The sequence below is a fragment of the Arachis hypogaea genome, chromosome 2 (assembly GCF_003086295.3).
Source record: "Arachis hypogaea cultivar Tifrunner chromosome 2, arahy.Tifrunner.gnm2.J5K5, whole genome shotgun sequence".
NCBI classification, from domain to species: domain Eukaryota; kingdom Viridiplantae; phylum Streptophyta; class Magnoliopsida; order Fabales; family Fabaceae; genus Arachis; species Arachis hypogaea.
The window spans coordinates 4,051,433-4,123,521 of record NC_092037.1 but is presented as its reverse complement, the minus strand read 5'-3'; the positions used below and the strand labels follow the sequence as shown (position 1 = coordinate 4,123,521).

The window sequence follows — 72,089 nt, the reverse complement described above, 5'->3', positions numbered from 1 at the left end:
ACTCAGCATCCCCTCTCCCCATATGATGAGAAACACGGTGCAAGGGAGAAGGGGGAAGAACAAAGCACAAATTTACAAACCCTTGGCTAGAGTTCAACTTTATATAACTTTTGATCTGGAGTTTCGATCGCCGCACCGTTTGCGACCACGCGACCGTAGCGTCGAGCTCTACAAAGCCCAGTACTCAATTAGGTAAGGAAGTCACTTTTCAGTTTCAATTCTCTCCTCCCCCAATTTCAAAAATCCTATGATTTGAGTGTTGAGATTTTATTGGTTTTGATGTTTAGGATCAAGCTAACCTAGTAGGCTTGCCGAGTTTTGACCCAATTTTCCGTTGGTAAGGTGAGGATTCTCAAACCCTAGTGAATTTCTTGATTAATTGTGGTTTAGTATTAAGTTTGTGTATATGTATATGATAATGTATATTAGGTAGTGAATATGTGATTGTGGAACATAATTGAAGTGATTGAAAGCTTGGATTGAGTCTTGGTTGCTGAATTTTGGTGGTGAAGGCTTGTGGTCTTGCGTATTTAAGGTGTCTTTGGCGTAGAGAGAAATCAGCCAAGGTATGGTTTTGGTTTCTCGTATATAATATATAATGTCTTGTAAAATCATAGGCTAAATGACCATAAGATAGGTTGAAGCATGTATGTATGTTATGAGTTAGTAACCTTAATAAAAATATTGAGTGGTCTTGAAATGGGTTGATGATTGGTGATTTAATGATGATACTTTAATGATTGAGTATGAGATTATGTTGATTATGAATTCTTGGGGTTGAAATTCATGAATTTGTGTATTGATGGGTCACGGAGTAAATGAGAATTGGTTAGGTATGAGTGTGAATTGGTTGAATGAGTATGAGTTGTTATATGTAAAAATATTATTGTGTAATTATTGATGAGTATTGACTTAAAGTATATTAAATTGAGAATCTTGAATGAGTTGAGGAATTGAGAATTAAATAGTTTAAATGGTTGAACTTGAATGATTGATTAAAGGTTGATAAGCATTTGGCATTGATTATGAGCGTTTTGGAAGTGTTTTGGTTTATAGTGGTTTGGTTTGAAAAGGAAAATTTGGTAAAAGTAGAGGTTGGTGTTTTTGAGGAAAAATCTGATTTTTTATCGAACTTCGGCGGGTCATAACTCGACTTCCGGATCCTCAAACTTTTCCAAATTTGTTTCAATTGAAAATTGGGTCCGTGAAGTTTACACCATTTGAAGAAGGATGAAAAACAATTTTTTACAAAAAAAGCTATACGCATCAGAAGTTTGGTGTTTAAATGTAAATTCTGCAGCATTAACAGTGTTGAGTTTGGAAAACTGATTTCTGAGATGTACAAACATTATAAGCTAATTATCAATTGTTTGTATAACTTATTTGGTTAAGTGTGTAGGAAAATAAATTAAACATCTTGGCCCAAGAAACAAATGATTAAGCCCATTATAACACATACATTAGTCCACCATAATTAAGCCAAGTCTCATCACACATCCATGAACCAAAGAAAGATAGATGGCCCAAATCCTTCAAACCCATTCGGTAACCTATACTTCCCACCTTCAAATACTTGAACCCTAAATTCATTTCAATTAATTTTCTTGAAGCTTCCACCAAAAGCCAAATCCTTTCTTCTCTCTCCTCTCTCCTTTTATTTCAGTCACGTCATACACAAGGAAGAAAGAAAGAAAAGGAAAGTATAGAAGCTATGGTAGGTTGAAGAACAAAAGGCTTGTTTCCAAATCTAAGCAAGAAGAAATTAAAAGGTTACAACCAAGTAGCCAGTTTTCATATGGTCAGAGCACATCAAGAAAGTATCTTCCCTCATTTGTGCTACATCAAAGAACCAAGAAGAAATTCACAAAGTCTCAAGCACAAATCAAGCAACCATGGAGAAAGTGAAGTCAACTATGGTCAGAAGCTCGTCCACAGTCCAAATCAAAACTTGGAGCCAAAGCAAAGCTCTGCGGTCAAGATTGAAGAAGTTTGAAGAAAAAAGGATGAGAGAGAGTGGATAAATTGCATTCAACAGATTCGGATCTCTCTCTCATTACTGAGAAAGCCGCTGCAAGCTTTGTAAAGGAGAAGAAGATAGTATGGACCTTGAACTAGCTTCAACCTTGGAAGCTTCACTCTTCTATAATAAGAGTGAACGGTCAAGGGTTAAAAGTAAGAGAGAAAGAACAAAGCACAGAGTTTGGTTCTCATAGCTTCATAAGCTTGTTAAGTTCTTCTCCTTCATGTTGTTCATTAGTATTTTCTTTTTCTCAGTTTAATTTGTTTGATTCTCATTGAAAAAGGAAAACATGGTGATGTTTGTAAGAAAAAGCCAATAAAAGGTAAAAGACAGTGAGTTAAATTAGGAGAAAAAGTCATAAGATGTCTTAAATTTTCTTTGTACATCTTTCTATTTTGTTTCATGATCCTGTGGGGATTCCCTTACAAGTTGGGTTAGCACTTGGATGTTGAAAGCTAGGTTGAGTCCTAGTCAAATTCAGATTAGGTTAGAATCTGGATTTGTCCCAGATAGGATTGGATAGATCCTAGGAAAACATTGGTGTATGTAATGTGTTGAAAAAGTTAGTGAAATTCTATCATAATTATGATAGAAACTGGACGTAGGCTACATTGCACTAGGTAGCTGAACCAGGATATATCTGGGTGTTACTCCTTCCTCTCTACTTCTCTTCTATTTCTATTACTCAGGAGACAAAAAGAAAATGTCTTTCAATTCGATACGAGACAAAAGTAAAAATATCTCCTAAGTTTTTTTGAAAAAGCAAAAAGTAACAGTCACAAGAAAATGAGGCTAAGATTCAACCCCCTTCTTTTAGCCACTGATAACTATCAAACAGCTTTTTGAGAAAAAGGTGTGGGGAGCGTACGCGAACATATGGTTGCGTACACAACCATTCGCCTCTGTCCAGGGTACTCATGTACGCGAGCAAAGGTCGCGTACGCATGGCTCTGTTTTTTAGAAACTTGAGTTTTGTGATTTTAAACATGATTTTGAACTTTAAAACCTCTATTTTTACCCTTTAAGACCCTAAACTTAGTTTTATTCATAGTGAGGGGTTGAACCTTGAGGAAATGGTGACTTGGAAGTGAAGAAAGTTTGAGAAGTGGTGAACTATGGTTGAGGAAGTGCGGAATTGATGATGACATATAGTTGATGACTGAATTGAGAGGTGAATGTTGAGATTGGCGATGATTGAGTATGGCCAGATTGGCTGAGATGGAAAGATTTGGGTGTGATCCTGCTTGCGTGTCACCTCGAAAATTGTATTGGTGCCTACACCGGGCAATAATGGAGGTTCCAACCCGTTTTTCTCGTGGTTGCGGTATCATGATGGAGACGGAGGTTTTATCCCGCCCATGGTGAGGACGGGAGTTTCATCCCGCTCACGAGGTTGGCAAGTTGAGGATGAATGATTCCCTCTCTTGTCGTGATGTAGATGTGGGAAAGGTAGAAAGACACTCTCCTTCGTATTGTTTTTCCCCACATTCTTCTCTGGTTACAAGGTGGAAAGGTACACTTGTTCGTAATTCCTCCAGGAGAAGGTGGAAAGGCACTCTCCTTCGTTTTTGTTCCTCCTTGGAATGCCAACCTAGAGACCATATCCGGGTTAGCTACCGGATGTGTCGGGTTCTGGCAGCTTAACTAACACGTGAACTCACGGCCAGTAGGAAAGGCATACATCATACGCATATGTGTGTTTTGAATGATTGTGCATTAATTGGATTTGCCTGATTATCATGCTTACCTGCTATATTTGCTACTTGCCGTATCTATATCCTATTTGTGTTTGCTTTGTTTGTATTTGCTTGTTTGTGTACCAGAGTTTTGGAGGATTGAAGAAAGGTGGAAATTAGGGCTTAAGTTAGAAAGGAATTAGAAATAAGAACCTTAGATAACCTACCCTATTTATGGTTTTTTATTTATAAACCTTAAGATTTAAATCTGAGTATCGGAGTTCTAGGATTACTTTTGGTTTTTCTGGGACCTTGTATATTATGTATGTAGGCACTATTACCATATTGAAAACCTTCGCTTCACATACCATATATATGTTGTTATTTTCAGATGCAGGTCGGGATGCACCTCGATGAGCGTCTGAGATCTTTGGCAAACAAAATCTATTTTAGGATTTTATATTTTGATATCATATGATATATTATGATTTAGAATTATCCTATATGTATATATAGCTAACTATGTCCCTCTAAGAGGTTGACGATGGAGAAACATGTCATTTATTTTGTATTTTGGGATTCCTTTGGGTTATGACATATGTATGTATATACACACTTATACTCCGGCTAGTCTTTACTTTGCGAGATGAGTCAGAAGCTTGCTATTTTGTATTGTGATCCTCCGCTTCTTATTGTGTAGTTTATGTTTTATCCGGTTGCGCTTTTCCATGTGTGATATGTTTTATTTTTGCGGTTTTTGTTTAAACCTTCTTTCAAGGCTCCTAGTTATAAATTTCTTCAAGTATATTATGTACATGTTTTATTTTAGAGGTCATAATATCTCACTACCTCTATTTTATATCTTAAGCTTAAACCTCTGCGTAGTAGGGTGTTACATGCAAAATTTGCAACTTGAAGATAAGTTATCTTAGTTGCAATATTTGACTTAATCAAAGAATGAGTTGTTACATAAGTTGATATTATCAACTTGTCATACAACTTGATAAAGATGAATATGAAAGAAGACTCTAGTATACATACTTGTGCAATTTGTGCACAATTTAATCAACTTGTAAACCAAATGCACCTCCATAAAATACTATATAGGGAGTTAAGGTATTTGCTAATGTATGTCATGTTTTTGCACTCATGTGTGTAATCTCTTTGTATGAATTTCTATAATACGTAAGAGAGTATTATAGACTTCTCTATGTATTATGAGAGACTGTAATTTCACCACTTTGTCATATTATTTCCACTATTGTCTATATTGTTGTTCAGTTCCATCTATTTCTCGTCCACAAATTATAGTTGTGTTATTTTGTCTCTATTAAATTTGGTACCTAACAGTAGTATCAGAGCTTTAGGTTCTTAATCTTCCGCTGCAAAAGGGCAAGTTGGTATCAGAACCATGGAAACAAAATTTAAGATCGAGAAATTCAATAGGAATAACTTTTTTCTTTGAAAATTGAAGATCAAGAAAATTTTGAGAAAGAAGAATTATAGAAGGCAGGCCTACTGATACTCCTAATGACAAGTGAAAAGAGATGGAGGGGAATGTCGTTGCCAATTTACATTTGGCTATGGCAGATTTCGTATTATCAAGCATATCGAAGAAACAGACAGCAAAGGAGATTTGGGAGGCACTCACTAAGTTGTACGAGACGAAGACACTTCACAATAGGATATTCATGAAAAGGAGGCTCTATACTCTTCGTATGAGTGAATCTACATCGGTGACGGATTACATCAACAATGTTAATACTGTATTTTCACAACTGATAGCCATGAAGTGTCAAATTGTAGAAAATGAATGTGCTGAACTTCTTGTCCAAAGTTTACCAGACTCGTATGATCAACTTATCGTCAATATTCCAAATAACAATATTGCTTATCAACTTCGATTTGATGATGTTGCTGCCACTATTCTTGAAGAAGAAAGCAGGTGCAAAATAAAGATGATCGAAATGGAAAGTTCTAAGCAAGCAGAAGTTTTGTCAGTGATGAGAGGCAGATCAACAAAACGTGGCTCTAATGGGAGTAAAAATCGTGGTAGATCAAGGTCTCGAAAGAAGAACCTTACTTGTTACAATTGTGGCAAAAAAGGGGCACTTGAAGAAAGAATGTTGGTTCAACAAGAAGAGCACAAAGAAAACTGCTAATGCAACTACCTCACATGGTTGTGTTGTAAACACCTTTGATGATGGAGATGTCTTGTGCATCGAAGCTACTATTGGTCATGAAGACAATAAACCACTAGCTGATGTCTGGCTATTGAATTGTGCAGCAACATATCACATGACTCCACATCATGAGTGGTTTAGCACTTATGAACTTGATTCAAAAAGATCTGTACTCATGGGAGATGATCATGCCTTAGAAATTTTGGAAATCGGTACCATAAAAATTAAGATGTTTGATGGTTCCATCCATACAGTTCAAGGTGTAAGATATGTGAATAGCCTGAGAAAAAATTTGTTATCCATTGAGCGGTTGAATTCTTAAGGGTACAAGATTAATATTAAAATTGGATCGTTGAAGGTGACTAATGGTGCTTGTGTGATCATGAAGGCAAAATGGCTAACAACCAATCTCTACTTGATTTCTGGAGATACAGTTCGAGATGCAGAATTATCAGTTACATCTGCAGACCAAGAAGACACAATGATACTATGGCATCGCAAATTAGACCATATGTCAGAACGTGCTCTATAGGTTCTTGCATAACATAATCTCCTTCCAGAGCTTAAAACGGTGAATCTACCTTTCTATGAGCACTTGTGACAAGCAACAGCATAGATTGAAGTTCGAAAGATCAACCGCTAAAAGCAAACACATACTAGACTTGATTCATTTTGATGTGTGGGAATCACTAGAATTATCACTAGGAGGAGCAAAATATTTTATCTCCTTCATAGATGATTACTCATGAAGAATATGGATATTTTCCATAAAAAAGAAGTCAGATGTGTTTCTAGTATTTAAGGAGTTTAAAGCACGAATAGAGCCTGAAAGTGAGAAGAAAATAAAGTGCTTGAGGACAGACAATGGAGCAGAATTCACTGATGGTGATCATTGCATTTTGCAAGCACGAGGGTATTCAGAGGCAATTTTACAGTTGCATATATAACTCAACAAAATGGTGTTGTAGAGCGGATGAACAGAACTTTTCTAGAAAGAAGTCGAGCTATGTTGCGGACTGTAGGATTAGCCAAGTCTTTCTGGGCAGAAGCAGTCAAAATAGCCTGCTACGTGATTAACAGATCGCCGTCAATAGCAATTGGGTTGAGAACTCCAATGGAGATGTGACAAGGTAAGCCACCTGATTATTCTTCTCTTTATATGTTTGAATGTCCTATTTATGTGATGTTCAATATCGAAGAAAGAACAAAGCTTGATCCTAAATCAAGAAAGTGTATCTTCTTGGGCTATGCTGATAATGTAAACGGGTATTATTTGTAGGACCCGCCTACCCACAAAGTTATTCTCAGTAGAGATGTTATATTTGCTGAAAACGAGTTGCAAAAGGAGCAAAAAAACAACAGTAGCACTAAAGAAACTACTACAATATACATAAATGATAAGTTTAGAGAAAATGACTCTTTTGAAGTAGAACCTGAGCAAGTTGAACAAGGACCAGCTGAAGCTCATAGAACAACACCTGAACTGAGAAAATCATCATGGCATGCCGACTATACCATAACTTGCCATTATGCATATTGTTTTGTTATTGAAGATGGAGAACCATCAACCTTTCAAGAGGCTATTGAAAATCTACATTCTTCTTTATGGATGACGGCCATATAAGAAAAAATGGAAGTACTATACAGAAACAAGACGTGGGAGCTTGTCCCACTTCCGGATAGAAGGAAAGCAATTGGTAACAAATGGATTTATAAAATAAAGTGTGATAATCATGACCTGATAGAACGTTATTGTGTAGAACTAGCGGTGAAGAAATTCTTCTTTTTCGATTGATCTGATTTGTCATTCTCTATCGTTGCTATGTCTCCTGGCTGTCGATCCTTGTCATCACAGTTGGCCATCGTTGTTGGGTACCTAGTCATGGCTGCATCTAGTTTTGATTCATTGATTCGAGCTTTTGAGTTTGCCCCAGTTTCTTTACTTTAATTTGAGCCCCTACCTCTGATAGGTTTTTATTTTATTTTTTTTTAAATTTTTTGCTTTAGTTATTGCATATTACATTTTACTGTTATAATGCAAAAAAACATGCTTGGTTTATAGTGCGAGGTGTTTTACCAAAACTAATTCTTACAAAGATTGATTGCTTTGAATTGTCTTTGTTTTTAATCCCATGATAATTCTCAAGGCTAAGCTGCTTATATATTATTTCTCTTAGGTGCCTCAATGAGATGTTAGCATCTACTTATTAATTCCTCATTATAGTATTATAATTATAATTTATGTTTATGCTAAATTCTTAATTATATGTTAATAGTTTGTTTAAATAATATGGTTCATGATTGTTAGTAACTTGATTATATTTAATTGTCAATAGACTGTTGAACTTAAATGTTTAATTGTCAAATATTTTTTTTTTAAGTTAAATACTTTAAGAGTGGTTGTTGAATGATTTTGAATTTGTTCATGACAGGCAGAATGCTTGAGAATGTTGGTTATGGGATAAGTTCCTCAATTTATGATACCATGAAGATTGATGTTAGAAGATTTGAGTTTAGTCTAATAGAACTTTTAATCATTGATTAGTTGTATTTCTTTTATTTTGTCTGCTAGCTTTGATTATCTTTATGTGTGTTTTATGTTGTCTTAATGTTGGGATTTAGACTCAGAGGATTTGAATGTATAATACTTATTATAACTTATATTATTATTTTAGTTTATTATGTGTTTTGTGTTGAAGTTATTAATTTAAATCACTTACAGATCAGAAGAATAATGTATGATAAGTTGCTTAATGGAATTAATTAAGAGTAAGAGTTTAATTTGAGAATTGGATAGATGAGGTGCTGAGAGTGAGAGAAGGGACTTTGTTCTTTGCAGGATAACATAAATTAAAAGAAGAGCAATTATATTATGAAATCAAACAAAACGGTTCTTAACAGAATATATCATAAAGCACGCAAAATAAATAACTTGGATGATTTCTTCATCAAAGTATACACTATATAAAATGGGATTCTAAACCTTCTCAATCAGAAAGGTATATGAACTTTTAAAAGTAATAATACATAACATATGAACTTTACTCTACTAATAATTATTGTTTTTTTTTATCCCATTATATATATAATGTCGATCTTATTGATGATCATAATGACACCCAATTAAATTATGACAACCAATTAAAAATAGAAAATACTTAATGAGAGACATTTAGAATAATCAAAACATAACATATTCAGTCACCAAAAAAAACATAACATATTCAAACACAACACCCTGAAAACTGGAAAGTTTAGGATCAAGATACATAATTTTAATTCAACTAGAATAAGATCCGTATATTGTGTGAAACGATAAATTAATGATATTATATAATATTTTAATAAGTATTATATTATTTAAAAATTAATTAAAATATATATAAATTAATATTAAATTTGATATTTTTTATATTAAAATATTTTATAATACAAAAATTTTTATACTAAAATTATATAAAATTACATCTTTATTTATTATTTTTATTTTTATATTTATTTTAATTGACAAACTTAATCCTTTTGTATGATATTTGCTTTTTTTATTATTGTAATTTGTTAGAATTGTTTCTTTTTTCTTCTTGTCATACAGTCTTGTGAAAATATATTTCTTTTGAACTGTTGATTTGTATACATTTTTTATTATCTTTTTTATTTCATCTTTATATGTATGTTCTTCATCTAAAAATCTATCTTGGATTTGTTTACTTTTTTTCTTTAATTTTTTGATTGGTATGTCATTTAGGTCTAATGATATTATTAATGTTGGTAAAATTAGTTCCTATAATCAATGAAGAATATAAATGAGCAATATAAATGAAGTTTTGAATAAATAATTTTTTTATATTACCTATTTTATTTATTGTAATAGAGATTAAATTTCAGTATTTTTTGTTGGGACAAATATAACAATGTATTATTGAGACCTTTTTTAAAGTTAAAATTATTTACTTTGACTTCAAATATATGTATTAGGTTGCATACAGTTTTTAATTTGGATGGTGCTTCAGTGTCACTATATATTGTCTTAGAGTATACACAACTAGAAAATGGATTAATACAGACAGATTTACAGACAGATTTAACCTTTATTATAGACGAATTTTTGGTTACCGACGGATTTTGTCCCTCTGTAAAAGCCTCGTCGGAAATTATTTACCGACGGATTTTTTTTCCGTCGGAAAATTACAGACGGATTTTTACCAGTTACCGACGGATTTTCCCTCTGTAAATTCTCCACCCATTTCCCGAAAACGACGAACTTTTCGACAGATTTTCCGTCTGTAATTACAGACGGATTTTCCGACGGATTTTCTGTCTGTAATTACAGACGGATTTTCCGACAGATTTTTCGTTTGTAATTACAGACGGATTTTTTGACAGATTTTCCATCTGTAATTACAGACGGATTTTCCGTCTGTAATTACAGACAAATTTTCCGACAGATTTTCTGTCTGTAATTTGACTTTGAAAAATCATCTCATACTCTTATTACAGACAAAAAATCCGTCTGTAAATCCGTCAGTAAGGTAAAATAGAATTTTTTTTATTTTTCCAATTACAAAATAAACTTGTTTTCATACAAAATAAATATAAATTTAATACAAATTTTTATCTAATTTGTATTCAAATATTTATAATATTTCAAAAATAAATAAACTCAACGTATTATCAAACTAAAAAAAATTACTATAAACAAGCAAGTCAATATAATTAAAAATATAAACAAAGTGTATTGATACATCAACTATAATAATAAGTAACAAACATACATCAACAAAGTCTATTGAGTAAATTAAAAGTTGTTAATGAGTATCCAAAGGACTCTAAATGATTTCCTCATACTAGTAAATTAAAAGACCTATATTGCAAGCAACTCCTATTCAATTTCCTAACTTATTTGAACAATTTTCGCTGCTCTAATAATCAATAGATGAAGTTGGTGAAGGAGGTCTTGTGTTAATTCCACTTATCTCATCTGCAAAATTCACTTCACTTGCTCTTTCTGCTGCTGCTTATTCTTCTTCATCACTGCTTTCCTCACAAGAAAATTTTACTTTTTTGTTCCTCAATAAAAATGCCCATAGTGAGAATATAGACCCTATCATTAATAAACTCAGATAAGTGATCAACAATAATTTGGGAAGGCCAACCAACACTAAGCTATAAAAATAAATCATTCTTTTTCATGATGTTAGTACAAATGTACAATACCATTTAGAAAATAAAGTCAAATTTGAGGGGTAATAAACAGGTAACAAAAGGGAAACCACAGGAGATATATACCTCCCAGCTGCCATTAAATACACACCTCTGTAGCCTAGTCAAAGCACTAGCTAGAGTAGGATTACGAGAACTAGCAGCAGCAACCAAAACATATGCATGAAATTCTCACAACCAACAAGAATGCCAATGGAGGCAAGTGGCATACCAGTATCACTAATCTCCAGATGCAAGTGTCATATAATCTTTTCAGTTTTCATAGCTTCAATATAAAATTTCTGAAAACAAAGTACAGAAATAAATCAAATGGATGAAAAATGTAAAACACAATCATATGTGAATTGATTAGCCTGAACATAAAACGGAAAATATCATAATTTAATCTTTAATTTTGTGAAATCAATTTAAAAAGAAAAATAAACCATTGGCAACATGATCAACCAAATGCATGAAAAAAATTACTAATTGCAAGCAAGTTCTCACCCCCACAGTGTTGCCATCACTAATATCATTCTATGCCTAAATTAGGAACTGATATCAGAAAACATCATAGCTTATAGCAGGTGAAGATGGAACTCCTTGTCCGTGTGGATATGACCCCTATGTTTTAGAAATATATAATTCACAAGAACATAAGACATAATTCCAACCAATAAAGCCTAAATAATTACAACACCAAAAAAAAGCATATATAATTAAGCCCCTGAAAAGCTTTTATGATAATAAAATAAATGAATATAAATATTTGAATTATCTAGGTACACAAACAGATCAAAGGAAACACATTTGACATTTCAGTATATTAGTTTCTCTTATCCTATTGTGAACTATTGATTGATATCATTACAGTAGAAGCCAAACATTCATGGGCAATGAACAAAACAAGCTCCAATTTTTTATAAACCATGAAATAAATTGCATGAAAGTAACTAGAATTACAATAGGAATGGCAGGATGAGTATAAACCCCTCCAGGTGAATAAAGTGCTGCATAAGGTGGCATCATAGGCTGAAAGAAATAGAAAAAGTTGGCAAGTTAGATCTGGCAAGTTGTCAGCGAAACACCAATAAAACCAAACCTTGAGTTCAATTTGAAGAAGGAAACTTGTGAAAAAACAAAACGGTACCTCTGACTTGTCAGCGAAATACAAGATCTCACACAGCTAGTTCCAATTCCAAGCACTTTCAAGTGCCACAATTAGAAAGAAGTGGAAAATGGGGCATGCAGCAGCCCCTGTGAATCTTTCGAAGATGTTTCATCCTTGGAATTTTTCTTCTCTGCTGCAGCAGCCTTGCCATCTAATAAAATATTCACCCGTGTTAAACTAACGCAATTTAAGATCCAAGAACCTAAGACAGTTATTTAACATTGTAAGTACAAAAGCAATTGAATGGTTTAAAGCTTGCTGATCTTAAAAATATGGTTGAAGACTTGAGTAGTAATGAGGGAGGCCAGCCATGTTGGAGGTACTTCAAAAATATAAAGTAATGCAAGTTATTTCTTGATTCCTACTCAGGCGGATGGCAGCTGCAACTACTTAGTTGCATTGTAATATGCTATTATTTCCTTTTTCTAATTGCTCTGGGACCATTTGTTTTACTTCTATTTCTGAAATCATCGTTTATAGCAATGATGTGCAAAACAGATTTGATTAAGTATAAACCCCATTGTTGAATCAATCCATTTGAATCCAATGCTAAAACCAATAGCTGTTGAAAGGTGTACCATATAAAAATTACTCAACTTGATTTTAGCTCAGTGTCAGATTAAAATATTAAATTAGTCAAATGTTATTAGTGGAAGATAATTTACTCATGGAAATCAATATTTAGATACTTATTTACCTTATTCATGATCATGCATTGAAAATGCATATCTTTAAGGCATTATAGAATAAAAATAGTGGAAGATAATTACAAGAAAAGCGATTCAAATGAAACACTTGTATTTGTACAAAAGAGCCATGAAAACTGGGGAATAATCATGAATAAAGTACTGCATTATAAAAAAGAGAGAGACACACTAATTAACAACACAAAGCTCTGTGGAACGTAACTCCCATGGCATCATCCTCAAGGAGAGGCAGATAAAGATCAGTAGATGGTGACAACCACAGCCTCGTCGCCATGCTCGAACAATTCTACATTCTACATATAAACCACTAAATCTTGTTCCAGTACAAAGTACTGGAAGTCTAGAACTTTAGTATTCAAAATTTAATTCTTTTTATATATTAATAATTATCAAAGGTTATACATATATCTTCCTACAAGAAGATCAGTCATTCACGTAGATATTACAAGTTTGATATCGATTCTTAAATTATTGGTAACGAAGATTAAACAGCAAAATAATCATTGTGATCTATAAGTCAACTATCATTTGTCAAAACAAACTCACACCAAGTATTTGGCACAATGACACTGATAGTGCACTAGCTAGCATCTACAGATTGAGCTTCTTCTGTTACTTGTAATAAGACCCAAAAGATAAAGGGTTAATGTTACCACCTAAGGTGGGATAACTACTCCACGACATAACTGTATATATGGCATAAATCAGAAACAGGGAATTGTACTCAAAATAGGGAATTGTACCCAAAAATAAATAAATAAATAAATAAATACACACCTTCGAATTGTGCTAAGTCCCCTGCTTCCCAGTACAATTGAGTCCAGTTTCAGATCTTCAATAGAATCCAAAAGTTTCTCTCTTGCATTACCTCAATCAAATTGGGTCCTCTTCGACCCTCTGAGGCTCAAATAGTCACAGTAGCTGTTCTTATTGAACACTAAATCAATTTAGCTATTCTTCAACACATGTAGACATATATCTTATTAATAGCCGAAAAAGAAACTTTGGTAAGAAATAAATAATTGTAAAACTGTTTACTAAGCACTGAAGAATGTAAGATCATAAAACTTAGTTCAAATTTGATACATTCAATATAAGCACCTTATTATCATATATAGACCAGTTAGTAATGAGTTCTGAAAGATGCCTCTTAGCAAGCCAAAAAGTACACCTTCTCCTGTACAAATGCATTGCAATTAATTAATTAATCTGCATTCATTGCATCACCACTTACTACTAATCTAATCTATTCTAAGCTGCTCATTACTCATAATTAATATACTAACCTTGTTCATGTTGAGAACAATAAGAAGCTGATTTTTGTTTTCCACTCCCTCACACCTGTGAATGGGTGAGGTTAAGTCATGGTGGTTTGTTTGATCCCTCTTTAGTGTGTTTATGACCTAAATCACCAGTCATAACAAGAACAGGATGGAACAAGAACATGCATGCAAATTCCAGATAAAAAATCTCAGCAATTCAGATATATAGTTCATAAACGAATTTATTTTATATCACAATCATGGAAATTGTTATGTTTCAGATTTCACAAATTATAGGAATATACAAAATTCATACCTTAGAATTTAGAAACTCAGTTCTCTGCAGCAGCAACAGGGAAGGGACAAGGCTAGGGCTAGGGATAATGAAATCAGTTCAGTCATTAGATCAAACACCTATTTCAAAAAGTAGTTCAGTCATTAGATCAAACACCTCGTCTGCACAAACACAACATTGAGCACATATATCTATCTAATTATCCATTGAGACTAATTAACAAACAGGCCTGAAAAACAGCACATTACTGCATATGAAAATCATGTAAATATTTTAAAGCTAATACCTTCCAAGAAGAACCTCTAAATTTACAGCACCTAGAGCAAGCTGAAACAAAGAACACAGTTTATTAACATCAACTGATATTTGCCAGAGTAATCAGATTTATGAGATGGTTTACGATATTGATAGGGCACAAAATTATTGCTGTTAATCTCATTCTAATCAGTCACAGAGTAATTTCAATCTATGTACTTAGCATATTGCATTTCATGAACTGGTATTTATAGTTCCTTCAAATGTAAAATTCAAACAACAAATCTTCCAATTCCTTTTTCCAATTTAAGACTATGGTAATCTCTCCATCTTACCTCAGAAGCAGAACTGCAGAAGGCACAATACATTATCTTCAATGCAAAACTTTTAGCCATAACAATTAATGGAGCTACTTTCAAAACCAAATTCGAACCTTGAAGAAGATTCAAGAACAAAAATCTAAACCATAAAACAAAAGTGGAACAGATCGAGTTTTAGATGCAACAATAACGTATGAACATTTGAATTCAACAAAAAATATAGCTTAATAGCAATTCCAGAATCTAAAATAGATAAAGAGGTACATGTAGGTTTCAGATCTGGTGACACGATGACTCGACGAGGCTGTGAACGGCGAGGATGGATGGCGCGAGACAGAGAGAGACATAAGCTGAGAGGCGGCAGAGGAAGCTCGTGCAATGCGAGCAGCAGAGGAGGGAGCTTATGCGAGCGAGCGGCGGCGGAGGGAGCTCGTGCAAGCGAGCAGTGACAGAAGGAGCTCGTGCGACGCGTGTGGCGACAAAGCAGAAACGACGGAGAAGTCACACTTGCCCTATTTTCAACTCGAATCAAAGAGAGAGGAGAAGAGCAAGCTTAAAGGAAGGATAGGAGAAGATGAACGGTGATTTGTGTTGAATGAAGTTTCATCATGGTGTGTTCATAAGGGTTTAACTTATTTTAAATTAGCGAGGGATTTATTAGATGTTACAGAGGGATTTTGTTATTGATGATAGTTTCAAATTTCATTTTCAATTTTATCAACAGTGTTATTGAGGGATGTTAAAATCTGTCGGTAAATTTTGTGAATTTTTTTTTATTTTTTACCGACGAAAAATCTGTCGAAAATCTGTCGATATTTTCGACAGTAAAATTTTGTCGGAAAAATCCGTCTGTAATCTGCTGTTTTCTAGTAGTGATAATTAGATTTAAGACAGTTGTACTCAATAATTTTTTTGTTTCTCTATCAAATAGCACAAAAATTATTGTTGTGCTTTTATCTAAATACTTTAATTTAATTTTGAATGCGTAATAATTATTGAGTTAATAGTTTATAATTTGATAGAATTTTTTATGATAAGTATAATTTGATGAAATTTTTTATAATTTGAATTTATAATAATTTTTTATGTTGTAGCACAAAAATTTTATTTTACGTATTTTTTGTGGGATTTTTTTTACACTTATTTGTTCTTCTTCTACTGTATACAATTTTTCAATTATGTCTATAATAGCAAGAATAAATTTTTTTAAAATATTTATTATATATATATATATATATATATATATATATATTTTGAATAAGTTATTTTTAATAAGAATATTTTAAATAGTATAAAATAAAAATACATAATATTAATTTTTTTAAAATTTATTCTATCAAACAATGTCTTAAATGATACAAACTCAAAATAATATTAAAAAATAATTAAAAATTATTTTTTAATTTAAATAGCATATTAAAAAAATATAATTATAAGAATCTTAACTTATTTATTTATTTATCTATCTATTTATCTGGTTTTGAAATTGAAATATAGGAATAGAAGTAAGATGCTTGGGAAGTTTATAATTCTAAAATGTTATACCGTTTTATTTGTAGATGAGGTTGACAGATTCAACAAGTCTCAGCACATAGATGTCTGTGAAAGGTTGAGAATTTTGAAAAGAAGAAGTGATGGTGGAGTGAACATAAAAAATTGGGATAGTTTGAGAATTTTATTAAAAAATTAATAAAAAATTAAAATTTAAATATTTTTATTATATAAAATCTATCTTTTATGATATAACGTTAATTTCTTTAATTTATAAGTATTTTTGTTAATATTTATAAATTTTGTGGATATTTTTAGTAATTTTTTTTGACAGATCAGATCATTTATTTTGGCCAAGTGAGTAAACTGTTACAGTGTGAGATGAAGGTGAATTGATGGAGAGGAGAGTAATGAAGTTCGGTGAGTCTTCTAAATCCGTCAACTCATATATATATATAACAATGCTAGGAACTAAGAGGGTATCAGTAAAAAATCAGCTAAATATTTTTGGGTGAATTTAAAATTTTTATGTGGATGATGCTTATACTAAGTATTAAGATATTTCTTCTACTAAATATTAGAATGTTTCTTTTTCATACTAAATGGATGTTCTTTTATATATTTTATAAATTTTTTTATATACTAAAAATCGGGATTGTTAGAAGCAAAGTTCTGTGATTCCCGCCCCTATTTCTCCAACGTATCATTCAGAATTTTAATTTGGAGTGAGAAGCAATTAATATCAAATATTATAAATTAAAAACAAATAAAATTAATTAAATATAATTATAAATTAATTAAGTTGTTTACTTCTTGGCTTATTACCTCTTTGTTTCATATACTTTTCCATATATATATATATATATATATATATATATATATATATATCCTAAACTTTTATTGAATTAATATTTTATATATTTTTAATATATATTATATTTTATACAAATAATTTATTTAGTAACTTGTATTTTCCGCACATGAAAAATGGGACTTATAACTTCTAAGGACCAAAGACTTTACATATGATATGACTTTTTTATAATTCAATGCATTTGTAAAAAAGAATGATCCGTACAATGCAGTAATGTACTATAACTTTGGCAGTCTCGGCAGGTGGAGGCACACTCTGCACATTAATTTAGCATTCAAAGCATTATATATATTCCATCCAAAATTGAATAATTCAAGACCTAATTAACAAATATATTAATATTAATTAATAGGGTTTCAATAATCCTTTTATTTTATTTTAATTATTTTTTGCCATATTTTATATGTTACTATTTTTCAAGCTACTAAAACGTTAATTAATAAATTTTATTAAGCTTAGATTAGATGTTTTTGTGGTCATATATATTTTGTGGTTTTGTTGTTTGTCCTTCATTGAAGAAATCCAAAAACTCCTATTAAGTTTTAGTGAATCAAAAGAAAAGTAATTACAAGAACTAAAGCAAAATAACATGTATTTTATAGAAGTCATTTATTTAACCATTTTATAATTGTAACAAGGATGAATGAAATAAAATGCATGCTTGGATGTAAAATTTGTTTGCACAATCAAATGTGATTAAAAATTTTAACTGTAACACCGAAGAAATTAAAGCATTTATAAAGTAGTTGTAGCTAAAGACATGATTTGAGTAGCCAATTACAAAGCAATTATTAGAACACAACCATTATATTACATAAAGATAATGCTATTATTATCATTTCTTTTCTTCATTCATGTCTTTTATTCAATCATCATCTTCATCATCATCATAAATTCTTCATCATCATCATCATCATCATCATTATCATCATCATCATCTTCATCAATCTGCAATAAAGGCCAATAGATTAGTGCTTATGAAAATAACTTGAGCTTTAATTCAACCATGCATATATATACTAAATTTCCATTTTCTGTCAATTGACAATAAAGAAGTATTTCACGGTCCAAAAATAAAGATTCATGCATCAACTCCTATAATCACAATAATAATAAAATTTTGTGCTCATTTTAAATAATGTATAGCCAATATTTAAAGAAAAAGTATAGGTAGATAATAAAAATACTAAACAATGTGAACAATTGATATATTGAATGTTCATTTCACTAGGTATGCGGATGGTTATTCTAATATTAAAATTTAGGTGAGTAATTTAGAGGTGTAGTGTGTTTTGATTTGATTGGTGGTTGTTCATGTTATTTAAAAAGTTATTAGTTACTTAGTATAACTCATATTCAAATGGTTAAGAGTTATTCATTCTTTGAATTTCACATAATAATTAGCTTATTGTGGTTTTCATCAATACAATAATTCATAATACGTAGTAATTGAAAGAGTTACCATTAGTGGTAATATTAAGATTCATAACTAAAATTCAAGACATGTGCTGCAGGCATAATAATGTTAAACAATTTTAATATCTAAATATCATTATTTTCTTAAAATGATTAAAATGAAACATGTCTATGGTGTGACTCAGTTGAAATAAATTATAAATTTATAACCTATATTATATTGCATTTTCAAAATTTGAAAGTATTCCATATTATAAGGGCTAATTAGTTCACTCTGCCATACCTTTTATATATAAATTATACACAATTATTTAGAAAGAAACTTAGATTGTCAATTTAAAAAGTTTTAGAATTTATTATAGGAAAAGTAAGATATAACTCTAACTGTTTAATTAAACATCCAACAAGTAATTATTCATGCATAAAGTGAAATAATAATAATAATAATAATAATAATAATAATAATAATAAACCAGTATAGTTAGATTTGTAATATTATGAGATAAATTATTTGAACTAACCTTGCAATATGGGATATGAGCAATTTTGGACCAATCTGGACCTGTCTCTTTATTGTACCTTGCATGTAATGCGGGACAATCATATACTACTAAATACTGAAGATTATGAGTTTGATCCATGTTAGGAAGAGATGACAAATTTTTACAATGATAGACATAAAGTTCTTCAAGAGAGGTCATCGGCATTCTTGTGGGCAATAATTTTATCCCTGTTATGCTTATACTCAAATATTGCAATTTAGTAGCTCTTTCAAGCCATTTTGGTAAAGCATTCAACTTTTTTGATCCAATGATTAAGAACAATTGAAGGTTTAAATTATTTACTACCATTTGTTGTTTTCCTTCTTCCTCTTCATCTTCAAAATTCATCAGCTCTTCACACCAAAGAAAGCCCAGCTTCTTTAAAGTAGTCAAGCGACCAACAGCACTTGGTACGGACACTAACTTTGGACATTGAAGATATAAGAATTTGAGTTGTTGGAAGCACCCTATGTTCATTGAGGACATACTTGTAATTTTGATTCCCATCAAAAACAAATATTGAAGATAGATGAGATTTTTCATGTTTTTGGGAAACTCATCAAGGTACAAACTCTGCAAATTTTGCATCTTACAAATGGAATCAGTTTGCTTTTTCAAACTAGGACAATTTTCAAGATAGAGATATCTCAAGTGCTTCTTCATTTTGACAAAGCAATCATTAGGGAACGAACTCAACTCCATATCTTTTTTTAGTTGCAACACCCTCATATAGTTGAACTTGTTAGAGGTCCATTCTATGGATGCTTCTTGTTGTCCCTCTTGCACAATGGTTCTTGTCTTACTTGACTCTTTCATTGTTAATTGTGCAACATCATGTACAAGATCATGCATTTTGAGTCTTTTAAATGTCATTAAATTTTGAAAATCAAAGAGGCGAAAATGATCATCTCCATCGTCAATTTGAAGTAAAGATGTTGAAACAAGCTTTTTAATATATAACTCCCCAATATCTTCTGCGTCTTCTTCTTCGCGTGTAGGTTGGAGGAGTCCATGAGCCATCCAGAACATAATCAACTCAATAACATGAAAGTCGTAATCCTTTGGAAAACAAGAGCAGTATGAAAAACATTGCTTTACTTGTGGTGGCAAGTGATTGTAACTCAATTTGAGTGATGGCAAAATATCAGTTTCTTCTTGATTGAGATTCCACACTTCACTATCCCTTATTTTTCTCCATTCATTTTCATCATGGGATTTTGATCTAAGCAAGCAACCCAAAGTTGTTATAGCTAAGGGCACCCTTTTGCATTTTTTAACAATTTGCTCTCCAATTTGCTTTAGCCTTGGGTACTTCTCTTCTTCCTTCTCTACTTGGAATGCACATTTTACAAAGAGCCGCCAACATTCATTCTCAGGAAGTCCTTCTAATTTCATTACAAGATTACTCCCCACAATTTCAACAACTTTTTGGCTACGAGTGGTCACTATGATTATGCTGCCTTTGCCACCACCTGCTTCTAACAGGTGATTTCTCAATTCATCCCATTTGTTGTGGTTTTCATTCCAAACATCGTCTAAGACGAGTAAGAATCTCTTACCATGTAAATTTTGATTGAGAAGAGATATCATATATTCCAAACTAGAATTTGCATCCACCACATTCTCTCTCTTTGAGGCCGCATGAATGATTTTTTGTATTAGCTTCTTCACATCAAAATCGTCAGAAACACAAACCCACATTAATGTATCGAAATTCGCCTTCACTTGGGTATCATTGTAAACCATTTGTACAAGTGTAGTCTTTCCCAAACCTCCAATCCCAACAATGGAGATCACATCAATACTATTAGCTTCTGATTTTTGTGTCATCAATGATTTCATAATCTCCTCTTTCTCTTCAAGTCTACCACACAAACGAAAAGGCAATGAAGAAGCAGTTTCTCGCCATGCTAAATTATGCTCCAGAACTGGAGTGTTGACATGTTGTTCAATTATACCCAACTTTCTCCCTTGTCTTATTTTTTCATCCATCTTCTGTTTCATATCTTTGATTTTGTGGGCCATCTTGATGCGAAATGCGAGTGAATTACTTGTATATGAGAAGAATCGGTGGACCTTGGTGCTAATGCTTCCATACATTTTGACCACTTCATTACGTTTTGCTTCATACTCTATTTCGTCTAGTATGTCACCAGCATCATCAAATGCTTCTCTGAGTTGCTTCAACCAGTCATCTATACTGTGATTTTTTGCTTGCTTGTTCTCAGCATCTATGAGATATGCATTGATGGTTCTCAAAGAACTTTCAAACTTTTTTATATCATCTTTAAGACCACATGCCAGAATAATCTCTTGGAAAGATTTTGTTGCTAAATTGGCCAAGAGTGTTGATGCCACACTAGAAACAACTTCAGCCATTGAAGAATCAATGAGTGGAACCTTATGGCGATAAAAAGTGATGTTAGACGACAAGAATATATATAGTAAATGGCAAACTTTAAATGCAATGACAAATATGAAAATTTGCTTCCAAAAAAATAAAATATTTTAACGTGTGTCATTGGATTAAAATATTGTTTATATATTGTTTAAAAATATTGTTAATTATCTGTATTTTTCCATATATTAATTATCATACGTGTCGTTTGTTGTAAGATTATTTATCAGTTAACATATGGTCATTTTTTAGCCATTTAAAACAATACCACAAGATAACTCACTATATCTATGTATATAAAACAAACTATCAAATTTCCAAATTATCAAAGCCCGAGGCTTGCTTAGACATTATGGTTGAATAGCAGTGTATAAGTAACGAATTCATCCAAAAGATATCATCCCAAGCATAGTCCGAACCTTTTTGTTTTAACTTTTTTTTTATCTAAACAAAATATTTAGATATTTCAATAAGTTTTTAAAATAGTTTTCGAAATTGGTGTTGTCACCAAAATCGTTTTAAAGATTCGAAATGCAATAATTAAGTCCTTAAGATTGGTAAGAGTGCACTATATTAATTTCTAACCCGTTTTTTATTAATGGCACATTGACGTGAAATATTAATGATACGTATCATATGATAATATGGCAATATGTGATAATATGATAACGGGTTAGTTCATGACACATGGTATCCTAACGTGGACGGTAATGTTACGTGTCACAATATTATTTGTCCAGTTATTAGCTTATGTCACGGGTTATAATACTATTCGTTCACGTGTCATTCGTTATGTCATCATTACAGATACATTAAATTGGTCTTTGACTTTGCACCAAATGACTTATTTTAGTCTCTAAAATTAAATGTCATCAAATTAATCTTTTCACGAGTTTTTTCTCATTTTTTTGTAAATTTAAAATTCTCAATATCTTTTGATGCACTGACTTCAATTATATTTTCACATATTTTTTAAATACAAATGCTTTTATAAAATATTTTTAATATTTTAGTTTTAATTATCCAAAATTTTTTTATAATAATTTAATACTCGTAAATTTTATAATATATAAGAATGTTATTTTAGTAAAAGAATTATATGATTGATTAACACACATTTTTTATTTTTGTCTAAAAATATGCATGTTTTTCATAAGAAATTAAGAATTAAAATACACATTTTTTTATTTTTTCAGTTCTTATGAAATACACAATTTTTGGACTAAAATAAAAATATATTTTATAATCAATTAATCAATATAGCTCTTTTATTAATAACATAATTTTATATTATAAAATTTATCGATATTAAATTATTATAAAAAAATGTATGATTAACACTAAATTTTGAAATTTATAAAAAAAATATTTTAGAATTTAATATTTTAGTCAATAGTTAGCAATTAATGTTTAAAAGTGTGGGCTAAAGTATATATTGTTGTATTACTAAACTAAAGAAGGTTGATAGCTAAAAGTGATAACTAAAAATAATAAATTCTTATGGCTCTCTAACATTTATCTTCTATAAAGACACTTGTATTTAAACAATTTGTGAAAAATAAGAATTAAAATTAGTGCATTTAAACATATTAAGAATTTTGAACTTATAAAAAAATAAGAAAAAATAATGAAGAGACTAATTTAGTATACAATATTCAATTTTAGTGATTAAAATGAATCATTTAGTACAAAGTGAGAGACTAATTTAATACATCTGCAATGATGATATAACAGATATCAATAGATAAATAATATTATTACACATGACATAACTATCTAAGTCATCATACTATATGTCATTAACCGACTTATCGTTATGCTACGTATCATTAATCGATCTGTCATCATACTGTTATATATAATCAAACCATAAAATAATGTAACTAAAATTTTATATCATCAAGTTATGTCAATACATTGTTAACAAAATGATATCAGAAACTAAAGTGGTGCTGTTTTGTCAATCTTAAATACATAACTGGTGTAACTAAGGTTTCAAAGACAATTTAAGTGCATAATATCATTCTCAAGTCTACTTTAAAAGTTTACTCGTACTTAGCATAATTTTCAGCTTTCTCTTGTGCCATTGTCTTAAAATATAAAGACAAAGTTTTAATTCAAAATACTTTTTAAGTGTAAAAAAAAAACATGAAAATCCCTTTTCAAAAGCAGTCTCATAGCATAACTGAACTTATATGATTGCTTGCAATAATTTAACTTTCGACCAAAGGGCAAAGATATTAAAGCAAATCTCTCGGTCCAAATTTCATCAACAAATTCAAATGTTAATAAACTTGGAAGCAATTAAAATGATAATAATTTATCTCCCAAACTTTAGTTTGTGTAATTTATCCTATTTAAAATGTGCAATCTAGTATTCTGATGAACTTGTCAAATAGTACAAGAAAGAGATTTTATTAATATTTTGTCCAAAATTAGTCTTTATTTTGTCAATATATAAAATATTAAAAATATTTTTGTACATTAAAATCAGTTATTAAAATTAATTATTATGTATTTATATATAAATATATATATAATTTAATTTATTTTTAATATATATTTTATATTTCAATGTATATTCCATCTTAGTTTCAAATTTTAATGTATATCTAACATAATTAATAAAATATTTATGAAAAGGGACAGTTTAAAACAAAAGTTTTGAAAGACAAACCAATAATCGAATCAGCAAAATTAAAAATTTAAAAATCCAATCAAACTTAAATTACGTTAAATTAAATATAATAAAATATAATAAAATATATAATTTTTATATTTTATTATTTTAAAATAGTTAATCGCTAAAACTCATATTGATTTGACCTATTAATCGATTGTTTGACTGCTTTTTTTTTATTTTTTATTAGTTTATTATTGATTAATTTTTATCCTCACCAATTGATTCCATACTACAAGAGACACATTGAGTAGCAACGATTTTTTTATGAATTTGCAACGATTTTAAACTGCCGCAAAACAACATACCGACGCTTTCAAAAACTTCGCGGATTAACCAGACCAATTTCGATTCTAAACAATGATTTGAAAAACACAAAAATTAGCATTTTTTTTGAACTTCTTAACAACTTAAGCGGTTAAATTGCCCCTTTGAAGATTTATTACGATATTGTGTTTTTTTTTTCTTCATGCTTTAGTCTACCATTATTGATATTAATTTATTTTTTAGTACTTAATTTTCATTACTTTTAAAACAATTAAATAAACGGTGGAAATTGAAACATAACAAAAGAAGCACGAGAAGATGAGATCTAAATCCTTACACTTGAACTAAGACCGAAAATTAGAAACTAAAATTGAAAACTCAAATCTAAATTCTTATTTTAAAAACTAATCAATACATCATACCTCCTGATACGTTGCTAAAGTGTGATTAAATAAAGCCAAAGAACATCAAAAAACAGCTCATCATATATTTTGCATGGAAGAAATTCCCACCAAAGAACTGTTAAAAAATAAAAACTTTATTAGAAACTTGTTGCATTTGGGAACTACATATTGAGTTTAGTAATAAACTTAAAAAAATTATAATAAATAAATATAAATTAAAAAAGAAATAAGAAAACAAACCCTTCAAGTAGTGAAAATTTTGATTATTGCTTGCTTGGACACTCTTGTACTAAGTGCAAGAAAATTTAATTAGTGAATATTATTGAAGAAGTGAGCAAAGGAGAGATAAGAACAGAGAGATCATGAGAGGTGAGTTATATGTATGAAGCTATAGACATTGAAGATAAGGTGTGTAATGGGGTCACATTCACATACTTAATTGACTTACTATTCCTAATCATGCCTTCATCCACTGATCCTCCTTCAAAAAACAAAGGCATTAAAGAAGGACCACCTACTTCAGGGTAGACAATTAATGCTCTCATTCTAAATTATCAGTCGGAGAAATTACTGATATTTTTTTAGTCTAAAAATAGCTTGAAAACAAACGTAGTAATCCATGCTATCCACATGATAAAATTAAAATTATAATTTTAAATTATTTTATTAAAATTAATTTAAATTATAATAATTTGATTAATAAAAAAATAGTATGTCATGTATTCTTTATTTTTTTCTTAATCTAATGTTAAATGAATAAACTCTAATGTAGTTATTAATCGTTTTTATTAATCTACTCTAGTGACGAGCTCATAATGGCGCGACGGGTGGGCGGCGATGGCGAGCACATGACGGCGCGACGGATTTGTTCTCTATGTCGTTGAGTAACTGCTAGGTTTGTTCACTTATTTGGGTTTATGGTTGTTTGTAGGTTTGGTTGTAACATGTAGCAGTTAGACTCTAATATAATGAGATTCATGATCCTGATCAGGAGAAGAGGAGAATTGTTAGGTAAATTTATAAAACTAGGTGAAGTAGTTAAATGGGTGAGTTAAGGAATTCTTTGCTATGATTTTGGTTAGAACTAGGTTAAATGAGTTGTGCCTGTGTTTGTGTTTATAATATCTATTTAGTTTAATTTTTATTTTTATCATATGTTACAGTTAATTTTAAAATATTTATTTAATACATCATATATATACTTTAAGAGTATTTTTTAAAAAGATATATACGTAAAAATAGATATAATATGATTACAGATATAACCTAAACAAATATATTAAATAAAAAGTTAAACCAATATACTTACTAATGCATTTGTTAAGTTTTACAAATTGGAGAATAAATATGTATTCGATTGCTTGATGATCACGTAGATAATTGAGTAATTGGGTTACAAATTGATCTCAAAGTGTGTACCTTATTTTTTCCTCATTTCTAAATAAAAGCGGAAAATAAGAGAAATAAATAGTAATATATCATGAAAAAGATAAAAATTTTGCATATAAATAGATAATTGTTACAAAATAAAATCTCATTGTAAAATATTAAAATTTCACATACTGTAAATTCTGAAGATCAACTACAATGTAATGGCCACTTCTTCCTGTTTTTTATTATGATATAAGTTCTCTTTTTTCAAGTCAAGAGTCCAATAATATCTACTTGAAAAAAAAAAAGAATTAAAAGTATTAAATTAAAGACAAATAAATAAATAATATAATAAATTACTTATAAATCAAACATTTGCATAAATTAAAGGTTAAAATTCATGTTATCGATAAAATGATGCTATTATATAGTTTCTTGGCAAAAATTAAAATAAAAATAATTTTGTGTAGGTTAATACAAATTAACTACGTACCAAATAAGTTAGACTGTTCATTTGTTTGTTTCAATATATCAGTATGAGTAAGAAAATTAAAATGATTGTCAGAAATTTTACGATCATCAAGCGTATTTACTATACTATACGTGACTCCTTCTTAAAAGTTGTTCTACACACGTGTGCAGTTGGAAGATAAGTTCCGCTTGATTCCTCAATCACAAAATTTGAAAAGACATAAAACCCTCCCCTCGATCAGTTCATTCTCAAACATCTTTGCCAAATAACTCTTCATTAACAATGAATTTTATCACACTGTAAAACAAATTAAATATAAAAGCTATTAGCACTTATAAAGCTATTAAAAATATTTATAAACTGGACCTAGCATCACTTGAAAGAATCATGAAAAATATTTAACTAATCATATCATCCATTAGAACCATTTCTATGTAATCCGTCTTGCTCTTGTCAAATTTGGATGGGACTTTTCATAACTTTATAATTCTTGCCTTTATTTTTCAAACTTTTTTATCACATAATCTACCATAAATAATACTATTGATAAAATCATTGTAAGGTCCCACATCGGTTGGGGAGGGGAACGAAGCATGCCTTATAAGGGTGTGGATACCCCTTCCTAGCATGACACGTTTTGACGAATGAGTGTGGGGGCTTCGGCTAGCATCCCTATTGTCAAAGACAAAACCGTGAGGTCTTGTGTGCCAAAGCGGACAATATCGTGCTGGCGGGTGGTTTGGGCTGTTACAATCATAGCTAGTAGCAATTAGGTATGAAAAATAACAAAAAAAAAACTATGTCTGAATTATGAATCCTCTAAATGATAAATATTTGTAAAACATCACTATTACTCGGTATATATGTACACTAATTGTACACGGTAATAATTAGACAATATTTCTAATAGAGATATTTGTTATAATTAAGTAAAAATTATGTCATTATCTTTTATTAACCTTTATGATTAATTCAATGGAAATATTTGCTCAATACATATATATTATCTAAATAGTTAAAGGAGAGAAAAAAGATATAATACTAAATAAATAAATAATTGTCAAATAATATAGAGTAAAAATTTCATATTCTATAAAGAATGATATAATCTCCAATGTATTCATTATATAAAATAAGTAAGCTAAATTTATTATCAAAATTTAAACCCAACTAAGAATATTATTGGACGTGTAAAATTTTTAATAAATATTATTGTTGATTTGTTCGTACCCAATTATTAATTATTTTATTATTTGTTTATAATAATTTTACATAGTTGATTAAAATAATTGTCATATCAAAAATAATATTTATTATTTGTGTAACGACCCAATTCTCAGTAAGCCATGATCATACCAGAAATCAAGTGTCACCAACTTGTTCACATGAAACCTTTACTATGTATTATTAAGCCTGTAATCGGGTTAGTGTACTATCGAGTTTTGGATAAACTTTTATAAGAAAACTTGCAAGGACAACTAATTAAACATACACAAGCATAAGCATACAGGTACTGTCGTACACACACACACACACACATATATATATATATATATATATATATATATATATATATATATATATATATCCTGAGTTAGCATACAACCCTTCAGAAATACTACTATGTACAACCCAACACTCCGGGCCCTGGTCCATATAGAAAACCCCTAAACTGGCACCCGAACTAGCCTAGTCCACTATGTACACCCTACTCTCTCAGTGAGTCTGACCAAAAGTGAGAGATTAACACAAAGGCTAGGCTAACACAAAAAAAAACTATCAAAAGGCACCACCGCAGTTCCCAGGACTCAGCTGTCATCGTTAGAGGAGATCACAACCACATCAAAACACTCCTCAGGATCCTCGTCCTCGTCATCGGAAATCTCTATAATCTCGGGAGGGGCACTGGCACTCGTGCTACTGGTCTGACCAGCACTCGCCGGTCCACTAATAGAGGCGGTGAGCGGCTCCTCAGAAGATGACTCGGATGAAGATACTGAGATCTGCTCCACAGGGATGTCTTTCTCCGGTACAGGCTCTGGAAAATGCTCCTCCATGGGCTCAGGCTCAGGGTCCGCCTGATCCGCAGGCTAATCGGGATGCTGGTGAGGCACCGGCCCATCATGAAACGGGTGAAATGGAGCATCCGGGTGGAGCCACTGCAGTGGAAACTCATAGGGCATGTCGGGGTTAAACTGTGGAGTGTCAATCGAGTGATGGAAAGGATGATCACGCAGAATGTACATACGAGTCCTAATCTCCATAGCTACTACATAAAACCTATGCTGTACAATATCTTCGTATATATAGAGAGGGTCCATCTCGTAAAATATAACTCTGGTCTCCATCTGAAGGGGAGGAAGAGAAGGGGTAAGAACTGGGGGGTTCTTAGTAGGGTCGAGGGTGGTTAGTTTAGTCAGGATTACCACAGTTCAAGTAATTCACAACGAAATATCTACTCACCACAATTCAGAATAACATTAAAGAATGTATAAACACGAGAAGACAATCACAAACAATTTCACAATGTCAAGTAAAATGCAAATGCGCAACAAGAATGATGCATGTCTATTCCTAACGCAGGCCATGAGCTCATGTGTCGGTTGCCTACCCGCTCCCGACATTACCCAGGCACGAGTCCCAGATATGATTTTCCAGATGCATCAATGTGCTTATAAGTCGTACAGCTAGGCTGCATACAGTGTGACTTTTCAAATCAATAAGCATACATCTGGAAAACAGTTCTCAGTGTGTGGGCGTCCCCACTTTACATTTGGCACTAAGGCCCAAACAATGTGTTGAGTTAAGAAATTAACTAATTAATTAGTGATGACAAATATTATTTTTGGGTAAAATAAATAATTAGTGTTAAGTGTCAATAATTATATATTGCTAATTATTTATTATATGTTGCAGGCCAAAACTTAGTTCAGCAGCCCAAATTGGTATGAAAATAATATAGCAAGGCTGGTGAGTAAATAAATAAACAAAGCCCATGAGGAAACAAGGCTGAAAAATCAAAACGGGCAAAAAAGAAGTGATCCGATCCAAGCCCGTGTCCATCAATTCAAGTTGATCCAAGCTTCTCATACAAGATTGAAGTCCTCATTCCCTCTCACTTGCTTTTACCAAAGCAACGTTCCTCTCCTCTCTAATCAATTTAAATCATGGCATCAGAAAAGTAAGAAAGAGAAAGAGAAAAAAAGGTTCCTCCCTAAGCTAGTAACCAAAGAAGCAAGAGAGAGAAAGTTGAAGCTTGAAGCACAGAAGCTAAAACAGAAACTCCAAGCTAAATCAAGCGTAAGAAAGGTAATCCATCTCATCTTGCATGCATCAGATCTTCATCCTTTCTTTCCAACTCTCTGCTCTATCCGAAAATGGCATTCAAGGGAAAAGTTGATCTATGTTCTTCACTGCTACAAATCCACGGTCACAAGAGATTCTTGGGGACCAAGTTGCATCTCTATGGTTCAGATTTGGTTGGCCATTGAAAGACAATTTCGGTTACTCCTTCATGGCTTTCGGTCAAGTTGGAAAAGTCAGAAGCAAAGGGTCTACTTTGATGTTTGAGAAGAAAAAGTGAGCCTGTGGGTTGGTGAAGCTCAAGGCTCAAGGTGTTGACCTTGGAAGAAGAACCAAGGAACATGCAAGGAGATAAAAAGAAGCTTGCTGTTCATTCAGAGGCAAGGAGAGAAAATCAGAGTTTGAGAGTTGTGTTCTGTGAAGTATTCCCTGTGAAGTTCCTCTACTTGGATAATGTTTTCTATCAAAGAAACATTCGGCCAATAGTGAAGAACTAAATCAGTGGTTTGCAAAGCTGGTTTTTCATATAGCTAAGAGGCTGTTGATGAAGTCAATCTCCTTCATGTTTTACTGATTGTAATGTACTTTTCTAAGTTTATCTTTCTGTAATTTCTTGTGAGAAAAGGCATTGTGAGAAAGCTCAAGAAAAAGCCATGAGTGAAAAAAAAAAAAGCTGAGTGAAACACTTGAGAGGAAAGCCTAGAGTTATTTTCAGATTTCTTTAGGTTGGTTGAGTGTCTTGTATCTTGTACCTGTATGGTATCCCTTTCTTAGTTGGGTTAGCACTAAGAGGTATAGTTAGGTATTAGCATAGCCAACGTCAAGTTAGGTTAGAACTTGAGTGTGAAAGGATTGGGTCAATCCTGTGTTATTGGTGTATGTAATACTGTTAACTATAGTGAAATTCTTCCATAGTTGTGGAGGAGACTGGATGTAGGTTGCATAGCACAAGGCAACCAAACCAGGATACATGCTGGTGTTAGCTTTTCTCTTCTCTGTTGTGTTCTGTTTTATGATATTCATGAGACAAAAATAAATTGTCACATAATTTTCCCTACTGAGTTCAAACAGAATCAAAACTGCAAATTTGTTTTATAAGGGTAATAACAACAACTTAAAAAGGAAGGCATAGATTCAACCCCCCCTTCTCTAAGCCTACCACAACCTTCACAATGTCACTAAATTTTATTTAATTATAAATAGTTCAAACTAATAAAATAAGTTATATTTAAATTAAACTTCAATAATCATAAAATTTTATTTAATTATCTTTGTTAAAAAAATAGATTTCTTAAAAACAAAATCTCAATATAATATGATAACTTATAAATAACTAATTACTTAATTTTCAAAAAAAATCCGAGATGTTATATCCTACCCACCTTACAAAAATTTTCGTCCTCGAAAATTGCTATAAACGAAAATTTTCATCCTAAAAGGAAATTTTGCCCTCAACATTTCCTTTACCTGTAAGCAGGTGCGAGTAAATGGTTCTTATCTTATTTTCTAGTCCTCAGGTATGTTGTGTGTCATCATCTTGTCTCCACTTACGTATAGCAGTTAAAGAAATACAAGAATGTGATGCACCAGAAACATAAAGTGCAGTTAAGGAGCGAGTCTTAACACGATACTGACCTTGGGTCAGGGAGTCCGAGTACGAGCATCTTCAGTCATCATTGTAAATACTCTTCTTGGCTGCTGAGATTTAGCTGAATCTTGAGCAATCTTCTTCTCACAATTCCTCGCTATATGTCCAGGCATACCACAAAAATAACAAACGCTCGAACCCAATCGACATGGATTCCTACCATGGTTCTTCCCACACTGATTACAAACAAGGTTTGTTAGTGCTGGCTGTGGTCGATTTCCAGTATCCCGTTCTTGCTTATCGATATTGTCACGAGCAGGAAGATTACTAACTTGCTGATTCCCATAAGAAAGTGTCCTATTCATTTTAAAGTTCCTTCCTTGAGGGGCTATATACCGATTAAAATTTTTCAGAGGTAATTCTTGACGACTCATCTTTGCTGCCGCCACCTTCTTGGTACAGTCTCCCACCAACTAACTCCTATTGACAAGCTCTGCAAAATTTCGTATTTGCAGTGGTACCAACGAGTGCATTAGTTCTTCGCAGAGTCCTCCTTCGTACTTCAAACACTTCCATTCCTCAAAATCATCTGGGTTTCCCTGACAGATCTTAGAGAATCGGCACAAATCCTCAAATTTCTGAGTATATTCTGCTACTGACATATTCCCCTACGTCAACTGCATCAGTTCCATTTCTTTAGCATCACGAACAGTTCTAGGGAAGTACTTTTTGTAAAATTTCTCCTTAAAAGTATCCCAGTCAATCTCTTCCACCACCTGCCTTAACAAGCGTTGCACTCCATGCCTCCAGTGTTCAGCTTCTCCCTCCAGCATATAGGTTGCAAATTCCACGTACTGTCTTTCTGGTACATGTTGCGCTCGCAATGACTTCTCAATACCACGGAACCAATTGTCAGCTTCAGTTGCAACAAGCGTCCCCTTAACCTTGGGCGGATTTACCTTCAGAAACGTTGCCAGTGTCATAGGGTTATCGTGGTTTCCAGAACCTTCATTATCATTACTGTCTCCACCACGCTCACCATTGCATCCTCCGTTACGATCTCCGTTCCTCTCCCCTAAACGGTCCATCGCTCGCGTAGTAGCAGTTGCCGTTTCACGCACAGCCTCAGCCATGGTGTTCATTGCAGCTATAAAAGCATCTGCACCCCTCGTCGGTTCCTCTGCATGGTTTGCACCACACCTACCACGTCTTCGTCCCCGTGCAGCCATCAAGATTCTGTGCACACCCAACATGTAATATTAAGGTGATCAGTCTTAATATTTCAGGCAAAGTGTGAATAGTCTCTAAAATGGAAACACAGTGACAATCATGCAATTCATATCACAACGATATCCTATGTGCATGAGACACAACTCAGAGAATGCAATGAAGCATGATTCAGTCCATATCCCCAGGCTTTAATAGGAACGAACTGCTCTGATACCAAGTTGTAACAACCCAATTCCCAGTAAGTCATGATCATACCAGAAATCAAGTGTCACCAACTTGTTCACATGAAACCTTTACTATGTATTATTAAACCTGTAATCGGGTTAGCGTACTATCGAGTTTTGGATAAACTTTTATAAGAAAACTTGCAAGGACAACTAATTAAACATACACAAGCATAAGCATACAGGTACTGTCGTACATATATATATATATATATATATATATATATATATATATATATATATATATATATATCCTGAGTTAGCATACAACCCTTCAGAAATACTACTATGTACAACCCAACACTCCGAGCCCTGGTCCATATAGAAAACCCCTAGACTGGCACCCGAACTAGCCTAGTCCACTATGTACACCTTACTCTCTCAGTGAGTCTGACCAAAAGTGAGAGATTAACACAAAGGTTAAGCTAACACAAAAAAAAACTATCAAAAGGCACCACCGCAGCTCCCAGGACTCAGCTGTCATCGTTAGAGGAGATCACAACCACATCAGAACACTCCTCAGGATCCTCGTCCTCGTCATCGGAAATCTCTATAATCTCGGGAGGGGCACTGGCACTCGTGCTACTAGTCTGACCAACACTCGCCGGTCCACTAATAGAGGCGGTGAGCGACTCCTCAGAAGATGACTTGGATGAAGATACTGTGATCTGCTCCACGGGGATGTCTTTCTCCGGTACAGGCTCTGGAAAATGCTCCTCCATGGGCTCAGGCTCAGGGTCCGCCTGATCCGCAGGCTAATCGGGATGCTGGTGAGGCACCGGCCCATCATGAAACGGGTGAAATGGAGCATCCGGGTGGAGCCACTGCAGTAGGAACTCATAGGGCATGTCGGGGTTAAACTGTGGAGTGTCAATCGGGTGATGGAAATGATGATCACGCAGAATGTACATACGAGTCCTAATCTCCGTAGCTACTACATAAAACCTATGCTGTACAATATCTTCGTATATATAGGGAGGGTCCATCTCGTAAAATATAATTCCGGTCTCCATCTGAAGGGGAGGAAGAGAAGGGGTAAGAACTGGGGGGTTCTTAGTAGGGTCGAGGGTGGTTAGTTTAGTCAGGATTACCACAGTTCAAGTAATTCACAACGAAATATCTAGTCACCACTGAATTAAGGAATGTATAAACACGAGAAGACAATCACAAACAATTTCACAATGTCAAGTAAAATACAAATGCGCAACAAGAATGATGCATGTCTATTCCTAACGCAGGCCATGAGCTCATGTGTCGGTTGCCTACCCGCTCCCGACATTACCCAGGCACGAGTCCCAGATATAGTTTTCCAGATGCATTAGTGTGCTTATAAGTCGTACAGCTAGGCCGCATACAGTGTGACTTTTCAAATCAATAAGCGTATATCTGGAAAACAGTTCTCAGTGTGTGGGCGTCCCCACTTTACATTTGGCACTAAGGCCCAAACAATGTCACATCTGCTCTCCTACGGCAGTAATTTTTGAATAAAAACTCAAAATAGCATTTTCCTTTCAAAACTTAGTTTATAATAATAAACATAACCTCAGTCTTTTTATAAAAATATAATGACATCCTTTAAAATAAAATTTCCAAACTAATATCTTGTCCTTCAACGAGACCGAAAACCTGTTTTATTTTTATCAAAATATTAACTTAAACATTTATCCATTCTCGAGCTGACTAAACACAACTTCATCAAAATATCAATATATCAAGAAAATTCAATATGAAATGCAATCAAATTTCAGTAACACTCAATCCAAACATCAATTTACTTTCAAATATCATTTAGTCGGTGAAAATTTATCAAAACCCTACCTTCGTACGTAATCAAAACACTCGAAACTCTAGAGAAACTTTCTGACCATACTGCTGAAGAGAAAAACGTCCGGAATTCTCTGTGCCTCCTAAAACTTCAATTGGCCAAGCTCAAGGGGTAGGAGAGCTACGTCACCGTCGATTTTCACCGGAAAAAAGTAACGCCAACACATAGAGGAGAAAGGTACGAACACTTTTACCGGATTAGATTTTTTATTGGAGTTACAAATCATAAGAAATCAAACTCAAAAGAGGTAAGGTTCCATGGTTTCTGATTCCTCTCACTCACGGCTTACTCTCTCTTTTTCTTTCAAAGTTGGTTCGATGATGCATGAAGGAAAAGAAAGTATGATTAGTGATGAGGGTGATTAAAAAGGATTTGTGGTAGTAAGGTTTATTAAGTGTCATTGGTTATTAAATGAAGGTGGATACTACAATGAAGATGGCAAAAATATCTTCTCATGAAGATGCTTTGGTTAAAAGTGTAGTTTATTTATTTAGCCACACTTTAAACAAAAACAACACTTTTATAAATTTCAAAATCTAACCATACAATCCATCATCCAAAGGTTAAAAAGCAATATATTCATATGAAGACAATTATAACATCTTCATTGTAGTATCCCCCTTAAATGAATGTAACATGTGTCATGGTTGCATAGATATATGTATACATATAAGCCACGACCTTTATTTTTCTTTTTCTTTCTAAAGAGTTTGGCTATAATGAATAAAAGTGATTAAAGAAAATGATGCTAATGAATGATAGTTTGTAGTGTGAAAGTATTATTAGGTATCATGAGTATATATAAGTATAATAGCATGCAAGCCACGTTCTTTTCTTTCTTAGTCCCTTAATGACATTATATATATATATATATATATATATACTTGTAAATGAGCCACATTTGGCTTTTCTTTATTCTTTTTTTTCTTAATGGCTTCGGCCAAAAGAAAGAAGTAACTAATAATAATAATAATAATAACTATAAAAGATTAACTTAATTTTTGCCTATCAAAATAGTTTTTAATAAATAGTTCAAACTAATAAAATAAGTTATATTTAAATTAAATTTCAATAATTATAAAATTTTATTTAATTATCTTTGTTAAAAAAAATAGATTTCTTAAAAACAAAATCTCAATATAATATGATAACTTATAAATAACTAATTACTTAATTTTCAAAAAAAATCCGAGATGTTATAATTTGTAGTTTTTCAACTTAACTATTTTTTTTTCTTTAGTTATAATGAGAGCAAATAAAAATAGAAATAAAATAAACTTAAAAATCGAAAAAAATATATTAAAAAATTTAAAATAACATATTCAAGAAGAATAGTTGTAATATATAAATTGAGACAACAATTTAAATTTAAATTTCTCTAAAACTAATTTAATCAAATACTAATATTAGAACTAAATTACTTAAATAATATTTAATCTATTCTAGTCCTTAGACATGTATAGATTAGAATAATTATCGTGACGACAACCAACTGAAACACTATAATACGTTCGAACATTTAGAATTCGTGCAAATTTAGACCATTTTCTTGTTAAACTAAATTGATCTTTATTCCCCTCAACAGCATTACATTGATGCAAAAGATGGCTGGTAATTTCTAAAAAAAAAAATCACAATATATTATAAAATTATTTTAATTATGAAAAGCTTAAAATAAGAAAATTTGAATATATTACCAATCGTTGAAATTGTATCTTCGAGTTTGACACGAATTTACCAAAACTAAACTTAAATTGAGGAAATTTAATCTCATTATGTGCTCCACTTCAAAGATTTCCGGTCAGATGTAGAAAGCGTACGTGGAGAAGATGAAACTTGAACTCGACATACAAAGTTCCGTAAAAACAATTCCTCAATAAAAAATCGAGCTCCTCCCAAGAAAACTAATTTTACTCACATTCCATTAGGTTGGTCATAATATGTGAATAGATCCAACCATCCTTCGATAAAATAAAGTTTACTGCCCCTTCGTTGGACGCTTACATCCATATAATTAGAACCTGAATCAATGAATACAACTCGAGATGTTATTTGATAGATGTAGTACATTGTAAACGATTGTGACAAAAGATAATCGCACTGGAATATTAGACGAAAAGAATAAGTTAGAGTAAGAGCAATCATTAAAGGTTAAATTATACCGATGGTCCCTACACTTTAATTAAAAGTTTATAATTGGGTCCTTAAATAGAATTAAAATTTGCAATTTAGTTTTCGCCGTTCAAAAAGTATTTCATTTAATAGAATATTCTCAGAATATTTTCTATTTTAAATATGTGAGCCGCACATGTTTGATAATAGGGACCAATTTGCAATTTTAGTGAAAGTATGGGACCAACCGTGTAATTTAACCATTTGAAAATGACCAAAAACTCCCTAGACTATTTGAACCCACCTTGCCCCTCCCCAGCTCTCTCACTCCCACTTTCTCACTTTCCAAAACGACACCCTAACCCCAACGCTCTCTGTCTCTCACCTCCATTCACCGTCGCCGCGCCGGATCTACCGCATTTGTGCTCACGAGTCGGGTCTCGCCTTCTTCCTCTATCTCGTCTCTCTCATCCAGCGACTTTTTCTTCTCTTTCAATCCCAATACTGAACATCGATAAATGAAAGAGAACAATTCATTGTCTTAGAAAAAATAGCAACAAATCAACATAAAAAAATAGCAAATCAATTTATTAATTCGGCGCGGCGACGGAGGCGAGAGACACGACGATGGTGAGCCGAGGTGAGAGACAGAAAGCGCAGGGGTTGGGGTACCATTTTAAAAAGTGAGAACGTGAGAGTGAGAGAGTTGGAGAGGGACGAAGTAGGTTCAAATAGCCTAAAGACAAAGGTATTAACCGTCAATTCTTAAATATTAAAACAAAATATTTCTAATTTTTTTTAGATTATTAGTACAAATTCGACTTAAAAAAAAAAAGAAACAAAACTAACATATAACAGCTATGTGTTTTTTTCGGTATTGCAAACATGGATAACATAGTCTCCAAAAAATAGTTCCAACAAAAGAAACAACAACTTAATAATTTCTTTTGATCATGACCACCAATGTTGCCATTGTACCCATTTAGTGAAATTGCTTGCAATATTAGAGACTAGCCAAGTACAAATTCTCCTGAGTCGACATTTTAACTTATTACATCAACATTTAATTCATTATATGATCACTTAATTAACAAAACCTCTTAACAGCAATGACTAATAGAAACCTCTTTTATGTTTTAAGTAACACGTATTTTATAAAATCTAAAAGCATATTTTAAGGCTAAAATATTTAATTTAATTTGAATATTTATTTTATTTGTAAAAATGGACAGAATAAAGTAGTTATTGAATATAAGTTTTTGCAGGGTACGGTCAAATTTAATTGCAAATTTTTAAACAATAACACCCACTTAAAATTTGAATAAACATATAAAGAAATTTAGAATAATAATTTAAGGATACACATTAAACTGATTTTGGGATTCACTAAGAATCGAACTCTTAACCTTTCAGATCTAATGCTCTAATACCATGTCATGATACCACTCATTCCAAAAGTTTCAGCTGATGGAAAAAAGTAACATTATATCTCTAATACTTCATAAACCTCCATCATACACATTGTATAAATATTTAATTGGCTCCTCATACTTTCCCATAATGTAAACTTAAGATATTCAAACTTTAAACTCAATACTTGTAGTTGTACGTACATATATAGCTTTTATTCAGTTTTAAGAGAAGATGGCACATACAAAAACAATAGAAGCACACAAATTAAATTAAAAGCATACATAAAGTTGTAACTAAAAACATGATCCGAGTAGCCAAAAAAGCAATTAGAACACAACCATTATATTAGGCAAATATATTACACAAAGATAATGTTATTTTTATTATCTTTTTTTTTTCCTTCATATCTTTTATTTAATTTTCATCCTTTATCTTCATCATTTTGGTCAACAAAATCGATCTGCAATAATTCAAGGTGGATCAATCGGAAAATAGAGTAATGCTTATGAAAGTGTTCGAATATAATTAGGATCAATTAGCAGATCTGAATATTTGATTCTCCAATGAAAGAAACTTCGCATGGATATGAGGAATCAGAGCTTTCACCCCCGAGGAAACGGCAGAAGGATGTTGCAAGAGGGAGTTTGGCTGGTCGTTCTCACCGTCATTCACCTAGCCTTTCTGAAAAGTCCAATGTAGCACCTGTCAGTGACAGAAAAACAGGTTTGATTTCCGATAAAGATATCAGAGAAGAGATTGACAAAAAGAAGAAGGATGATTTGATGAGATTTAAAATGATGGATCCTTCAACCAGTGGGCATGGTGCTGAACCAGTATATCGTGATAAAGTAAAAGTACGCGTTTCCAAAAAAGAATACTTGAAGTCAAAACAGAAAGTAGAAGAAAAGCCAAAGAAGAAGGAAATAGAATGGGGCAAGGGCTTGGCTCAGAAGAGGGAAGCTGAGGCTAGGATGAAGGAACCTTTTGCACGCAGCAGGGACGATCCAGAACTTGACAACATGCTCAAGGATAGATTAAGATGGGGTGATCCTATGCCACATTTGGTAAACAAAAAGGTTTTGGGAGAAGGTGAGAAGATGAAAGAATCAGGTTTTGTTGTTCCGCAATTGAAAAGAGGTTTAGATGCTGCACCATATCGCTATGGGATAAGGCCGGGACGACATTGGGATGGAGTTGATCGTAGTAATGGTTTTCAGAAGAAAATGTTCAAGACAACAAATGAGAGGCAAGCTCCAGATAGAGAAGCTTATCTTTGGTCTGTCTCTCATATGTAAAAAATTATAGTGTATGGTTGAAGATGCATATTTGTATTTCATAAAAGTCATAACAACTTATTTAAGTCTAACAATTAAAGTTTAATCTCATTTAACCATTTTATAATTGTAAGGATGAATGAAATAAAATGCTTAAATGTAAAATTTTTTGCACAATCAAATGTGATTAAAAATTTTAACTGTAACACGGAATTAAAAATTGAATAAAACCTAGATAGAAATCTAGCTAGAACAATTAAAATTTTGACATATTCAAACTTTCAACCTCAAGTCCCAAAAGTTTGAGTCTTTGAGGTGACCAGCGACAGTGGCACTCATGAGCACCACGGATGAGCAGTAGCAGCTATGAGGATCAAAACCATAGCAGTGATTTTTCTAGTCCTTGAGTGCGGTGTTTGCAAGCTCCAGCAATGGCAGATCACAATAGAGATACACGAACTACGGAGAAAGATAAAGTTAGATCCGGGTCAGGTAAAGTTTGGATCGGATAGGAGTTAATTTTCTGTTTATTTGGATAGATTGGGTGTGTTTGAAATTTAAATTTAAATAGTTAAATATAATTTAATTTTTAAAATAATTAAACAACTCTAATAATTCTAAAATGGTATATTTTTATTTTTTATAATTGAAATAAAATGAGTTGTGCTTTCTTTAAAATTAAATTAAAATAAATTTTTAATTCAAATTAAATAACTTTAATCTTAAAAAGTAATATAATCTTTTAAATATAAATTTTGAATCTTTCAAACAATTAAACAACTCTTCTTTTAAAAAAAATATTTTTATCTTTTTAAAATTAATTACAAAATCATTTTACTTTTTTTATAATTAAATTAAATTTTTAATTAAAATTAAATAAATGTAATATTAAAAGATATTTTATTTTTTAAAATTAATGATAATTTTTTTTATCTTTTTAGTTTTTTATTTTTGTTATAATTTTGTAATAATTTAATATCAACTAAAAAATAAAATAAATTCAAATTAAAATAATAAAATAAAAAGATTATAACTAAATAAAATTTTAAAATTACTAAAAATAAAAAAAATGAAAATAACAATTAAACTGCCCCTAAATTTGAGATAGTTTTCATGAGAGCTGAGTAATATGCAATGGTGGTGAACCATGTTAGAAATTAAACTCCATGCATGCTATTAATCATAAATAGATCAATATTGTAAATGCTAATATGTATCTTGTCTTTCTCATCAAAGAAGCATTAATAAAGCAATAATGTTCATCTACCTTGCATACTACCCAAAGAAATAAAATAAAATGGCATTTTTGTTACGAAAAATGAAATCACATATAACATGTAATTTATAAAATTTAAAAGCATATTTTAAGCCTAAAATATTTAATTTAAATTGACTATCTTTTTTATTTGTAAAGATGAACATAATAAAGAAGTTGAATATAACTCTATAAGAAGGTGATGAACATAATTAAAGCATTTATAAAGTAGTTGTAGCTAAAGACATGATCTGAGTAGCCAAACAAATAAAGTAATTATTAGAACATAACCATTAGGCAAAGACATTACACAGAGATAATGCTATTGTTATCATATATTTTCTTCATATCTTTTATTCAATATTCATCTTCATCAACTTCATCAACGTTAACACCATCTTCACCATTAATAAATCTGCAATAATTCAAGGCCAGTAGACTAGTGCTTATGAAAGTAACTTGAGCTTTAATTCAACCATGCATGCATATATATATACTAAATACAATTAAATTGTTTTATAATATTCTAAATTTCCATTTTCTGTCAATTGACAATAAAAAAATATTTCACTATCCAAAAACAAAGATCCTATAATCACAATAATAAAAAAATTTGGTGCTCATTTTAAATAATGTATAGGCAATATTCAAATGGTTAAGAGTTATTCATTCTTGGTATTTCACATAATAATTAGCTTATTGTGCTTTTCAAAACAATAATTCATATATACGTACTAATTGAAAGAGTTACCATTAGCGGTAATATTAAGATTCATAACTAAAAATCAAGACATGTGCTGCAGGCATAATAATGTTAATGGATTTCATGTTTATTTGGAAAGATTATTAAAAAGAAATTCCAACAGACTAACAGAAGGGATTTTTTTTTTTCATTTAATAAAATCAAACTAAAGCGAATGTATAGTAAAAAATAAAACAAAATAAGATTGATTTTAATATCTTAATATCATTATTTTTTTAAAATTAAAATGAAACATGTCTAGGGTGTGACTCAAAGCTGAAAGTATAAATTTATATATAATTTATATATTATATTGCATTTTCAAAATTTGGAAGTATTCCATATTATAAGGACTCATTAGTTCACTCTACGATACCTTTTATATATAAATTACACACAATTATTTAGAAAGAAAATTAGATTGTCAATTTAAAAAGTTTTAGAATTAATTATAGGCAGAGTAAGATATATAACTCTCAAACAATAATTAATTTTTCATGGATAAATTGAAATAATAATAATAATAATAATAATAATAATAATAATAATAAAACCAGTGTGGTAAGATTTGTAATATTATGAAATAGATTATTTAAACTAACCTTGTAGTGTGGAATATGAGCAATTTTGGGCCAATCTGGACCTGTCTGCTTATTGTACCTTGCCCTTAATGTGGGACAACCAAATATTTCCAAATACTGAAGATTATGAATTAGATCCATGTTGGGAAGAGATGACAATTTTTGACGGTCATGGATATAAAATTGTTCAAGAGAGGTCATGGGCATCCTTGTGGGCAATGATTTTATCCCTGTTGTGTGTATTCTCAAATATTGCAATTTAGTAACTCTTTCAAGCCATTTTGGTAAAGCATCCAACTTTCGTGACCCAGTGATATAGAATAATTGAAGGTTTAAATTATTTACTACCATATATTGCTTTTCTTCTTCCTCTTCATCCTCAAAATTCACCAGCTCATCACACCAAAGAAAGACCAGCTTCTTTAAAGTAGTCATGCGACTAACAGCACTTGGTACGGACACTAAATTTGAACAGTAAAGATACAAGGATTTGAGTTGTTGGAAGCGCCCTATGTTCATTGAGGACAAATTTGTAATTTTGATTCCCAAAAAAAACAAAAATTGAAGATGGACAAGATTTTTCATGTTTTTGGGAAACTCATCAAGCCACAAACTCTGCAAATTTTGCAGCTTGCAAATGGAATCAGGGAACTTTTTCAAACTAGGACAACCCAGAAGACAGAGAAATCTCAAGTGCTTTTTCATTGTGGCAAAGCAATCATCAGGCAACAAGCTCAACTCCACACCTTTTGTTAGGTGCAACACCCTCAGATAGTTGAACTTGTTAGAGGTCCATTCTACTTGTTGTCCCTCTTGCACAATGGATCTTGTCTTGCTCGACTCTTTCATTGTTAATTGTGCAACATCATGTACAAGATCATGCATTTTGAATATTCTAAATGACATTAAATTTTTGAAATCAAAGTAGGGGTAAGAATTTGCTTCAACTTGAAGTAAAGATGCTGAAACAAGCTTCTTAATATACAACTCCCCAATATCTTCTGCATCTTCCTCTTCGCGTGAAGGTTGGAGGAGTCCATGAGCCATCCAGAACATAATCAACTCAGTACCATCATATTTATAATCCTTTGGGAAACATGAGCAGTATGAAAAACATTGCTTTACTTCTGATGGCAAGTTGTTGTAACTCAATTTGAGTGATGGCAAAATATCAGTTTCTTCTTGATCGAGATTCCACACCTCACTATCCCTTATTTTTCTCCATTCATTTTCATCATGGGATTTTGATCTAAGCAAGCAACCCAAAGTTATTATAGCCAGGGGTACTCCTTTGCATTTTTTAACAATTTGCTCCCCAATTTGCTTTAGCCTTGGGTACTTCTCTTCTTCTTTCTCTTCTTGGAATGCACATTTTGTAAAGAGCCTCCAACATTCATTCTCAGGAAGTCCTTCTAATTTCATTACAACATTACTCCCCACAATGTCAGCAACTTTTCTGCTACGAGTGGTCACTATAATTTTGCTGTCTTTGTCACCACCAACTTCTAACAAGTGACTTCTCAATTCATCCCATTTGTTGTGGTTTTCATTCCAAACATCGTCTAAGACGAGTAAGAATCTCTTACTATGTAAATTTTGATTGAGAAGAGATATCATATATTCCAAACTAGAATTTGCATCCACCACATTCTCTCTCTTTGAGGCCGCATGAATGATTTTTTTTATTAGCTTCTTGACATCAAAATCATCAGATACACACACCCACATTAAAGGATCAAAATGCTCATTCACTCGGGTATCATTGTAAACCATTTGTGCAAGTGTAGTCTTTCCCAAACCTCCAATCCCAAAAATTGAGATCACATCAATACTATTAGCTTCTAATTTTTGTGTCATCAATGACTTTATAATCTCCTTTTTCTCTTCAAGTCTACCACACACACGGAAAGACAATGAAGAAGCAGTTTCTCGCCATGCTAAATTGTGTTCAAGAGTTGGAGTGTTGACATATTGTTCAACTATACCCAAGTCTCTCCCTTCTCTTATTTTTTCATCCATCTTCTGTTTCATATCTTTGATTTTGTGGGCCATCCTGATGCGAAATGCAAGTGGATTGCTTGTATATGAGAAGAATCGGCGAACCTTTGTGCAAATGGTTCCATACATTTTGACCACTTCATTAAGTTTTGCTTCATACTCTATTTCATCTAATATGTCACCAGCATCATCAAATGCCTCTCTGAGTTGCTTCAACCACTCATCTATACTGTGATTTTTTGCTTCCTTGTTCTCAGCATCTATGAGATATGCATCGATGGTTCTCAAAGAACTTTCAAACTTTTTTATTTCATCTTTAAGACCATATGCCAGAATAATCTCTTTGAATGATTTTGTTGCTAAATTGGCCAAGAGTGTTGATGCCGCACCAGAAACAACTTCAGCCATTAGAGAATTAGTGAAAACAACCTAGCAAAAAAGTATAAGATGGAAAAGAAAGGTCAACCACACAAAGGAAAAAAAACAACATTTTATACTACAACATAAAAAATCTCCTAATAAAATATAAGTGATCTATTCTTTGAGTTATTAAAATCGATTTGGTATAATCAATTTGGTCACACTACTTGATGAGTATATCTGTTGTCTGATATACTAATCTATCCACTAATAGACCATAACCTAAGACATTAATGTAAGGAAGAGCCACTATCTTGGATAGTTTGGATGTGTATTCCATAGGTGTACTTGCAGGTTTGGCATCACCAAGGCCATAGTCTTTCAACAAATTAGTAACATATGTGAAAAGAAGCAAAATTCTTCTTTTAGTTTAAAGTCAACAGAAATGGTTACAGGTTACAAGTGATACAAGTGGAGCATGATGAAATTTATAAAAAAATTAAAGAACATTATAGAACTTAAGCTTAGTCTTGAATCAAGTATAATGCAAATGGTTTTTATCAAGTTAGTTCTAGTCAAAATTTGTAACTTGAAGATAAATTAGCTTAGTTATAATCTTTGACTTAGTCAAAGAATGAGTTATTACATAAGTTGATATTTATCAACTTGTCATACAATTTGATAAAGATGAATATGAAAGAAGATTCTAGTACACACACTTGTGCAATTTGTGCATAACTTGATCAACTTTTAAACCAAATGCACCTCCACAAAATACTATATATAGGGGGTTAAGGCATTTGCTAATATATGCCATGTTTTTACATAGAATTAGTGAGTGAAATTTAGAGAGAAAAGAAGTAAGGTCTCTCATATGTGTAATCCCTTTGTAAGAATTTTTATAATGTGTAAGAGAGTATTATAGACTTATCTATGTATTGTAAGAGATTGTAATTTTATCACTTTGTCATGCATATTATTTCCACTATTATCGATATTCTTGTTCAATTCCATATATTTCTCATCCACAAATTATACTTGTGTTATTTTGTCCATATTAACTCTGGTACCTGACAATGGTATCAAAGATTTAGGTTCTTAGTCTTCTGCTGCAAAAGGGCAAGTTGGTGTCAGAATCATGCTGACAAAATTTAAGATCGAAAAATTCAATGGGAATAACTTTTTTCTTTGGAACCTGAAGATCAAGGCAATTTTGAGAAAGGAGAATTATAGATGGCAGGCCTACCGGCACTCCTGATGACAAGTGAAAAGAGATGGAGGGAAACGCCATTGCCAATTTATACTTGGCTATAGCAGATTCTGTATTATCAAGCATCTTAGAGATACAAACAGCAAAGGAGATTTGGGAGACACCACTAAGTTGTACGAGACAAAGTTACTTCATAATAGGATATTCATGAAAAGGAGACTCTATACTCTCCAAATGAGTGAATCTACATCGGAGACCGATCACATCAATAATCTTAATACTGTATTTTCACAACTGATAGTCATAGAGTGTCAAATTGTAAAAAATGAACGTGCTGAACTTCTTCTACAAAATTTACCAGACTCGTATGATCAACTTATCATCATCACAAATAACAATCATCACAAATAACAATATTGTTGATCAACTTCGACTTGATGATGTTGCTGCCACTATTCTTAAAGAAGAAAGCAGGTGCAAAATAAAGATGATCGAACGGAAAATTCTAAGCAAGCAGAAATTTTGTCAGTGATGAGAGGCAGATCAACAGTGAGTGGCTCTAGTAGAAGTCAAAGTCGTGGTAGATCAAGGTCTCGAAAGAAGAACCTTACTTGTTACAATTGTGGCAAGAAAGGGCACTTGAAGAAAGATTGTTGGTTCAACAAAAAGAGCACAAAGAAAACTACTAATGCAACTACCTCACATGGTTGTGTTGCAAACACCTCTGATGATGGAGATGTCTTGTGCATCGAAGCTGCTATTGGTCATGAAGACAATAAACCACTAGCTGATATTTGGCTATTGGATTATGCAACAATATATCACATGACTCCACATCATAAGTGGTTTAGCACTTATGAACCTATTTCAAAAGAATCTGTACTCATGGGAGATTATCATGCTTTAGAAATTGCAGGAATCGGTATCATCAAAATTAAGATGTTTGATAGTTCTATCGATACAGTTCAAAGTGTAAGACATGTGAATGGCCTGAGAAAAAAATTGTTATCCATTGGGCTGTTGAATTCTTAAGGGTACAAGATTAATATTAAAAGTGGATCGTTGAATGTGACTAATGGTGCTCGTGTGATCATGAAAACAAAACAGATAACAACCAATCTCTACTTACTTTTTGGAGATACAATTCGAGATGAAGAAGCATCAGTTGCATCTGTAAACCAAGAAGACACAACGATGTTATGGTATCCCAAAATAGGCCATATGTCAGAAAATGGTCTACAGGTTCTTGCAGAGCATAATCTCCTTCTAGGGCTTAAAACGGTGAATCTACCTTTCTGTGAGCACTGTGTGATAAGCAAACAGCATAGATTGAAGTTTGAAAGATCAATCGCTAGAAGCAAGCACATACTAGACTTGATTCATTCTGATGTTTGGGAATCACCAGAATTATCACTAGGAGGAGCAAAATATTTTGTCTTTCTAGATGATTACTCATGAAGAGTGTGGGTATTCTCCATCAAGAAGAAGTTTGATATGTTTCTAGTATTCAAGAAGTTTAAAGCACAAATAGAGCTCAAAATTGGAAAGAAAATAAAGTGCTTGAGGACAAACAAAGGAGGAGAATACGCTGATGGTGATTTCATTGCATTTTGCAAACACGAGGGTATTCAGAGGCAATTCGCAATTGCATATACACCTTGACAAAATGGTGTTATGGAACAGATGAACAGAACTCTTCTAGAAAGAAGTCGAGCTATGTTGCGGACTACAAGATTAGCCAAGTCTTTCTGGACAGAAGCAGTCAAAACAGCCTGCTACGTGATTAACAAATCGTCGTCAACAGCAATTGGGTTGAAAACTCCAATAGAGATGTAGTTGGATAAGACACCTGATTATTCTTCTCTCTATATGTTTGGATGTCCTATTTATGTGATGTTTAATATCCAAGAAAGAACCAAGATTGATCCTAAATCAAGAAAGTGTATCTTCTTGGGTTATGTTGACAATGTAAAGGGGTATCGTTTGTGGGACCCCACTGTCCACAAAGTTATTGTCAATAGAGATGTTATATTTGCTGAAAACGAGTTACAAAAGGAGCAAGAAAACAACAGTAGTACTGAAGAAACTACTACAATATACATGAATGATAAATCTAGAGAAAATGACTCTTCTGAAGCAGAACCTAAGCAAGTTGAACAAGAACCAGTTGAAGCTCGCAGAACAACACGTGAATTGAGAAAACCATCATGGCATGTCGACTATGTCATGACTTGCCATGATGCATATTGTTTTGTTATTGAAGATGAAAATAAGATGTAACGACTCACATTTTTAAAAATATAAATATAAATAAGTTATAATTTATTTTATAAATTAGAGTTCCTTATTTTAGAAATTATTTTACTATAAGTAATCAAATTAATTTTATAATTATTTGAATTCAACCAAATTCATATTCTTATATATATTTTTGTTATGATGAAATATTTTACAAAATTAAAACTATAATTATAGTAATTTATTAGTAATGAAAATTATATGTATATGTTAATTTGAGAAATTAATATTTTTAATTTAAAAATAGAGTTTAGTTAATAAAATTATTATCGAGTTCGATATCCACTAATATGAGTAAATATCAGTACTTTTCGGTGAACTTAGCTTTACTAATACTTCACCATATATCTTTCATCCTTTTGTTACTAATGTCATTTATATTAGTAACTCATATATATTATTACTTGTGTTTTAATATATCCAATTTTTATAAATATTCGTTTAAGATATTTATAATTTGATTCGCTGACTTAGCAGCTTGATTTCGTGACACCCAACCCTTTCCATTTAATACCATGACACATAGCCATCAAACCACTAATTATCATCCCCATTCCTTCTTCATTAAGCCAAAAGCATCTGGAGAAAGAAAAGAAAGAAAAAAGAGAGAGAGAAAAAACTTCATAGAAACAAAAATTTTTCGGCTTTGATTTTTTGAAATCCGTAACTCTAATAAAAAATATTATCGAATAAAAGTGTTTGTATCCTCCTCCTTTACACGTTGGCGTCACTTTTATTCGGTAGAAGTTGACGGTGATATAGCTCCCCTTCCCCTTGAGTTCGATCAATTGGAGTTCTAGGAGACACAGACGATTTTTGACATTTTCTTCTTCAACAACTCAATCAAAAAGCTTTTCCGGAATTTTTATTGTATTGATTTCATATAGAGGTAGAGTTTGGTAATTTTATAATAATTAAATATGAATTTGATTAGTGAATGTTGGTTTGATTGATTATTGTTTGAGTTTGATTAAGTTTATCTTAAATTTTTGTTGAATTATTATTGTTTGCTTGAGATTTTAGTTCGGCTATGTATGAACACCCAGCTGGGGTGTTTTGATGATTGTGGAGCTATTGTGATTTGGTATTTTGAGATAAATTTGATGAGTTTTGATGGCCATAATATTAAATTAAAAGCTGTGAAAAACCGGTTACTGAAAACGTTGAAAAACTAGTTAAAAATCAAGTAATTTTGATGAACTTTTGATGAGTTTGATTTGGTTCTTTGAAAAACACAAAACCCTCATGTTTTGACTATTTTGTGGCCAATATAATTAAGAAAAAGTTTTGGGGCTGGAAGTTAAATAAAAGAAAGTTTGTGAGTTAAAATAGAATTTTTAGAAGTTTAGTTATTAAAGTGTAATTTCTAAAAAGTTTGGGGTCAAAATGAATTTTCGAAAGCTTTAAGAATTATATTAGCTTATTTTGAATTATTAAAGAAAATGATTTGATTTTGGAAGCGATTGGATTTTGAGTTGGTTTGATTTTGAAAGAGATTTAATATTTGGATTGGTTCGATTTTGTAAATGATTTTGCTGTTGGAAATGGTTTGGATGGGACCCGAGAAGAGTGACAAGGTTCGAGTTTTAGGGGAGGTGCTGCCGAAACTTTTAGAAGAATTTTGAGAAGTTTTATTTTGGTTAATTTGGATTGAAGAATTGTTTTATTTGATTTTTTATTTATTTAAAAAAAGAATGAATTATGTTTGAGTTTAAATGATTTGAAATGAGAATGGTTGTCGCTCCCCTAAAAGTCTAGAGGCCTTGTCGAGGGATTTAACTAATATATGATTATTCTTTTGTATTTTGAAAGAAGAATTGGTTTTAAGTGAAATTGTTTTGAAAGTTTTTGGAGAATATTACAAAGAGGAGATTTAAGATTTGAATTACCGGGTAAAATGCAGTGGCGTTGTCCACTTGCTTTGGGAAAGAGACAAGAAAGAAGAATGAATATGATAAACGAGACGTGGTTGAGATTGATTGATGACAAGTATGTCTGTATTTTCTCTCTGGTTGTAAAGGTGACAAGGCACCTATTCTCTCTAATGGTGACAGGGCACATAATCCCTCTAATGGTGACAAAGCACATAATCTCTCTAATGGTGACAGGGCACATAATCTCTCTAATGGTGACAGGGCACGTATTCCCTCTAATGGTTTTAATGTGCAACAGAGAGACAGTATCCAAATTAGCTACTGGACATGTCGGGTTTAACTATATAACCGACAAATGAGCACATTAGCCATAGGGATAGACATGCATTGTAAGACCCAAAACTTTTGAAGAATCTTATTATGAGCTGATTTCAAATTTATTTATTATTAGAGATTTTACTTTCAGAAATTATTACATTGAGAATAACTAAATCAAGTTTTGATAATTAAAATGAAGATTTTACTTAATTTCATAATTATTGAGTTATTTTCTATATTTAAATTATAACGTTAGTAGTTATGAAATAATAAGAATTTTATATGACTTGGACTAAATAATTAATATTCTAAAATATTAATACTGCTGTTTTGGAAAATAGAGAAATTAATTATATTATCTCTAATTATTAGATTTGAACATTTTATTGAAAATAATTTGTAAAATTGATGAACAAATAGTATTTTTATACATTATTATTATTGGATTAAAATTTATTTCTAATTACTATATTATCCCTATCTTTATTTGAAATTATAAAGCTACCCTTAAACCAAATTTTACCTAAACCCTAATTTCTCCATTCCTAACCCTAAACTCCTCTGCCTCAGCCGAAATCCCCTTCGCCCCAAAACAGCAGCAAACACACACAAACCCTAAAGAGACGAGAACCTGAGAGAAAGAAATCAGAGAAGAGGAGAGGGGAAGAGGAAGGACGGCGTCGGCGGGCATCACTGCCGCCATGCCGTCGTGTTGCCGTTGAAGGAAAGGAAGCCACAAACCACAGCCACGGGACGGAGCAGAGAGCGCACGCAGGGGAGGAAGGAGCCGCCTATCTCGCTGCCGCCGCGCTGCTCGAGACTGTCGCACCGCCGTCGCGAGGATGAGGGGAGACCGTCAATGTTCTGAAAACCGGACCGAACTGACCGGTTCAACCGGTCCAAACGGAAACCGGCGACAAAAACGGTTTGGTCTGGTGTTTAAAACCGTCAAATTATAAACCGTTTGAAAATCGTTGAACCGGTTGAGAACAGGACAGTTGAACCGGACCGAAAACCAACCGGTTCTTCATAAACGGCGTCGTTTTGGGTTTTGCTTAAAAAAAAAAGAAACCCTCGCAACGCGTTACCCACCCACCCCTTCCCTCAACACCCCCTCCTTCGTGATTCACCTCACTCACTCAGAATAGCACATTCAAAACCCTAACTTCTTCAACGGTTCTGCCGCCGCCGTCCGTGGTTGTCGGCGCCTCCACTCCTTCCTCCTTCCCCCTATACCGAACTCATCCTCTTCTAGCTGGGCACGTCGTTCCCATCTCCCGTGGCTTCTCTGTTTGAGGATTCAAGCTACTCGTCGTCGTGTGGTTCGTCGTCTGTGGTTCGTTTCATCACTCGTCGTTGTCTCTTCGTCGTCCTGCTCTCTGTCAAAGGTTAATGTCACTGCTTATAGGGTTTTTCAGCTCTTCCTTTCATGCTCTGTTTAGTGAGACTGATTTTTGAATGTGAATGGAAATATAATCATTTATTTTGTGTTGTTTAAATTATTGGTTAAAATAGATTTGTTACTCTGTTGCTGCTTTTTTTTAATTTCTGAGTATGCTGTGTTTGAATTTTTTTTGATAGATTTATTGATTTCAGGTTCAGGGTGATTATTTGTTGCTGATTGTTCTCGATTCCTGGCTTTGTTCAGTCTGTTGTGCTGTTGATAATGGTGTTTTTTTTTGTGTGTATCCTTTGAGAGCTGCTGTTAGTGCAGTGTTGCCTTGTTGATTTCAGTTATAGTTTTTGATTGGGTTTTTGTTGATTATTTGTTACTGTTTTTGAAATTTTATTGATGAAAATCTTGCCAGCAATTGCTCAGACGTGATAATTTTCAATCTTGCCAGCATGAGCGAAAGGATTCCTGGTTGCTTCGAGAGCACCTCGGCTTCTAGGTTAGTTAGCCTTGTTGAGAAGCCATTGACTACATGCTTGTAGGTGTATAGCATCTCTGCTGATTCTGATACTGATTGCAATGATGATTCAAACCAATTGTGGTGATCATTGAAAGTTGCTGGCATGGTGGACTTCTCCATGTGGACTATGTATGTTTTTTTGGATTGTTCTATCTTGTTTCTGCTATGGTGTGTTTGGCACAAAAAATCAACAGAAAAGTATGAAGAAACTTGAATTTCAACATCTTCATTTTGTGACTGTGTTTTTACCTACTGAATCTTTGGCTTGTGTCTTGTTTTTTTGATTTGGATATGTGGGAATGTTAAGGTATTTATTGTTGTTGATTTGGAACTCTTGAACTTTTATATATCATATGGGCAAAGATTCTTTTACATGATAATTGGAGGTTACACAAGAAGGGTTGTTTTCAAAACAACTGAATATGGACTAAGTTATAGAAAATAATTAGGCAGTGTTGTTAAATTGAATTAATAATTATTTGTGTTTGTGTATGTGTTTAGATCCATGAAAAGGTACTACTTTTCAGGAAGTTATGCAAGCTTGAACAGACCATTGTGTTAATCTCTTATGTAGTTGTGTTGCCTCTTCACATTATGTTATATGTTTAGATATTTTTTTTACTATTTAACTTTTGAGTTTGGATTTTGATAAGATCATATGTATTTGGTTAATGATATTTTATGTAGGGTTTCAAATGTCGAAGATATTTTAAAATTTATATTAGACTATAATTATATTTTAGGATGTTTATTTATAATTTATTTATTATTCTATTCTAAAACGGTTTTTTCGGTTGAACCATCGGTTGGACCGGTTAGACTAGTAAACCAGTGAACCAGTGACTAGAGCGGTTTGATGACCGGTTCGATTTTCAGAACCTTGGAGACCATCGCTGCTGTCCATGAAGCCACCTTCGCTGCGAATTAGAACTGAGGCGACAGAGAGAAGGCTGCGAAGGAGGGAATCGCGCCGCCCAATCGCCGCCAGTGTTTCCAGATCCGTCGCGCTCTGGTGCCATGAGGTCACCGTTGTCGCTACCTTGAAGGGAGCCTCAGTGTCACCATCAAGCCGCGTCGAAGGGGGGAACACCGCCGTCGTGCCTCCATCGTCACTGAAGACGCCGGTTGTTGCTACTGCTTGTGAGGGAGAAGCACGTGAAGCGGTGCTGGGAATAGGGTTTTTTCTGCCACCATTGGAGTCCTGCTGTTGTTGATGCCATGGCCACTGGGAACAGTTCTGTGACTTCTGGGACCACCGTCGAAGCTTCTGGCTGCTTCTGTCGCCCAGAACCCCACTGCTATTTTCGGAAAACTCTGCCGGTAAGGGTTTTTCGGTTGGTTTTCTTCGTTTAAGACTTTGGAAACTTTATCGTCTCTGTATGTTAGTTTTAGTCACCATCGCTGGAGTCCGGTCGCGGCTGCCGCTTGAGGTGGCTGCCGGGACTACTGCCAAACTGGTTCAGAGCCCACACTATTTTGTTTTGCTAGTTCAGTACGTATTTCTGTTTCGAAAGTCCCGCGTTAGTGTTCTGCACATGTATTAAAGCCTTTACGATGTTAATGTTCTTAGGATTTAGTAACCGAGGTTGCTTGTTGTGATTTAGAGCTGTTTATGCTGCTGCGAAAATGTGTGGGGCTGTGCTTTGAAGCTGCCGTTGATTTTGGGTCGAGACGAAAGAATTTTTGAGAGGCGTTTGGATTATAGTGTCAACAATCGAAGTAGGGGTCTTTTCAGAAGACCACATTTTATGAATTAGAATTATTATATATGGATATTGACATGAGAAAATGTATCATTGAGTAATTGTATAAGTCTTATGTAATTGTTGGTTGTCTTGGATGAATGTGAATGTTTGATTGGCTAGGTTATTGTTCGGTTTCGTGAAATGGATAGTTCTTGAAATACTTCTTTAAAGTTAGTTTGTAAAAGCTTTGAAATTAAGTTTATCCCGTTAGAAATTGATTTGAATTTGATTTGGTGTTCTTGAAATCTGAACATGATGCACCCTTGAAAACAACTTGATTTTGAATTGATTTAGTTTTGAACCCCTTGAAGAGGGTTGCGAAATGGTTTAGTTGGGACCCGGAATGGGTGGCAAGTCCAAGTTTTAGGGGAGATGCTATCAAAATTTCTATAAAATCTGGGACTTTAATTAGAAATGTTATTCGTAAAATTATGAATTTAAGGCCTTTACTATTTCACTTGGAGAATTGTAAATTTAAGACTTTTATTTTCTTCACTTGAATTATTTATGAAAGTGATAAAATTATGTTTTGAAAAGAATCTTGGAAAAGAGGATTATGCCTTAGCTTTGTTTCCTAAGAAAAGCACTATAATTTTGGGTGCAAGTCATTTGGAAGAGAATTATGTTTTTAAGGCTGTTTAAGGGGTGGAAAAAGATTAGGTTTCCTTGGATTTGACTTAAACACAGTTTATGTTGTTTGAATTTGACTTAAAGGTTTCTGTTATAGAAGTTTTAATGACTTTGAAAGAACTTGAATTTCGATTTACAAATTTCAATTTTCAACGTTTTAAGGAAGGTTTAAAGTATTCTTTGAGTTTTGGTTTAGCAAAACTAAAATGATTTTCGAGTCATTGGAAACGCTTCAAATTTTTAAACATGGGGTTGAAACTGGTTTTAGTATAGACCAAAGAAAAGACTTTGAAAATGTGGTTGGAGTAACTGATTACACGACTTGGTTTGGCTTAAATTCTATTCTTATTTTTATTTATTCAAATCAAGAAAATTAAGGTTTTACAGATTCTAAATGAATTTGAGGAAATGAATTATGTTATGCTCCCCTAAAGACTTGAGACTCTACCGAGGAACTTTCGTTACAAAATCCTATTTTTGGATGGACGATTTTGAATATTTCAGTAGAGATCTTTAATTTTGCCATGGTTTTCGAAGTTTTGGAAAGAGAATGCTGATGGTGGCTTTATTTTAAAAAGGGAACCTACTTTGAGTAAAAGTGGCTTATAAGCCTGAAATGATTTGAGGAATGGGAACTTTAAAGCCAAGGCTAAAAAGAATTAATTTTTGATTTCGAAGTGAAGTGAATTGAGAAAAAGTGATTTATGGTTTGAATGATAATTTTATGAGTTTGATGATGTTGGATGGTGGAAGTGCTATTATGTTATGGGCCGGAATGGCTGTGTATGATAATGAATTATGATTGATTGTGGAATATGTTATGAGCCGGATGGCTGACTATGAATTATGAATTTAAGCCGGATGGCTAAGATGAATGTTGATTTATGGCTAAGAATAAATGCATATATGTTGAGTTATTGATATTGTGATTGTTGCACTTCATTTATCTGAGATACGAGTTTTCCTGGGTGGAAGCAGTGGCTAGCCATCACGTGCTCCAGGTGGAGACTCGATACTCTGCTGACCCTATGTCGTAAGTGTGGTCGGACACTGTGAAAGTTCCGGATGAGCTCGCCCCGTGAATATACACCAATGAGGGTGTTGGATGTGAACTATGATTATGCTTGTGAATAACTCGAGTTGTGGATGCACGACAGAAGGATAGTCCAATGATTAGCTACCAGAACTTGTTGGGTTGGCTTTATAACCGAAAGATGAGGCTCATCAGCCACTAGGACAGGCATTCATCATATGCATCTATGTGATATTGTTTGAGTGTGCATATTGTACTTGGTTTGTCTTTGTGATTAATTGTGGTTAACTGCTAGTTGTTCTACTTGAAGTAATTGTTTGTTTGTGCTTGAACTTTCCTACTTGTGTTTGCGACTGGGATTCTGTTGGATCGTGGTGATTGGTTGTTGTTTGAACTGTTTGGGCCTAGGGTCGTGGTTGATCATGAGGTGGGCCGAAGGCCATGTTTGGTTGATGTTTCTGATTTAGAAAAGTATGAAAAACTAATCTGGTTTAGCATAGATAAACCTTTTGAAAGGCTTTTGAATTTTTTTAAGAAATGAACAATTTCCTCTTTTAGAAAAGATTTCAGATTTTTCTTTATAGTAGACCTTTGCTTTTGAAAAAATGCATAAGGCGGTTATTAATCACCATAATGATTTTATCTCGCGTATCCTATTATAGTAATTCTGCAACACTATAGTGAGAACCCTTTCGAGGATGATGTTCTCACTCTCCTACAGGTCTTTTCTTTTCAGGTTACAAACGGCGAAGTTCGGAAGAGCTTATTTCTTTTCTGTTAGACGATATTTCTGTATTGTTTTAGTATTTATGTTTCCCTCGCCTTTAACTTTGCAAGTTTTGTAAGAGGGATAGGACTTTGATATGAGATGCTTATAAATTAATATATATATATATATATATATATGTATGTATGTATGTATTTCCTGTGAGTATTATAATTTATATTGTAAGTATAAATGTGTGTTTTCGAAAACTCGGTCTAAGTTTTAAACAAGCTCATATTTTAGAATTAAATATTATAAGAGTCGTCGTAATACCCGAGCTATAAGAGTGGCGCGGCCGCAAGCATGGCATTTTGATATTAGGGTGTTACATGCATCATACTTGTTTGCGCATACTTCTCTGTGATATGTGTTTTCTGAGATTATGTGTGTGTGCTTCTTGACTTGTGATTTCTCTGTATTTCCAGTTTTTTAAAGTTGTTCGTATTATGAGGTTTGTTGCTATTGGCCATTTGTTGAAGATTGTAAGTATTCTATTGTGGAATTCCTGTGTAGCAAATAATAAAATCACTACAAGATTAATATTTATTTGAGGGAGTATTTTGGTGAAAACTTTTAAAAACCTCCACAATATATCTTATTTATGGCAATTTAAAAAACCCCACACATAATTAATTAAAATTCAAAATTTTGGAAATAAATCTCATTTCCCTTATTCTTGAAACGAAAGGCGCTGAGTTAGCTGAGAGAGTGGCTACGGAACGCTAGGTTTTCTACTGCCAGTTTTGCCGCCGTTCCTGCTGTCATTTTCGTCACCGGTGCCGTTACCGCTGCCGTGTTCGTTACAGTAGAGAGCTTTTGGATTGAACCACCTATTCTATCAACACGTTTTTAGATCTGTTCTCTCTATACTGTCGTTGTTGCCACTGCTGCCACCACAGTTTCCTCCACCTTTGTCACCACAGTTTCTGTCGTCGATGCCACCGTAGTTGTCGTGGTACAACGCATTTTCAGATCTGTTCATTCCCGAGCTCCTTCTTCAATGCCGCTTTCTCTCACTCTAATTTCTCCTTTGAACTGCCATTAGTACTTCTTTTTCTTCTTCTTCTCAATTAATTTGCTGATATTTCTTCTTTGTTAACAATAAATTCTCGCCTCCTCATTTCTGTTGCAACTTTCATACTGATACCCCATCTTGTTCTCTCAATTTGTGGATATTTTAAACTGCCACAAATGTGATTTAAAATTATCACAAAAGTTCAATAAAAAATTCTCACTAAACACACACAAAACTCCTCACTAAATAAATTGTGGAGGTTTTTAAAAACTCATCTTTTGTGGCACCTCAAATTTTGGAGGTTTTAGAAACCCCCACAAATCATTTGGTAGGAGTTATAAACCTCCACAAATAAGAAAAAAAAACTGCCACAAATAAATAAAAACTTGGTAGTGAATGAATATAACTATACACCCCGACCCTACTAAGAACTTCCCAGTTCTTACCCCCTATTTCTACCTCCTTTCAGCTACAGGTGCGAAGGTTTAGTGCAGAGCTACAGGAGCATAGAAAATTATGTTTACGAGTTGAGTCGTTAGAATTTATTTTCCCTTCGTCTTATTAGTTAGAGTTTTATTCAGATGGGTAGGTTTTGTAATTATTTTTGTATGTAATACTATAATGTATTATTAATATTAAGTATGTGAATAGACGATATTTGTTCTTGTTGAAAAAGTTTTAAATTTTAGTAAAACCATCGATAGATTTACATGTAAAGGCTCATACTTTATTATTTAATATATAAGAGTTATCGTAATACCTTTGCTATTAGAGTAGCGCACGCGGAAGCATGATATTCTGATAGTAAAGGTGTTACACAAGACGTGGGAGCTTGTCACATTCTCGGACAGAAGGAAAGCAATTAATAACAAACGAATTTACAAAATAAAACGTGACAATCATGACTAGATAGAACGTTATATGTTAATAGTTTGTTTAAATGATGGTTCATGATTGTTAGTATATAACTTGATTAAATTTAATTGTCAACAGACTGTTGAACTTAAATGTTTAATTATCAAATGTTTTTTTTTTTAAGTTAAATACTTTAAGAGTGGTTGTTGAGCGATTTTGAAGTTCAGCTCAGGCAGAGTGCTTGAGAATGTTGGTTATGGGATAAGTTCCTCAATTTATGATACCACCATGAAGATTGTGTTAGAAGATTTGAGTTTAGTCTAATAGAACTTTTAATCATTCATTTGTTGTATTTCTTTTATTTTGTCTGCTAGCTTTGATTATCTTTGTGTGTGTTTTATGTTGTCTCAATGTTGGGATTTAGACTCTTCTTAGAGGGCTTAATTATAAGTATTTATTATATAATTGTAGAGGATTTGATTGTACAATACCTATTATTTTACTATTTTAGTTTATTATGTGTTTTCGGTTGAAATTATTAATTTTAAATGTCTTCTTTTATATATATATATATATATATATATATATATATATATATATATATATATATGTTAAGAATTCATAACAGTTAAATTCATGCGAGTTTACTAGTTGAAATTAGGTGAATTTTATGAATTTTTTTAGATTTGTGAGTTTGACAACTTTGATATGAATTTAGAAAAGACAAATTTATATAATATAATTATACAAATGGCGAAGGTTAAAAACTATATATTAAGAAACTTTATGACTTAATATAGTAATAGTCAAAATTTTATCATTTATTTTATTCTCATTATAAACCATCGTTCTAATGTGAAATAATATACTAACAAAGAATGAAGGACGCGAGATACAAACCTGGTAAGTTATAATGTAATCTCCAAATTAAACCTGATCCAAGTGAACCTTCAAGAATCTTAGGACTCAAATCTAATTGCCAAAATAGAAGAAGGAAACAAATCATGATTATTTCAACATTGCTAATAGAGGTAGAACATATGTTCAAAATAGGCCAAGTGTTATTAAGATGTGTGTGTATTATATTTGTACATTTCATATATACAAAAGATTTAACATGAAATTGAAAGGGGTGTCAGCTAATTAACTTCAAGTATTTTGATAATCCGTTAAAAAATAACTAGTTTTTTAGTGTTTAATGCATTGAATTTTAATTTAAAAATTATTTATCCATGAAATTTACTACTTTAATAACCTTAACAAATGTTTTTAGGATGCACGTCATCACTGGTACAAATAATAATAATAATAATAATAATAATAATAATAATAATAATAATAATAATAATAATAATAATAATAATAATATTAAGTTGCACATTGTAGAGAAAAAAATCACTTACAGAAGAGTGTCAAACTTGTGTGCCACAAATAAATTGAGGCGAAAATAATGTATTGCTGAATGGAAATAATTAAAAGTTTAATTTGAGAATTGGATAGATGAGGTGCTGAGAGTGAGAGAAGGGACTTTGTTCTTTGCAGGATAACATAAATTAAAAGAAGAGCAATTATATTATGAAATCAAACAAAACGGTTCTTAACAGAATATATCATAAAGCACGCAAAATAAATAACTTGGATGATTTCTTCATCAAAGTATACACTATATAAAATGGGATTCTAAACCTTCTCAATCAGAAAGGTATATGAACTTTTAAAAGTAATAATACATAACATATGAACTTTACTCTACTAATAATTATTGTTTTTTTATCCCATTATATATATAATGTCAATCTTATTGATGATCAATAATGACACCCAATTAAATTATGACAACCAATAAGAATAGAATATACTTAATGTGAGACATTTAGAATAATTAAAACCCAATTGTTGAGAACGTTTTTTATAGTTAAAATCATTTAACTTTAACTTCAAATATTAGTGTTAGGTTGTATACAATTTTTAATTCGAATGATATTTTAGTGTCATTGTTGTCTTGGAGTATAATTAGATTTAATTAGTCAATTGTATTTAATAATATATTTTTTTTATCAAATAGCATAAAAATTGTTGTAGCACTTTGATCTGAAATTTTTAATTTAATTTTAAATTTGTAATAATTATTGAATTAGTAATTTATAATTTGATAGATTTTTTATGATAAGTATAATTTGATGAAATTTTTTATAATTTGAATCTGTAATAATTTTGTATGTTGTAGCACAAAAACTTCATTTTACTTATTTTTTGTGAATTTTTCTTTAACATTTACTTATTCTTCTTCTCTTAGTACATATAGTTTTTTAATGATCATGTCTATAATAATAAGAATAAATTTATTTGGAATATTTATTATATATATATTAAATAAGTTATGTTTAGTAAGAATAATTTAAATACCATAAAGTAAAAATATATAATGTTAATATTTTTAAATTTACTCTATAAGACATTATATTAAGTGATACAAAGTCAAAATAATATTAAAAAAAATCAAATTTGATTTTTTGATTTAATAATAGCCTATTGAAATAAGCATAATTATAAGGATGTTAAAATATAATTATATGTAAAATATTATAAAATAATACAAAAAGTATAAATAGTAGGAGTAATAAGAGTATTTTTTTTATAAATTTGTTTTAGAAACAAAATAAATATTTTTTTTATCTAATCATCTAATACAATTATTTTTAAGTAGATAGACTTTTCTTTATTTATTAGTGTAAATATTTTTCATAAGTGAACTACAAATTATAAAATAAAATAATAGATGTAAGAACCTTATGTATGATATATAAGTAGGTCAAATAGTATGAAATTTAAATATTTTGTAACTTGAAATTTGTTATGATAATATTAATATATTATTATGATACTTTTAATGTAAATATTTATTATATTTAATTAATACTTTATATTTTTATTGAATAATAATATGTAATAAATTAATTAATTAATTATGAGAGTTAGGTTTTAAATTTTTTTTAATATTTTGCTTTTTGCTAGAAAAATGTTAGATAATCAATATTTTAAAAAATCGTGTCAAAATAGGATATTGAGCAGAATATCTAATATAGGAGAACTCATTTCTAATTTAGTATAGAAACTTTAAAATATGTAATATTAAGTTTTAAAATAGTTGGGAGAATTATTGAGCTATAAGTTGTATGAAATAAATTAACTCAGTACAACGTGAATAGTGCCCAACCTTATATATGTTAAAGATTATTTAGTGCCCGATTTATGTTAGAGACGCTAATTAATTGAAACAAATGAAGTTTATACGCTATTTGATCACTCTAGATCAAATTTAGAATTAAATAACTGATACAAAAATGTTTGAAGTTTTAATTAAAACAATTATTTAATGCACGTATGTAATTTTTAGAAGCTAAAGTTTCCAGAAGGTGTATCGCCCGATCCATAAAAAGGGGGGAAAATATCACAAGTGTTTCATATTTTAAATTATAACATATTTATTATTAATTTCTCTACATAATGATATATGTCGTGCAGCAGTGTACACACTAATATACTCTATATTATATGATCAAAGTATCCTCACGCTAAATGCTAAATAATATTCAAGTGAAGTAATTATACTTTATTGCAACCCAACTCACGAATATTGGAATCGAGATCTCATCATCAATTAATTAATGTGATTGTAATTTGATTATGAGAAAGTATATGGAACAATAATTTTTTAAAATAATAGATTAAAAAAAAGTTAATTTTAATTTTAAATTTTAAATTTTAAATTAATTAGATTTATTTATATTTAATAAACCTAAAATATAGTCTATTATTTATATTATTCACAACTTTCGTTATTTACCTAATGAAATTGTTTAATTGTATACTGTCATAGTATCATACACTCATTCTTAATTACAAAAATATTTTGTAAAAAAAAAATTAGTCAAAAACAACTAAAATTTATTTTATTTAATATTTATTAAATATTATAATAATTAATAAATATTAAATAAAATAAATTTCTGCTTTTTTTATCTCCCTAAAATTACTATAATTATTATATACTAAATTGTTTATAGGTTGTAACCGATTATATTAATAATTTTATCCCCACAAATAACATACAATATATAGGACGAATAAAAATGATAACAAAAATATCTGGCATTGTATCTTTTTTTCTCATGTATTTTACAATTACACAAACTAAAAACAAATTTTGTCGTAAATTAAAATTTTGTTTAAGTTAACCACTTGATCAATTTAAATTGATTATCTAGTATTGTATTTATTAGAATTGTGTCTATTAATTCATTTGTTTTATCATTTAATGTGTATAAAACAATAAATATGTAATTACTCAAAATATATTTTAGATATATTTGGTTTATTAATCAATGATCATATTAATTTAAGAGGTCATATCATCTAAATCTATTACAAGAAAGTTTTATGTTAAATCAATTTAAAATACTTTTTCTATTGAATTTAAACTCTAAGATATATATATATTAATTTGGTCGGTTTAGTAGCTTATTCACTAGATAGTCTTTTTAAACGAGTGTCGGAATTCGAATCTCGCTTTGTACATATAGCAATTTATTGACCAACAATAAACCCCTTAAATCGAATTTTAATTTACAACGGATTAGTCATTGACCTAATAAGTTGAAGATACCGTAAAAAAAAAGAAAAAAACTGTAAACCATGCATATATTAGATATTAATATTATGGATCAAATGCTTGATATTTGGAACCCGAATACACAAAAATAATATTAATGTAGCACTAAAACTTATGACTATTGCATGAATTGAAGCATACACTAGTGAATGTTCGATATTAAAAAAAATGTCGTCATTATTGGTTATTGTTACTACTCTTAATTAATTAAAATACAAGTATAATAGTTGACCACAACCACGTGAAAGACAACAAAACAAAAGCAGCCACCATTATAACTATTTAGTCTGTTTGTGAAATAGACCAATACAGCTATGTACGAGCTAAGCCAACAACATTAGGAGCATCGAATGATTCGTTTCTATTTGTTTTTTTATTTATTTTCATACCAATGATTTTAATTTTTATAAAAAAAATTACCAACGTTTAGCTTCGAATGATTCGATTATAGCCATGGGAATGGAAATTATTATGTGTATAATCATTTGTCTATAAGTTTATTCATTTTAATTTGCATTTTATGATATATTTTAAGATGAAGACAACTGTGAAGAGAAAATAAATGAGTTAAATCATTTCAATATATAGTAACGAGTAAGACACAGAGATATTCTAATTTATGATTTACTATTTTATTAGTAATAGTATTTGGCTAATTGCTATTGTGATGAATTATTTATTATCTTATACAGCTAATTCTAGTATGTGATTGGATAATAAACTAAAAATTATTTTAAATTGACAATGTATTAATTAAAATAATCTCACAATCATTAAGGAGAATAATACACCTTAGAGACTTTATTTTTTATAGATATCATGAAACTTGTAATACACTCTTTTTATGTTCATGAATGATCGTTTAGAATGTGAACATTTGTAAGTATATTACAACAAAAATTATTTTTAATGTTAAATTTTTAGCAACAATAATATAATGCCTACTATATGTCTATTAATTAATATTTTTGTGGCAATTATATATTTGTCATTATTACAATTGTATAATTGTTCCTAAAATATTTTAGCAACAAACACCACAAAAGGCACGTCGAATAGCGACGGTTTTTAACGTTGCAAAACAACATACCAGCAGTTTGGTAACCATTGCGGTTTAGGACGCGAGCATTTGATTTTATGGCAGTTTTTAAGAACCGCTAGTAAAATCGTCTCTAATCAGGTTGATGATTTTGTGGCGGTGTATAACTGCCGCTATTTTAGTAAGTAGATTTTAAAAATAATTTGCAATGGTTTTGAACCACCGCAATTTCATACACGAATTTTAAAAAATAATTGACCAACTATAATAGTTTATACCCTTTTTCTTTACTATAACCTATTTTCTTTACATCATATTTACTAAATTTGAGATATTAACATAAAAAAATATGAAATAAACAATATTAAACTTTTCTAAAATGTTAACTAAAAAAAAATACTTATTTGTCCATTATTTACTCAAAAAATATTTAACAATACAAAATTACTATATCTAAAGAGATTGTGAAATCAACAAAGCACTTACTTAAAGTACTAAAATACGTGAAAATGAACATTTTTTTTGGTGACTAAAAAAATTCAAACAAAACAGGCCATAAAACAAGCCTAAAACTAAATAGGCAAGTCATTATAGATATCAGTAGCAAGAATATCTCATCGCTCTATCCATTCAACATATTCTCTTCTGTTCCTAGCCGCATACTTTGCTATAAACTCCGCAGCTTTATTTGTAGAGCGTTGAATTAATCTGACCTCAACCTTCAGCTTCTACCACAAATAATCATGAATCTTTTTGATCAAATCATTATCCTCAGCTTGATTAACACCGGTCTGGTTTTGAACTAAAAAGAACGCTTCATAGCTGTCAATTTCACAAATCACATCGCGACAACCCTTCTCCCAAACAAGAACAAGTCCACGCCAAATAACAAACAATTCTTCACGCATAACATTGTTGAATGGTAGAGAACCTAATACTCCACATTTTAAAATATTAATTTTGAAAAAGACATAAAATAAAAGGTTCATTACTCACCCATGCTACAACATAAACTTGAAATCTTGAATCTATCAAAGCCAAAAAGTATATTTCCACTCAAGATAGGCTTAATTGAAAAATAAAATAGTAAAACAAAAGAAAAAAAAGAAAATTAAAATCAACTACTATTCTTTTCTCCTCACAAGAAATCTAATTAAAACATAAGGAATCATAGTGTATAGTTCAACTTTAAGAATCAAGTATCATTATTACAATTAAACTTGGTGTCTATGGAAAAATCTTTTATGCTTATAATCTCTTCATATATTTAAAAAATTTTCGATCTAGTAAACAATTCAACTTTTTTTCTGTAATTGAAATAAAAAAACTAGTAAGAATCTATTCATCACAGAACACTATACATATTGTAAATTTGACTTACAATTATGTATAGGTTTTGACATATACACCTTCAAATAGCTTTGGATTCAAACTCAAGCATTGCCAAAGAAATGTTCACTTTGAAATCTGAAAACAATGAGCCATTATAGTTAGCAGTAGAACTATTCTTTTGTCAAGAATTGTCATTCAGTGTCCAAGCTTTGGATTTGGATATAGAATAATCCATGATAATTGGTAAATAGTCCAACCTAATCTTTAATTTCCCATCAAATTCAAATCTAAAAGGTTACAGTAAAACACTAAAACTAAATAAGCACTTTCTCTTATAGAATATCATGGTACTTAGACCTCATTTTTTAAAATTCGAAAGCTAATAAATGCCACTTCTATAATTTTTTATACTCAAACTCCACATCACAGACATATTAATAAATAGTTAATCAACTTTAACTAAATAAATATTTTACTAATTATCCCTCTAACAGAGTAGTGACTATTGGACAACATTATATTACCTTGAGAACAAACTCCATGACCTTAGAGATGAATTCAAACCATCCTCCGTTCTTTTGCACGGTGTCATGGCGGGCATTGGTGGAATTCCATATGAAGTTGTTAAAAAATCAAATACCACCATTTAGTTCTAATGTATATGGATATAGAAACTAATCTTGAATGCAACACTTCAACTCAAGACTTGAAATAGTTTGAGTTGCAATTGAATCAAGGTAGATCTAAAAGTTTATCCTAATTCCTAATAGATAACCCTCAGAGTAACAATGAACAAACTATAATGCAATAGAGCATCAGTAATACTCTATTGCAATAGAACAAGGAATAAGTTGATGATTTTATGCCTGCTGATTCTGAAAAGAAACGATCCTCCAACAAGCCAACAAGAACAATGAACGCGACAATAACACTAATGAAATTTCTTATAATTAGGTAATATTTAGAAAAGTTTCTACCAAGGTTGTCAAATTCGCGAGTTTAAGTAAACTCGTGAAACTCACCTAGACTGGACTTTACCTGTTATGATTCTATAAAATACAATTTTAAAATTAACAATTTCAACCCCAAAATACATCATAAACTAAAATAGTAGTAAAAATTATAAGAAGTAGTACATTCAAATCCTCAACAACTATGTAATAAGTACTTATAATGAAACATTTTAAGAGTCTAAATTAGGACAACATAGAACACATTTAAAGACAATCAAAACATCATGTAGTAGATAGCATAAAAGAATACAACAAATCAACCCTTGAACATTCAAGTTCAACTTGCAATACTAATTCAACTGCACATCGTTCATAGCATTACGCTGCTATATCAAAATTTTGGTTTATGTCAATCACTCTTTTGGCTGTTCTATTTTAAAATTTTTGTTTCTATCTTATAACAATATAACATAATCAAATCGGGGTCACTAAACAGTTATCCATTCAAGTTTGATTCAACAATATAAACAACCAAAATCAATAGGCTAAACCTTAAAGAAATAAAATTTAAGAAAAAATATATAAAATAGAGTTAAATTATGGAAGAAACAGTGGCTAGAAACTCAAATCAGGGGCACTTGACCTACATAACTCAGAACTTAGGAGCTCTAATCTCAAGCCCCAATTAGTAAGTGTTTGAAGCAGAAGTAGACCACATACCTAGCAACGACGACCAATAGGGACAACAAGGAGGCACCACCAACGGCTAGGGGGAAGCAGCAACGGAGACCAACTGGATGGTTGAGACGGAGGCATGAAGCATAGCAGAGATAGGAGAAGTTGAGAAAATGTAGGACAAATATGACGGCCACCAAGCTCCATGAAGAAGCTGCGAGGTGGAGTGAGGGGTTAGGGCTACACGCAGTTCTGCTGAAGGAAGAAGATTGGAGAAGGGGATGGGGTGCAGTGGCTTGACAAACGAAGAAAAGTCCCTGCGTACGACGAACGGGCAGTGGTTCGACGGACAGACGGACTGTCGAAGAGAGGCTAGGGTTCTCAGACCTTGGTTCTGAGTTTTGGTGAAAGGGGGATAATGGGTCTTAGCTCACTACTGCACTGAAATGATTTCTTTTTTTATAAATATTAATAAAACAGCATCATTTTGGAAGAACCGGTCGGTTTTTGATCCAGTCCAACTAGTCGGTTCTTGGCCAATTCAACGGCTCATGTTAAATTTTGAAGGCAGTAGTTTTAGAAAGCAAATCAAATGATCTGTGTTGTTGGTTCATAGTTGGATCGGTCCAATCAGCCAGTCCAGTCCAGTTTTCAAAACTAGGTGACGACGATATCACGTTGAGTGATGATGATGACAGCACAGTGAGAGGCAACAGATTGGTAAAGGTTTGTTGGAGAAAGGATTTGTGAGAGAGACGGGTGTTTGAGAGAGGTTCGAATAGGTAGAGTGAGAATAATGGGAAGGTGCCAAATTAAAATTGTCTTTTAATGGCAGTTAGTTGCAAAATCGCTGCTAATTTACCAGATTTTGCTACACATGATAAAATCGTCGACCGAACCGATGCAATCTTTCAATTTGGTGGTGGTTACGTAAACGGACGCTGAATAGTTGCCACAATCCTCCACCTGTGTTGTAGTAAAAGTGTAAGACGGGTAATGTCTAATTGTCGGTAAAGATATTAGCGACTGTTTTTATTGTCACTAAAAACAAAATAAATAACCGCTAAAAATGATTTTTTTAATAGTGATAATCCGATAATATTAAATTGGATAGACTCTCATACAATATTAGAATTGAGATTGAGTGAGTTTAACTTAATCCTAAAAACTAACTCATGGAATGAGAAATATCTCACACTTATAAACTCTCTAAATTAAAGACTTTATTCTTAAGAAATATAAGACATATAATAAAAAGTATCTATTTTTTTGTTTGATCCTTTTAAATTTTTCTTTGGTTTTAGTTAATTAATAATATTTAAAAAGACTTGGTTTTAATCCCTAGAGTTAGTTTCGTTAAATGCTGCCGTAACAAGTTAAATGTTTGCAGCATCTTTTGTCACGTTAGTATTTCAGCTTGTCACATCATCAATTAACCTGCTAAGACAACACTTAATAAAATAAGAAAAAGTCTAGGGGTCAGCAGTTTTGTTGAATTTTGGCCAGCATTTAATCAGCAGAGAAAGGTGAGTCATTGGATGAAATCTCACACCAATCTCACACCATCAAATCATCATTGATAGTTAGTTGATGACTAACAATTACAAAAATTGCTGGCCCTTAGCATTGCTCATAAAATAAACTAACGGTAGTGACAAAATAAAAACTTGTAAATTTTATTAGAACAAAACCAAAAAGAATTACAAAAATCAAAACCAAAACATAAATATTTTATAAAAATTAAAAACTTATTTAAGTAATATTTTAAGCATTACTTATTTCATGCATGTGAGACTTGTACTTTTCTCATGCAAATTCATGCAATAATTAAAATTGAACGTGCGTGACCTATTCATCCGGTCCCATAAATAATATTATAGCCTCATTAACCGTCTATAAAACCCTCTCAATTCCCATCAAAACAACACACACCATCATCTCCACCTTAAACATACATTGTTGCTACATAGAAATAAAATCAACCATCATTTGTTATAATGGAATACCATGTTAAACAACGAAAACAACAACAACAAAGTCTTATCCCATTACCATTAGTATTCATGATGCCAAGTCCCGGCAAGGGTCACCTCATTCCAATGATTGAGTTCTCCAAAAAACTCACTAAAAATTACGATCTGGAGATAACTATTATTATCCCCGGTAATAGTCCTCCTACAGAGGCGGAAACCACCATGCTCCGCCACATCAACCGCATCTTTCTCCGGCCGGTGCCACTTTCTGACCTCCCATCTACCACCAAAATTGAGCTTCTCATCTCACACACCATCCATCATTCTCTCCCTTCTATTCGCCAAACCCTACACTCCATCACCTCCTCCGGCCGCCACCGTGTCACTGCCTTCGTCGTTGACCTCTTTGGCACTGAAGCATTTGACATAGCATCCGAATTCAACATACCCTCTTATATCTTCTTCACTTCCACTTCCATGTTCTTGTCCTTCTTCTTCCACCTTCCACAATGGAAAGCAACTCAATGTGAATCTAATGGCTCAACCGAACTGGTTCAAATCCCGGGTTGTGTCCCAATTCATATAAAAGACCTAGCTGATGGGCTTAAAGATGATGAAATTCTCAATGCTATCATTCAACATGCTAAACGGTTTAAGTTGGCTCAAGGAATCATTGAGAATAGTTTTCTTGACCTTGAACCGGGTACCATCAAGGAATTGCAAAAGGTTAAACCAGGTAGGCCTCCGGTTTATCCGGTTGGACCGTTAGTTAATATGGTTAATGATCAAACCAAGTTGCATGGGGACAATAATGATAATGCATGTCTAAGGTGGTTAAATGAACAGCCACGTGGCAGTGTCTTATTTGTGTGTTTTGGAAGTGGTGGAACCTTGTCTAGTGCTCAAATTGATGAGCTGGCACTAGGGTTAGAGATGAGTGAACAAAGGTTTTTATGGGTTATCAAAAACCCTAATGACAAGGTTTCTAGTGGGTCTTTTTTCAATGTGAATAATATCCTTAATGATCCTTTGAACTTTCTACCTAAAGGATTTGTAGAAAGAACTAAAAGAAAGGGACTAGTGGTGCCAAATTGGGCCCCACAGGCCCAAGTATTGGCCCATGAGTCCATTGGTGGATTTTTAACTCATTGTGGTTGGAATTCTATTCTTGAGAGTGTGGTTAATGGGGTGCCCTTAATTGCATGGCCACTATATGCCGAGCAAAAAATGAATGCGGTTTTGATCACTAGAGATATGAAGGTAGGGTTAAGGCCAGAGATTGGTGAAGATGGTTTGGTAGAAAGAGAAGAGATTGGTAGTGTTGTGAAGAGGTTAATGGAAGGAGAAGAAGGGAAGAAACTTCGTTATAGAATGAAAGAACTTAAAGAGGCAGCTATTGAAGTTGTTGGGGAAAATGGGTCTTCAACTAAACAAATTGAAGAGTTGGCTCTCAAGTGGAAGAAGGTCTAAGATAATTATTGTATAATTAATTTAAGTAGCTCAATTCAAATGTCCATATCCCATTATTACTTTGTGTTGTCTTCAGTTATATAAAATTCTCAAGGTATTCATTTTATGATTTATGTACACAGTACACACAAGATATATTTTCTTAGTTGAATATGATTAAAATTGATTGGTGGGGTACAGTGGTATATATAGAGTAATTATTATTAGGTACATGTGAATATATATTAATCATTTATGGATAATTAATCTTAATGTTTCGCTCAAAACTAACATGAAAATAAACTTATCATCTTGTCATCTAACATTGGTTCATCACCAATAAACATATATATAAGTTAGTCGAGCACTAATTTATTTATCTATTTAAATAAATATCAGGGACTAACGACAAATTTTTACATAGAATTTAAATCTGTTTTAGATTAGTTTTTTACGTCTTGAGCTGGGAGGTACCAAACAAACATTGGTTCATAAATCATAACCTTTTCTTTTGTTTTGTTGGTTGATAACCTATTAACCTTTTTTTTTTTTTTTTGGACGGAATAACCTATTAACTTTAACTATAGCAATTTCATTACGCCAATGGTCAAAATCAAAACCTAATGTATTGAAAGGAAAAGCCCAAATAAATTTTTATGTAATCTTCGTACGTATATACTATATACTGAGCAAAGCCGCCAGAGATTGCGATTGAAACATTTTATTAACTTTTATTTAACTGAGAAAAAAATTTATGTAATCTTGGTATACTACGCCAAGCCGGCAGATTGCGATTAAAATGTTTAATAATATTTATTTAACTTTATATGTATATGTATTGTTACGGTCCGGTCCAAATCACGATAGGGTCGGCCCGACCCATCGAGAACCCGATCCGAGCGACCGAGTTCTTAGCGCTCGCCACGGTGCCAGGACATGCGTCCTCGTCACCCCTTCAATATGGTTGAGGAAGCTTCGGGGAAAATGGGCCTGTCCCCCCAGGGCCCACCTCTGACACGGTATAAATAGGGAAGGACCTACCCTTCCCTCGAGGTACGTCATACCCTTTCATCTAACCATTTTTCCGCCTGCACATTGCTGACTAGAGCGTTGGAGTGTCTTTGCAGGTGACACCCCCCTCATTCTCCTTCTGCAACGAGTACTCGGCTACTCGGCAAGCCCAATTCCAGCACGACCGAAGTAGAGGCGTTCCCACTCCCTCACCTACTCACCCGACCTGTCCGGAAACCGACTACCGAACATTGGCGCCGTCTGTGGGGAGTCCGACCTAAATGGAAGTCGCGCTGGGTCCCGGAGACCAAGCCCGAGCAGCCGGAGCGGAGGGGGCAGCCTCCGTCGCCTCGCTAAGGGGGCGGCGGAGGTCCCCCCAACAACACACAGAACAGCACACGAGAGCACGACCCTTCGGGG

General features: G+C 32.2%; 5 protein-coding genes and 1 long non-coding RNA gene across 7 annotated transcripts in view; 4 read left to right on the top strand and 2 right to left on the bottom strand.

The window, feature by feature from the left end:
* Positions 1-22: 22 nt before the first annotated feature.
* Positions 23-4,377, top strand: LOC112717982 (uncharacterized). The gene is made up of 4 exons (XR_003160638.2): positions 23-192; positions 288-342; positions 430-566; positions 4,088-4,377. It is a non-coding gene; the product is annotated as an uncharacterized lncRNA (long non-coding RNA).
* Positions 4,378-18,126: 13,749 nt separating this feature from the next.
* Positions 18,127-25,559, bottom strand: LOC112720693 (putative disease resistance protein RGA1). 2 transcript variants are annotated; one of them, XM_072213484.1, is made up of 5 exons: positions 25,401-25,559; positions 25,179-25,275; positions 19,718-21,811; positions 19,391-19,448; positions 18,127-18,401 (listed from the first exon to the last, which is right to left on the bottom strand). In XM_072213484.1, exons 3-4 carry the CDS (start codon positions 21,788-21,790, stop codon positions 19,440-19,442), a joined length of 2,082 nt encoding a protein of 693 aa, XP_072069585.1. In that variant the 5' UTR covers positions 21,791-21,811; positions 25,179-25,275; positions 25,401-25,559; the 3' UTR covers positions 18,127-18,401; positions 19,391-19,439. The 2 variants fall into 2 exon arrangements, with proteins under 2 accessions (XP_072069585.1, XP_072069584.1); XM_072213483.1 differs by having other exon boundaries at positions 19,391-21,811.
* Positions 25,560-39,257: 13,698 nt separating this feature from the next.
* Positions 39,258-39,993, top strand: LOC112717972 (uncharacterized). The gene has a single exon (XM_025769892.3). The coding sequence runs from the start codon at positions 39,262-39,264 to the stop codon at positions 39,991-39,993; it is 732 nt and encodes a 243-aa protein (XP_025625677.2). The 5' UTR covers positions 39,258-39,261.
* A 144-nt stretch (positions 39,994-40,137) lies between these two features.
* Positions 40,138-60,167, bottom strand: LOC112720687 (putative disease resistance protein RGA3). The gene is made up of 4 exons (XM_072210941.1): positions 59,969-60,167; positions 59,466-59,537; positions 42,572-44,977; positions 40,138-41,642 (listed from the first exon to the last, which is right to left on the bottom strand). The coding sequence occupies exons 3-4, from the start codon at positions 44,954-44,956 to the stop codon at positions 41,634-41,636; spliced, it is 2,394 nt and encodes a 797-aa protein (XP_072067042.1). The 5' UTR covers positions 44,957-44,977; positions 59,466-59,537; positions 59,969-60,167; the 3' UTR covers positions 40,138-41,633.
* A 9,014-nt stretch (positions 60,168-69,181) lies between these two features.
* On the top strand, positions 69,182-70,768 carry LOC112717963 (hydroquinone glucosyltransferase-like). The gene has a single exon (XM_025769884.3). The coding sequence runs from the start codon at positions 69,234-69,236 to the stop codon at positions 70,677-70,679; it is 1,446 nt and encodes a 481-aa protein (XP_025625669.1). The 5' UTR covers positions 69,182-69,233; the 3' UTR covers positions 70,680-70,768.
* Positions 70,769-71,950: 1,182 nt separating this feature from the next.
* Positions 71,951-72,089, top strand: part of LOC140176458 (uncharacterized) — a 4,209-nt gene continuing 4,070 nt past the window's right edge. The window contains exon 1 of the mRNA XM_072207890.1: positions 71,951-72,089. This exon is cut by the window's right edge and continues 2,482 nt beyond it. Within this exon, the coding sequence (XP_072063991.1) occupies positions 71,951-72,089 (139 nt within the window).

Coding starts and splice junctions, on each gene's coding strand:
- LOC112717972 (XM_025769892.3), top strand. CDS start 39,262: ATGAAAGAAACTTCGCATGGATATGAGGAATCAGAGCTTTCACCCCCG.
- LOC112717963 (XM_025769884.3), top strand. CDS start 69,234: ATGGAATACCATGTTAAACAACGAAAACAACAACAACAAAGTCTTATC.
- LOC112720693 (XM_072213483.1), bottom strand. CDS start 21,790: ATGGCTGAAGTTGTTTCTAGTGTGGCATCAACACTCTTGGCCAATTTA. Junction 18,402..19,390: donor CTCATATCCCATATTGCAAG/GTTAGTTCAAAT, acceptor CCTTTATTGCAG/ATTGATGAAGATGATGATGA.
- LOC112720687 (XM_072210941.1), bottom strand. CDS start 44,956: ATGGCTGAAGTTGTTTCTGGTGCGGCATCAACACTCTTGGCCAATTTA.